We start from the raw sequence: 71604 nt of genomic DNA, 5'->3' as shown, positions 1-71604 counted from the left end.
ACAACAGCAGTTGTGTCCCGTAGCTGCTGGTAAAAGACGCCAAAGCAATAGTATTGGTCTCCGATCACTGAGTGTTTATTAAATCTAATTCTAGATTTGTGCCTGAGTTCTGAGCAATGCAGTCTAGTCATTGTCGGAAGCCACTTGTAATCTACCGAGAATAGATCCTCTAGGTTGAACTCAAGAGACAGAGTTTATCCATTCTAGATAAAGCGATAAGTAGGAGTAAGGTTAAAATTCCGGTAACCGGAGAGACAATAGCAAATCTCGAAGGGGTTCCGGTGGGGAGTCTGGGTCTAGTTGACCCAGGGTCTGATTCCCTCAACACCTACCAACAGCCATCAAAAAGTGTGACTCCCTACCCTCCTTCAAAACCGCCATAAAAGAGCACCTGTCCTTAATTTTAAGTGGTACTGAATTTGCAGCTCAACAAAAGCTTAATCTTAGAGTATGACGGAGGACAATTTCACGATAAATTGAAATCTCTGCGATACGATTATTGTGAGCGGATTTTTATCACGATAAACGATGATACCGATTAACCTCCCATCCCAACACCTGACTGGCCTTTTCTTCACTGAAATGTATATGAAAGATCATACCCAGTGTGAAGTGAGCGGTCATGCGTCTCGCTAGCCAATCACAGTACGTCCTGCGAAGTGACGTGCTTACATTCTTTACATTATTATTAATTTCATCATGCGTCTCGCTAGCCAATCACAGCGTGTCTGCGAAGTTTGAAGTTAATTTCATCATGTGTCTCGCTAGCCAATCACAGCACGTCCTGCAAAGCTTAGCCTATGGGCGTGTTTTCCACAGCATGGCGTCACAGCGAAAGACAAATTTTCACGACGGAAAGAAAAACTTTCACCACGGACGGGTCCTAAACCCTCTTATAGGAGCGGTTGCACCACTCAAAAACAAACACAGATGCCAGCCAATCAGAGTGAAGGATGATCTCTGTGTTGTCGTGTCCAACATCAATTAATGATAAAGTAGGGTATGATTCTAGGGCTTCTACCGGTTTAACCAAGTGAAGACCCGCCCTCGCTGCGGTTACAGCCAATAGCAGTCGTTTCCGGTTTCATTTCGGGACCGGAAGTCCAAAGATGGCGGGTTTCAATTCGCCAAAAAATCGGCTATTTGAAAAAAATGGCATGAAAAAAAATACGTGTCGCAATGCGACGCGTTGTGTGCTTAACTTGATTAATAAAATCAAGTGTAATGTCCGGCCAAAAACCCATTCGCTTGAATAGAGAGTTATTGCTTCTGCAGCCAGCAGGGGGGAAATCATGGGGGAAATAGCGACATGTCATGGCCTCAATTTAAAAACAGGATGCTAGCCCCTGGAGTGCTCATTTGGCCTATAGTCGCTTCTTTTGAGCTTTGTTTTCATAGACCTGATTGCTTATTTCTCTCACAAAATGTAACACTGGTTCTCATCTTGATTGTCGGACACGACAACACAGAGATCATCCTTCACTCTGATTGGCTGGCATCTGTGTTTGTTAGATAGATTGGGGAGGGGTAGATTGCCCCCCCCCCCCAACCAAAAACCAAAAAAAAAAGAAATATTGGAGAAAAAAGAGACACATTTGGAATGATATATATAAAAAAAACACAAATCTTGTATGGGGGGTCCTTGGCACCAAATACATATTCATTTGGGGGATCTTGACATGAAAATGTTTGAGAACCACTGGTTTAAACAACATTAGGAAGGAACCCCAAATAAGCAACTACACTACAAGCAGCCTGGAAGAAAAACAAGCCCAAAGTTGCTTGAAACAGACATGGCAACACTGATTGATTGATTGATTGATTGATTGATTGAATACTTTATTTAGAAGTTTGCAGAAAAAATTACATGAAAGGACAGTTCAAATACTTCACTTTAATCAATTCATAGTGACATTAAATGACAGACAGATATACACTACTATGCAGAACATCATATAAACATGAGAGAACACCTGTTGTGTTCCACAACTATTCAGCTATTTAAACTTAGTTGTATATATTAAAGGTAAAACCTGTAACTACAGATAATAGTTGGTTTTGCTATTTTACTTATTAATTTAAAATAGGTCTGCATGTTTGTTCAGTGCACAGGCCTATGATGATGTACTATGTGAGCTGTAAATATCACTGGCTACTAACTTCAGAGAGGTATGGTGGCTCTGGAACTAGTTAGTTAATTAGATAAAATGCCCACAAAAAGTTAAGAAACTTAACTTTGATCTATTATTTCTCCCCTTCAATAATATGAATGGGTATTGTATTTTATACAATTCTTATCGTTGATTAGTCACCTTTACAACAAGGTATAACGTGTAAGGATTGTGCAATCATGGAATGAGCAACACAGCTAAACGTGTAGGTAGCGCCCCCCAAATATTTGCCAAAATCCCTCATTATGCTTTTGTTGGTCACATGTGTGTGTGACTGGCACCTGAGGGGGGCCTGGTGTTTTCGGCATGGTTTCGGGTTTCAAGCAGTGTTTGTGTGGCCCCATTTGGAAGAGGACCATGAATACGTCACAGGAGAACGAAAAAACGTGTACACGTTATGCGGAAGTCTTCCGCGAGGAGACATGAAACTCTGCTGAGCCTACACTTTATGTACACTCGCTGAATGCCGCTCCAAGCGCACTCGGAGAGCCCACTCGGCTCCTCCAAAAAGCTAATGACCAATTGGGACAAAACTATTTCCGGGTCAAGCTGGAGTAGCCTCGGAAACCCATGTCTTTTTTAAGCTGGAGTGACCGAGTGTGAGTGAGCGAGTGAGAGAGATTTTCGGTATTGGAATATGGCGCAGGGGTCTTCAACCTTTTCAGGCCAGGGACCCCCAAACTGATGGGGTGATGGAGCAGGGACCCCCTACCTCGTAGGGTAGGGGGTAGGCCACCACATATATCATATATTTATGTATAAAATTGTGTTTTATATGTATAAACATGAACAAATGGTTGGCTGGAGCCTGCTCCCACAGGTTGTCCCAGTAGGTGTGCAAAAGACCTTTTCTTTCTCTACAAAATATGTATAAACATACCATGTTATTGTGCATTCAATACTAAGCTATTCAAATATGTCATGTTATGTTTAAAGACATATTGACATTTTTGTGAAAAAAAATTACAAAAAGTTTGTAAAAACTTTATTTTTATTTTTAAATCAAACAATTTCGTGGACCCCCAGCAGTACCTCCACGGACCCCCTAGGGCTCGCGGACCCCCTGTTGAAGACCTCTGGAAGGAATTGTTGTTTAACCACGTGGTTCTCAAACATTTCACGTCACGTTTTCTTTTTTGTGCCAGAGACCCCCATACAAGATTTTGTGGATTTGAAAATATTCCTTCCTCATTTACATTTGAATTGTACATTTTGATGCCAATACTTTTGTACTTTTACTGTACATTTTGAATTCCGGACTTAAACTTGTAACAGAGTATTTCTACATTGCAGTATGTATTGATACTTTTACTCAAGTAAAACATTTCAGTACTTTTTCCAATTTCCACCACTGGAGAGTGCTCATGTGGCCGCTTCTTTTGGGCTTGTTTTCATATACCTGGTTGCTTATTTCTCTCACACAACCTGGCAACACTGGACGCTCCATGCTGGACGTTGAACAAACTCAACAAAGAACGAGGAGGAGGTCTGCAGCTAACTCTATATAACTACTCTATTACTCTATAACTAACTCTATGGTCTACAGGAGGACTTTTCTCCTTCAACTGAACACACAGAGGCTGATAATACCATCCTGGTACTAGGAGATCAGATCAGATCTGTTGTTGAATCATGCCATCCTGATATCAGGAGATGGAGATCAGATCACGTCAGACATGATTGAACAGAACACAACAGGTTTGTTTTATTAAAACACTATTACTTTAGATAGTTGATTTACAAGTAACCGTGAGAAGATATGTGGAGGTTTTTAAACCGATCGTGATTTATGTATTTATTTGTGTAGGCCTGTGCTTAGCCCTGGTCCAGAGAGCTCCGTTCCGGTAGCAAATATAACACATCCGGTTTTTGAGCTAGCAAATATAAGGTTTCCGGTTGACTTCAAAGTAAGAGCATGGCATTTAATTAGCGGAGAGTGTGGCGGTGTAGAGGGGCTCTCCCCGAACGCGTGCGTACCTCCGAAGTTCCGGCGCCAAGCACCGTCTCCTGTCCAGTGTCCAATTTGTATACACTATTGTCTGAAAAGGGACCTTTTCTGACCCCTGACCTCACTGGACGGCCCGCCACTTTTCCAAATACAGCTCTCCCGCTTAGCGGAGAGTGTGGCGGTGTAGAGGGGCTCTCCCCGAACACGTGCGTACCTCCGAAGTTCCGGCGCCAAGCACCGTCTCCTGTCCAGTGTCCAATTTGTATACACTATTGTCTGAAAAGGGACCTTTTCTGACCCCTGACCTCACTGGACGGCCCGCCACTTTTCCAAATACAGCTCTCCAGCTTAGCGGAGAGTGTGGCGGTGTAGAGGGGCTCTCCCCGAACGCGTGCGTACCTCCGAAGTTCCGGCGCCAAGCACCGTCTCCTGTCCAGTGTCCAATTTGTATACACTATTGTCTGAAAACAGACCTTTTCTGACCCCTGACCTCACTGGACGGCCCGCCACTTTTCCAAATACAGCTCTCCCGCTTAGCGGAGAGTGTGGCAGTGTAGAGGGGCTCTCCCCGAACGCGTGCGTACCTCCGAAGTTCCGGCGCCAAGCACCGTCTCCTGTCCAGTGTCCAGTGTCCAATTTGTATACACTATTGTCTGAAAACTGACCTTTTCTGACCCCTGACCTCACTGGACGGCCCGCCACTTTTCCAAATACAGCTCTCCCGCTTAGCGGAGAGTGTGGCGGTGTAGAGGGGCTCTCCCCGAACGCGTGCGTACCTCCGAAGTTCCGGCGCCAAGCACCGTCTCCTGTCCAGTGTCCAATTTGTATACACTATTGTCTGAAAACTGACCTTTTCTGACCCCTGACCTCACTGGACGGCCCGCCACTTTTCCAAATACAGCTCTCTCGCTTAGCGGAGAGTGTGGCAGTGTAGAGGGGCTCTCCCCGAACGCGTGCGTACCTCCGAAGTTCCGGCGCCAAGCACCGTCTCCTGTCCAGTGTCCAGTGTCCAATTTGTATACACTATTGTCTGAAAAGGGACCTTTTCTGACCCCTGACCTCACTGGACGGCCCGCCACTTTTCCAAATACAGCTCTCCCGCTTAGCGGAGAGTGTGGCGGTGTAGAGGGGCTCTCCCCGAACGCGTGCGTACCTCCGAAGTTCCGGCGCCAAGCACCGTCTCCTGTCCAGTGTCCAATTTGTATACACTATTGTCTGAAAACAGACCTTTTCTGACCCCTGACCTCACTGGACGGCCCGCCACTTTTCCAAATACAGCTCTCCCGCTTAGCGGAGAGTGTGGCAGTGTAGAGGGGCTCTCCCCGAACGCGTGCGTACCTCCGAAGTTCCGGCGCCAAGCACCGTCTCCTGTCCAGTGTCCAGTGTCCAATTTGTATACACTATTGTCTGAAAAGGGACCTTTTCTGACCCCTGACCTCACTGGACGGCCCGCCACTTTTCCAAATACAGCTCTCCCGCTTAGCGGAGAGTGTGGCGGTGTAGAGGGGCTCTCCCCGAACGCGTGCTTACCTCCGAAGTTCCGGCGCCAAGCACCGTCTCCTGTCCAGTGTCCAATTTGTATACACTATTGTCTGAAAAGGGACCTTTTCTGACCCCTGACCTCACTGGACGGCCCGCCACTTTTCCAAATACAGCTCTCCCGCTTAGCGGAGAGTGTGGCGGTGTAGAGGGGCTCTCCCCGAACGCGTGCGTACCTCCGAAGTTCCGGCGCCAAGCACCGTCTCCTGTCCAGTGTCCAATTTGTATACACTATTGTCTGAAAACAGACCTTTTCTGACCCCTGACCTCACTGGACGGCCCGCCACTTTTCCAAATACAGCTCTCCCGCTTAGCGGAGAGTGTGGCAGTGTAGAGGGGCTCTCCCCGAACGCGTGCGTACCTCCGAAGTTCCGGCGCCAAGCACCGTCTCCTGTCCAGTGTCCAGTGTCCAATTTGTATACACTATTGTCTGAAAAGGGACCTTATCTGACCCCTGACCTCACTGGACGGCCCGCCACTTTTCCAAATACAGCTCTCCCGCTTAGCGGAGAGTGTGGCGGTGTAGAGGGGCTCTCCCCGAACACGTGCGTACCTCCGAAGTTCCGGCGCCAAGCACCGTCTCCTGTCCAGTGTCCAATTTGTATACACTATTGTCTGAAAACGGACCTTTTCTGACCCCTGACCTCACTGGACGGCCCGCCACTTTTCCAAATACAGCTCTCCCGCTTAGCGGAGAGTGTGGCAGTGTAGAGGGGCTCTCCCCGAACGCGTGCGTACCTCCGAAGTTCCGGCGCCAAGCACCGTCTCCTGTCCAGTGTCCAGTGTCCAATTTGTATACACTATTGTCTGAAAAGGGACCTTTTCTGACCCCTGACCTCACTGGACGGCCCGCCACTTTTCCAAATACAGCTCTCCCGCTTAGCGGAGAGTGTGGCGGTGTAGAGGGGCTCTCCCCGAACGCGTGCGTACCTCCGAAGTTCCGGCGCCAAGCACCGTCTCCTGTCCAGTGTCCAATTTGTATACACTATTGTCCGAAAACAGACCTTTTCTGACCCCTGACCTCACTGGACGGCCCGCCACTTTTCCAAATACAGCTCTCCCGCTTAGCGGAGAGTGTGGCGGTGTAGAGGGGCTCTCCCCGAACGCGTGCATACCTCCGAAGTTCCGGCGCCAAGCACCGTCTCCTGTCCAGTGTCCAGTGTCCAATTTGTATACACTATTGTCTGAAAACAGACCTTTTCTGACCCCTGACCTCACTGGACGGCCCGCCACTTTTCCAAATACAGCTCTCCCGCTTAGCGGAGAGTGTGGCGGTGTAGAGGGGCTCTCCCCGAACGCGTGCGTACCTCCGAAGTTCCGGCGCCAAGCACCGTCTCCTGTCCAGTGTCCAATTTGTATACACTATTGTCTGAAAACGGACCTTTTCTGACCCCTGACCTCACTGGACGGCCCGCCACTTTTCCAAATACAGCTCTCCCGCTTAGCGGAGAGTGTGGCGGTGTAGAGGGGCTCTCCCCGAACGCGTGCGTACCTCCGAAGTTCCGGCGCCAAGCACCGTCTCCTGTCCAGTGTCCAATTTGTATACACTATTGTCTGAAAACGGACCTTTTCTGACCCCTGACCTCACTGGACGGCCCGCCACTTTTCCAAATACAGCTCTCCCGCTTAGCGGAGAGTGTGGCGGTGTAGAGGGGCTCTCCCCGAACGCGTGCGTACCTCCGAAGTTCCGGCGCCAAGCACCGTCTCCTGTCCAGTGTCCAATTTGTATACACTATTGTCTGAAAAGGGACCTTTTCTGACCCCTGACCTCACTGGACGGCCCGCCACTTTTCCAAATACAGCTCTCCCGCTTAGCGGAGAGTGTGGCGGTGTAGAGGGGCTCTCCCCGAACGCGTGCGTACCTCCGAAGTTCCGGCGCCAAGCACCGTCTCCTGTCCAGTGTCCAATTTGTATACACTATTGTCTGAAAAGGGACCTTTTCTGACCCCTGACCTCACTGGACGGCCCGCCACTTTTCCAAATACAGCTCTCCAGCTTAGCGGAGAGTGTGGCGGTGTAGAGGGGCTCTCCCCGAACGCGTGCGTACCTCCGAAGTTCCGGCGCCAAGCACCGTCTCCTGTCCAGTGTCCAATTTATATACACTATTGTCTGAAAAGGGACCTTTTCTGACCCCTGACCTCACTGGACGGCCCGCCACTTTTCCAAATACAGCTCTCCCGCTTAGCGGAGAGTGTGGCAGTGTAGAGGGGCTCTCCCCGAACGCGTGCGTACCTCCGAAGTTCCGGCGCCAAGCACCGTCTCCTGTCCAGTGTCCAGTGTCCAATTTGTATACACTATTGTCTGAAAAGGGACCTTTTCTGACCCCTGACCTCACTGGACGGCCCGCCACTTTTCCAAATACAGCTCTCCCGCTTAGCGGAGAGTGTGGCGGTGTAGAGGGGCTCTCCCCGAACGCGTGCGTACCTCCGAAGTTCCGGCGCCAAGCACCGTCTCCTGTCCAGTGTCCAATTTGTATACACTATTGTCTGAAAACAGACCTTTTCTGACCCCTGACCTCACTGGACGGCCCGCCACTTTTCCAAATACAGCTCTCCCGCTTAGCGGAGAGTGTGGCGGTGTAGAGGGGCTCTCCCCGAACGCGTGCGTACCTCCGAAGTTCCGGCGCCAAGCACCGTCTCCTGTCCAGTGTCCAATTTGTATACACTATTGTCTGAAAACAGACCTTTTCTGACCCCTGACCTCACTGGACGGCCCGCCACTTTTCCAAATACAGCTCTCCCGCTTAGCGGAGAGTGTGGCAGTGTAGAGGGGCTCTCCCCGAACGCGTGCGTACCTCCGAAGTTCCGGCGCCAAGCACCGTCTCCTGTCCAGTGTCCAGTGTCCAATTTGTATACACTATTGTCTGAAAAGGGACCTTTTCTGACCCCTGACCTCACTGGACGGCCCGCCACTTTTCCAAATACAGCTCTCCCGCTTAGCGGAGAGTGTGGCGGTGTAGAGGGGCTCTCCCCGAACGCGTGCTTACCTCCGAAGTTCCGGCGCCAAGCACCGTCTCCTGTCCAGTGTCCAATTTGTATACACTATTGTCTGAAAAGGGACCTTTTCTGACCCCTGACCTCACTGGACGGCCCGCCACTTTTCCAAATACAGCTCTCCCGCTTAGCGGAGAGTGTGGCGGTGTAGAGGGGCTCTCCCCGAACGCGTGCGTACCTCCGAAGTTCCGGCGCCAAGCACCGTCTCCTGTCCAGTGTCCAATTTGTATACACTATTGTCTGAAAACAGACCTTTTCTGACCCCTGACCTCACTGGACGGCCCGCCACTTTTCCAAATACAGCTCTCCCGCTTAGCGGAGAGTGTGGCAGTGTAGAGGGGCTCTCCCCGAACGCGTGCGTACCTCCGAAGTTCCGGCGCCAAGCACCGTCTCCTGTCCAGTGTCCAGTGTCCAATTTGTATACACTATTGTCTGAAAAGGGACCTTATCTGACCCCTGACCTCACTGGACGGCCCGCCACTTTTCCAAATACAGCTCTCCCGCTTAGCGGAGAGTGTGGCGGTGTAGAGGGGCTCTCCCCGAACACGTGCGTACCTCCGAAGTTCCGGCGCCAAGCACCGTCTCCTGTCCAGTGTCCAATTTGTATACACTATTGTCTGAAAACGGACCTTTTCTGACCCCTGACCTCACTGGACGGCCCGCCACTTTTCCAAATACAGCTCTCCCGCTTAGCGGAGAGTGTGGCAGTGTAGAGGGGCTCTCCCCGAACGCGTGCGTACCTCCGAAGTTCCGGCGCCAAGCACCGTCTCCTGTCCAGTGTCCAGTGTCCAATTTGTATTCACTATTGTCTGAAAAGGGACCTTTTCTGACCCCTGACCTCACTGGACGGCCCGCCACTTTTCCAAATACAGCTCTCCCGCTTAGAAGTTTAGAACCTTAGAAGTTCCGGTGCCAAGCACCGTCTCCTGTCCAGTGTCCAATTTGTATACACTATTGTCTGAAAACAGACCTTTTCTTACCCCTGACCTCACTGGACGGCCCGCCACTTTTCCAAATACAGCTCTCCCGCTTAGCGGAGAGTGTGGCAGTGTAGAGGGGCCCCCCCCCGAACGCGTGCGTACCTCCGAAGTTCCGGCGCCAAGCACCGTCTCCTGTCCAGTGTCCAGTGTCCAATTTGTATACACTATTGTCTGAAAACAGACCTTTTCTGACCCCTGACGCAAGCACCGTCTCCTGTCCAGTGTCCAATTTGTATACACTATTGTCCGAAAACAGACCTTTTCTGACCCCTGACCTCACTGGACGGCCCGCCACTTTTCCAAATACAGCTCTCCCGCTTAGCGGAGAGTGTGGCGGTGTAGAGGGGCTCTCCCCGAACGCGTGCATACCTCCGAAGTTCCGGCGCCAAGCACCGTCTCCTGTCCAGTGTCCAGTGTCCAATTTGTATACACTATTGTCTGAAAACAGACCTTTTCTGACCCCTGACCTCACTGGACGGCCCGCCACTTTTCCAAATACAGCTCTCCCGCTTAGCGGAGAGTGTGGCGGTGTAGAGGGGCTCTCCCCGAACGCGTGCGTACCTCCGAAGTTCCGGCGCCAAGCACCGTCTCCTGTCCAGTGTCCAATTTGTATACACTATTGTCTGAAAACGGACCTTTTCTGACCCCTGACCTCACTGGACGGCCCGCCACTTTTCCAAATACAGCTCTCCCGCTTAGCGGAGAGTGTGGCGGTGTAGAGGGGCTCTCCCCGAACGCGTGCGTACCTCCGAAGTTTCGGCGCCAAGCACCGTCTCCTGTCCAGTGTCCAATTTGTATACACTATTGTCTGAAAAGGGACCTTGACTGACCCCTGACCTCACTGGACGGCCCGCCACTTTTCCAAATACAGCTCTCCCGCTTAGCGGAGAGTGTGGCGGTGTAGAGGGGCTCTCCCCGAACGCGTGCGTACCTCCGAAGTTCCGGCGCCAAGCACCGTCTCCTGTCCAGTGTCCAATTTGTATACACTATTGTCTGAAAAGGGACCTTTTCTGACCCCTGACCTCACTGGACGGCCCGCCACTTTTCCAAATACAGCTCTCCCGCTTAGCGGAGAGTGTGGCGGTGTAGAGGGGCTCTCCCCGAACGCGTGCGTACCTCCGAAGTTCCGGCGCCAAGCACCGTCTCCTGTCCAGTGTCCAATTTGTATACACTATTGTCTGAAAAGGGACCTTTTCTGACCCCTGACCTCACTGGACGGCCCGCCACTTTTCCAAATACAGCTCTCCAGCTTAGCGGAGAGTGTGGCGGTGTAGAGGGGCTCTCCCCGAACGCGTGCGTACCTCCGAAGTTCCGGCGCCAAGCACCGTCTCCTGTCCAGTGTCCAATTTATATACACTATTGTCTGAAAAGGGACCTTTTCTGACCCCTGACCTCACTGGACGGCCCGCCACTTTTCCAAATACAGCTCTCCCGCTTAGCGGAGAGTGTGGCAGTGTAGAGGGGCTCTCCCCGAACGCGTGCGTACCTCCGAAGTTCCGGCGCCAAGCACCGTCTCCTGTCCAGTGTCCAGTGTCCAATTTGTATACACTATTGTCTGAAAAGGGACCTTTTCTGACCCCTGACCTCACTGGACGGCCCGCCACTTTTCCAAATACAGCTCTCCCGCTTAGCGGAGAGTGTGGCAGTGTAGAGGGGCTCTCCCCGAACGCGTGCGTACCTCCGAAGTTCCGGCGCCAAGCACCGTCTCCTGTCCAGTGTCCAGTGTCCAATTTGTATACACTATTGTCTGAAAAGGGACCTTTTCTGACCCCTGACCTCACTGGACGGCCCGCCACTTTTCCAAATACAGCTCTCCCGCTTAGCGGAGAGTGTGGCGGTGTAGAGGGGCTCTCCCCGAACGCGTGCTTACCTCCGAAGTTCCGGCGCCAAGCACCGTCTCCTGTCCAGTGTCCAATTTGTATACACTATTGTCTGAAAAGGGACCTTTTCTGACCCCTGACCTCACTGGACGGCCCGCCACTTTTCCAAATACAGCTCTCCCGCTTAGCGGAGAGTGTGGCGGTGTAGAGGGGCTCTCCCCGAACGCGTGCGTACCTCCGAAGTTCCGGCGCCAAGCACCGTCTCCTGTCCAGTGTCCAATTTGTATACACTATTGTCTGAAAACAGACCTTTTCTGACCCCTGACCTCACTGGACGGCCCGCCACTTTTCCAAATACAGCTCTCCCGCTTAGCGGAGAGTGTGGCAGTGTAGAGGGGCTCTCCCCGAACGCGTGCGTACCTCCGAAGTTCCGGCGCCAAGCACCGTCTCCTGTCCAGTGTCCAGTGTCCAATTTGTATACACTATTGTCTGAAAAGGGACCTTATCTGACCCCTGACCTCACTGGACGGCCCGCCACTTTTCCAAATACAGCTCTCCCGCTTAGCGGAGAGTGTGGCGGTGTAGAGGGGCTCTCCCCGAACACGTGCGTACCTCCGAAGTTCCGGCGCCAAGCACCGTCTCCTGTCCAGTGTCCAATTTGTATACACTATTGTCTGAAAAGGGACCTTTTCTGACCCCTGACCTCACTGGACGGCCCGCCACTTTTCCAAATACAGCTCTCCCGCTTAGCGGAGAGTGTGGCGGTGTAGAGGGGCTCTCCCCGAACGCGTGCGTACCTCCGAAGTTCCGGCGCCAAGCACCGTCTCCTGTCCAGTGTCCAATTTGTATACACTATTGTCTGAAAACAGACCTTTTCTGACCCCTGACCTCACTGGACGGCCCGCCACTTTTCCAAATACAGCTCTCCCGCTTAGCGGAGAGTGTGGCAGTGTAGAGGGGCTCTCCCCGAACGCGTGCGTACCTCCGAAGTTCCGGCGCCAAGCACCGTCTCCTGTCCAGTGTCCAGTGTCCAATTTGTATACACTATTGTCTGAAAAGGGACCTTATCTGACCCCTGACCTCACTGGACGGCCCGCCACTTTTCCAAATACAGCTCTCCCGCTTAGCGGAGAGTGTGGCGGTGTAGAGGGGCTCTCCCCGAACACGTGCGTACCTCCGAAGTTCCGGCGCCAAGCACCGTCTCCTGTCCAGTGTCCAATTTGTATACACTATTGTCTGAAAAGGGACCTTTTCTGACCCCTGACCTCACTGGACGGCCCGCCACTTTTCCAAATACAGCTCTCCCGCTTAGCGGAGAGTGTGGCGGTGTAGAGGGGCTCTCCCCGAACGCGTGCGTACCTCCGAAGTTCCGGCGCCAAGCACCGTCTCCTGTCCAGTGTCCAATTTGTATACACTATTGTCTGAAAACAGACCTTTTCTGACCCCTGACCTCACTGGACGGCCCGCCACTTTTCCAAATACAGCTCTCCCGCTTAGCGGAGAGTGTGGCAGTGTAGAGGGGCTCTCCCCGAACGCGTGCGTACCTCCGAAGTTCCGGCGCCAAGCACCGTCTCCTGTCCAGTGTCCAGTGTCCAATTTGTATACACTATTGTCTGAAAAGGGACCTTATCTGACCCCTGACCTCACTGGACGGCCCGCCACTTTTCCAAATACAGCTCTCCCGCTTAGCGGAGAGTGTGGCGGTGTAGAGGGGCTCTCCCCGAACACGTGCGTACCTCCGAAGTTCCGGCGCCAAGCACCGTCTCCTGTCCAGTGTCCAATTTGTATACACTATTGTCTGAAAACGGACCTTTTCTGACCCCTGACCTCACTGGACGGCCCGCCACTTTTCCAAATACAGCTCTCCCGCTTAGCGGAGAGTGTGGCAGTGTAGAGGGGCTCTCCCCGAACGCGTGCGTACCTCCGAAGTTCCGGCGCCAAGCACCGTCTCCTGTCCAGTGTCCAGTGTCCAATTTGTATTCACTATTGTCTGAAAAGGGACCTTTTCTGACCCCTGACCTCACTGGACGGCCCGCCACTTTTCCAAATACAGCTCTCCCGCTTAGCGGAGAGTGTGGCGGTGTAGAGGGGCTCTCCCCGAACGCGTGCGTACCTCCGAAGTTCCGGTGCCAAGCACCGTCTCCTGTCCAGTGTCCAATTTGTATACACTATTGTCTGAAAACAGACCTTTTCTTACCCCTGACCTCACTGGACGGCCCGCCACTTTTCCAAATACAGCTCTCCCGCTTAGCGGAGAGTGTGGCAGTGTAGAGGGGCCCCCCCCCGAACGCGTGCGTACCTCCGAAGTTCCGGCGCCAAGCACCGTCTCCTGTCCAGTGTCCAGTGTCCAATTTGTATACACTATTGTCTGAAAACAGACCTTTTCTGACCCCTGACCTCACTGGACGGCCCGCCACTTTTCCAAATACAGCTCTCCCGCTTAGCGGAGAGTGTGGCGGTGTAGAGGGGCTCTCCCCGAACGCGTGCGTACCTCCGAAGTTCCGGCGCCAAGCACCGTCTCCTGTCCAGTGTCCAATTTGTATACACTATTGTCTGAAAACAGACCTTTTCTGACCCCTGACCTCACTGGACGGCCCGCCACTTTTCCAAATACAGCTCTCCCGCTTAGCGGAGAGTGTGGCAGTGTAGAGGGGCTCTCCCCGAACGCGTGCGTACCTCCGAAGTTCCGGCGCCAAGCACCGTCTCCTGTCCAGTGTCCAATTTGTATACACTATTGTCTGAAAAGGGACCTTTTCTGACCCCTGACCTCACTGGACGGCCCGCCACTTTTCCAAATACAGCTCTCCCGCTTAGCGGAGAGTGTGGCGGTGTAGAGGGGCTCTCCCCGAACGCGTGCGTACCTCCGAAGTTCCGGCGCCAAGCACCGTCTCCTGTCCAGTGTCCAATTTGTATACACTATTGTCCGAAAACAGACCTTTTCTGACCCCTGACCTCACTGGACGGCCCGCCACTTTTCCAAATACAGCTCTCCCGCTTAGCGGAGAGTGTGGCGGTGTAGAGGGGCTCTCCCCGAACGCGTGCATACCTCCGAAGTTCCGGCGCCAAGCACCGTCTCCTGTCCAGTGTCCAGTGTCCAATTTGTATACACTATTGTCTGAAAACAGACCTTTTCTGACCCCTGACCTCACTGGACGGCCCGCCACTTTTCCAAATACAGCTCTCCCGCTTAGCGGAGAGTGTGGCGGTGTAGAGGGGCTCTCCCCGAACGCGTGCGTACCTCCGAAGTTCCGGCGCCAAGCACCGTCTCCTGTCCAGTGTCCAATTTGTATACACTATTGTCTGAAAAGGGACCTTTTCTGACCCCTGACCTCACTGGACGGCCCGCCACTTTTCCAAATACAGCTCTCCCGCTTAGCGGAGAGTGTGGCGGTGTAGAGGGGCTCTCCCCGAACGCGTGCGTACCTCCGAAGTTCCGGCGCCAAGCACCGTCTCCTGTCCAGTGTCCAATTTGTATACACTATTGTCTGAAAAGGGACCTTTTCTGACCCCTGACCTCACTGGACGGCCCGCCACTTTTCCAAATACAGCTCTCCCGCTTAGCGGAGAGTGTGGCGGTGTAGAGGGGATCTCCCCGAACGCGTGCGTACCTCCGAAGTTCCGGCGCCAAGCACCGTCTCCTGTCCAGTGTCCAGTGTCCAATTTGTATACACTATTGTCTGAAAAGGGACCTTTTCTGACCCCTGACCTCACTGGACGGCCCGCCACTTTTCCAAATACAGCTCTCCCGCTTAGCGGAGAGTGTGGCGGTGTAGAGGGGCTCTCCCCGAACGCGTGCGTACCTCCGAAGTTCCGGCGCCAAGCACCGTCTCCTGTCCAGTGTCCAATTTGTATACACTATTGTCTGAAAAGGGACCTTTTCTGACCCCTGACCTCACTGGACGGCCCGCCACTTTTCCAAATACAGCTCTCCCGCTTAGCGGAGAGTGTGGCGGTGTAGAGGGGCTCTCCCCGAACGCGTGCGTACCTCCGAAGTTCCGGCGCCAAGCACCGTCTCCTGTCCAGTGTCCAATTTGTATACACTATTGTCTGAAAACAGACCTTTTCTGACCCCTGACCTCACTGGACGGCCCGCCACTTTTCCAAATACAGCTCTCCCGCTTAGCGGAGAGTGTGGCAGTGTAGAGGGGCTCTCCCCGAACGCGTGCGTACCTCCGAAGTTCCGGCGCCAAGAACCGTCTCCTGTCCAGTGTCCAGTGTCCAATTTGTATACACTATTGTCTGAAAAGGGACCTTTTCTGACCCCTGACCTCACTGGACGGCCCGCCACTTTTCCAAATACAGCTCTCCCGCTTAGCGGAGAGTGTGGCGGTGTAGAGGGGCTCTCCCCGAACGCGTGCGTACCTCCGAAGTTCCGGCGCCAAGCACCGTCTCCTGTCCAGTGTCCAATTTGTATACACTATTGTCTGAAAAGGGACCTTTTCTGACCCCTGACCTCACTGGACGGCCCGCCACTTTTCCAAATACAGCTCTCCCGCTTAGCGGAGAGTGTGGCAGTGTAGAGGGGCTCTCCCCGAACGCGTGCGTACCTCCGAAGTTCCGGCGCCAAGAACCGTCTCCTGTCCAGTGTCCAGTGTCCAATTTGTATACACTATTGTCTGAAAAGGGACCTTTTCTGACCCCTGACCTCACTGGACGGCCCGCCACTTTTCCAAATACAGCTCTCCCGCTTAGCGGAGAGTGTGGTGGTGTAGAGGGGCTCTCCCCGAACGCGTGCGTACCTCTGAAGTTCCGGCGCCAAGCACCGTCTCCTGTCCAGTGTCCAATTTGTATATACTATTGTCTGAAAAGGGACCTTTTCTGACCCCTGACCTCACTGGACGGCCCGCCACTTTTCCAAATACAGCTCTCCCGCTTAGCGGAGAGTGTGGCAGTGTAGAGGGGCTCTCCCCGAACGCGTGCGTACCTCCGAAGTTCCGGCGCCAAGAACCGTCTCCTGTCCAGTGTCCAGTGTCCAATTTGTATACACTATTGTCTGAAAACGGACCTTTTCTGACCCCTGACCTCACTGGACGGCCCGCCACTTTTCCAAATACAGCTCTCCCGCTTAGCGGAGAGTGTGGCGGTGTAGAGGGGCTCTCCCCGAACGCGTGCGTACCTCCGAAGTTCCGGCGCCAAGCACCGTCTCCTGTCCAGTGTCCAATTTGTATACACTATTGTCTGAAAACAGACCTTTTCTGACCCCTGACCTCACTGGACGGCCCGCCACTTTTCCAAATACAGCTCTCCCGCTTAGCGGAGAGTGTGGCAGTGTAGAGGGGCTCTCCCCGAACGCGTGCGTACCTCCGAAGTTCCGGCGCCAAGAACCGTCTCCTGTCCAGTGTCCAGTGTCCAATTTGTATACACTATTGTCTGAAAAGGGACCTTTTCTGACCCCTGACCTCAGTGTCCAATTTGTATACACTATTGTCTGAAAACTGACCTTTTCTGACCCCTGACCTCACTGGACGGCCCGCCACTTTTCCAAATACAGCTCTCCCGCTTAGCGGAGAGTGTGGCGTTGTAGAGGGTCTCTCCCCGAACACGTGCGTACCTCCGAAGTTCCGGTGCCAAGCACCGTCTCCTGTCCAGTGTCCAGTGTCCAATTTGTATACACTATTTTATACACTGGACGGCCCGCCACTTTTCCAAATACAGCTCTCCCGCTTAGCGGAGAGTGTGGCGGTGTAGAGGGGCTCTCCCCGAACGCGTGCGTACCTCCGAAGTTCCGGCGCCAAGCACCGTCTCCTGTCCAGTGTCCAGTGTCCAATTTGTATACACTATTGTCTGAAAAGGGACCTTTTCTGACCCCTGACCTCACTGGACGGCCCGCCACTTTTCCAAATACAGCTCTCCCGCTTAGCGGAGAGTGTGGCGGTGTAGAGGGGCTCTCCCCGAACGCGTGCGTACCTCCGAAGTTCCGGCGCCAAGCACCGTCTCCTGTCCAGTGTCCAATTTGTATACACTATTGTCTGAAAAGGGACCTTTTCTGACCCCTGACCTCACTGGACGGCCCGCCACTTTTCCAAATACAGCTCTCCCGCTTAGCGGAGAGTGTGGCGGTGTAGAGGGGCTCTCCCCGAACGCGTGCGTACCTCCGAAGTTCCGGCGCCAAGCACCGTCTCCTGTCCAGTGTCCAATTTGTATACACTATTGTCTGAAAAGGGACCTTTTCTGACCCCTGACCTCACTGGACGGCCCGCCACTTTTCCAAATACAGCTCTCCCGCTTAGCGGAGAGTGTGGCGGTGTAGAGGGGATCTCCCCGAACGCGTGCGTACCTCCGAAGTTCCGGCGCCAAGCACCGTCTCCTGTCCAGTGTCCAGTGTCCAATTTGTATACACTATTGTCTGAAAAGGGACCTTTTCTGACCCCTGACCTCACTGGACGGCCCGCCACTTTTCCAAATACAGCTCTCCCGCTTAGCGGAGAGTGTGGCGGTGTAGAGGGGCTCTCCCCGAACGCGTGCGTACCTCCGAAGTTCCGGCGCCAAGCACCGTCTCCTGTCCAGTGTCCAATTTGTATACACTATTGTCTGAAAAGGGACCTTTTCTGACCCCTGACCTCACTGGACGGCCCGCCACTTTTCCAAATACAGCTCTCCCGCTTAGCGGAGAGTGTGGCGGTGTAGAGGGGCTCTCCCCGAACGCGTGCGTACCTCCGAAGTTCCGGCGCCAAGCACCGTCTCCTGTCCAGTGTCCAATTTGTATACACTATTGTCTGAAAACAGACCTTTTCTGACCCCTGACCTCACTGGACGGCCCGCCACTTTTCCAAATACAGCTCTCCCGCTTAGCGGAGAGTGTGGCAGTGTAGAGGGGCTCTCCCCGAACGCGTGCGTACCTCCGAAGTTCCGGCGCCAAGAACCGTCTCCTGTCCAGTGTCCAGTGTCCAATTTGTATACACTATTGTCTGAAAAGGGACCTTTTCTGACCCCTGACCTCACTGGACGGCCCGCCACTTTTCCAAATACAGCTCTCCCGCTTAGCGGAGAGTGTGGCGGTGTAGAGGGGCTCTCCCCGAACGCGTGCGTACCTCCGAAGTTCCGGCGCCAAGCACCGTCTCCTGTCCAGTGTCCAATTTGTATACACTATTGTCTGAAAAGGGACCTTTTCTGACCCCTGACCTCACTGGACGGCCCGCCACTTTTCCAAATACAGCTCTCCCGCTTAGCGGAGAGTGTGGCAGTGTAGAGGGGCTCTCCCCGAACGCGTGCGTACCTCCGAAGTTCCGGCGCCAAGAACCGTCTCCTGTCCAGTGTCCAATTTGTATACACTATTGTCTGAAAAGGGACCTTTTCTGACCCCTGACCTCACTGGACGGCCCGCCACTTTTCCAAATACAGCTCTCCCGCTTAGCGGAGAGTGTGGCGGTGTAGAGGGGCTCTCCCCGAACGCGTGCGTACCTCTGAAGTTCCGGCGCCAAGCACCGTCTCCTGTCCAGTGTCCAATTTGTATATACTATTGTCTGAAAAGGGACCTTTTCTGACCCCTGACCTCACTGGACGGCCCGCCACTTTTCCAAATACAGCTCTCCCGCTTAGCGGAGAGTGTGGCAGTGTAGAGGGGCTCTCCCCGAACGCGTGCGTACCTCCGAAGTTCCGGCGCCAAGAACCGTCTCCTGTCCAGTGTCCAGTGTCCAATTTGTATACACTATTGTCTGAAAACGGACCTTTTCTGACCCCTGACCTCACTGGACGGCCCGCCACTTTTCCAAATACAGCTCCTCCGCTTAGCGGAGAGTGTGGCGGTGTAGAGGGGCTCTCCCCGAACGCGTGCGTACCTCCGAAGTTCCGGCGCCAAGCACCGTCTCCTGTCCAGTGTCCAATTTGTATACACTATTGTCTGAAAACAGACCTTTTCTGACCCCTGACCTCACTGGACGGCCCGCCACTTTTCCAAATACAGCTCTCTCGCTTAGCGGAGAGTGTGGCGTTGTAGAGGGGCTCTCCCCGAACGCGTGCGTACCTCCGAAGTTCCGGCGCCAAGAACCGTCTCCTGTCCAGTGTCCAGTGTCCAATTTGTATACACTATTGTCTGAAAAGGGACCTTTTCTGACCCCTGACCTCAGTGTCCAATTTGTATACACTATTGTCTGAAAACGGACCTTTTCTGACCCCTGACCTCACTGGACGGCCCGCCACTTTTCCAAATACAGCTCTCCCGCTTAGCGGAGAGTGTGGCGTTGTAGAGGGGCTCTCCCCGAACGCGTGCGTACCTCCGAAGTTCCGGTGCCAAGCACCGTCTCCTGTCCAGTGTCCAGTGTCCAATTTGTATACACTATTTTATACACTGGACGGCCCGCCACTTTTCCAAATACAGCTCTCCCGCTTAGCGGAGAGTGTGGCGGTGTAGAGGGGCTCTCCCTGAACGCGTGCGTACCTCCGAAGTTCCGGCGCCAAGCACCGTCTCCTGTCCAGTGTCCAGTGTCCAATTTGTATACACTATTGTCTGAAAAGGGACCTTTTCTGACCCCTGACCTCACTGGACGGCCCGCCACTTTTCCAAATACAGCTCTCCCGCTTAGCGGAGAGTGTGGCAGTGTAGAGGGGCTCTCCCCGAACGCGTGCGTACCTCCGAAGTTCCGGCGCCAAGCACCGTCTCCTGTCCAGTGTCCAATTTATATACACTATTGTCTGAAAAGGGACCTTTTCTGACCCCTGACCTCACTGGACGGCCCGCCACTTTTCCAAATACAGCTCTCCCGCTTAGCGGAGAGTGTGGCAGTGTAGAGGGGCTCTCCCCGAACGCGTGCGTACCTCCGAAGTTCCGGCGCCAAGCACCGTCTCCTGTCCAGTGTCCAATTTATATACACTATTGTCTGAAAAGGGACCTTTTCTGACCCCTGACCTCACTGGACGGCCCGCCACTTTTCCAAATACAGCTCTCCCGCTTAGCGGAGAGTGTGGCAGTGTAGAGGGGCTCTCCCCGAACGCGTGCGTACCTCCGAAGTTCCGGCGCCAAGCACCGTCTCCTGTCCAGTGTCCAGTGTCCAATTTGTATACACTATTGTCTGAAAAGGGACCTTTTCAGACAATAGTGTATACAAATTGGACACTGGACAGGAGACGGTGCTTGGCGCCGGAACTTCGGAGGTACGCACGCGTTCGGGGAGAGCCCCTCTACACCGCCACACTCTCCGCTAAGCGGGAGAGCTGTATTTGGAAAAGTGGCGGGCCGTCCAGTGAGGTCAGGGGTCAGAAAAGGTCCCTTTTCAGACAATAGTGTATACAAATTGGACACTGGACAGGAGACGGTGCTTGGCGCCGGAACTTCGGAGGTACGCACGCGTTCGGGGAGAGCCCCTCTACACCGCCACACTCTCCGCTAAGCGGGAGAGCTGTATTTGGAAAAGTGGCGGGCCGTCCAGTGAGGTCAGGGGTCAGAAAAGGTCCGTTTTCAGACAATAGTGTATACAAATTGGACACTGGACACTGGACAGGAGACGGTGCTTGGCGCCGGAACTTCGGAGGTACGCACGCGTTCGGGGAGAGCCCCTCTACACCGCCACACTCTCCGCTAAGCGGGAGAGCTGTATTTGGAAAAGTGGCGGGCCGTCCAGTGAGGTCAGGGGTCAGAAAAGGTCCCTTTTCAGACAATAGTGTATACAAATTGGACACTGGACACTGGACAGGAGACGGTGCTTGGCGCCGGAACTTCGGAGGTACGCACGCGTTCGGGGAGAGCCCCTCTACACCGCCACACTCTCCGCTAAGCGGGAGAGCTGTATTTGGAAAAGTGGCGGGCCGTCCAGTGAGGTCAGGGGTCAGAAAAGGTCCCTTTTCAGACAATAGTGTATACAAATTGGACACTGGACACTGGACAGGAGACGGTGCTTGGCGCCGGAACTTCGGAGGTACGCACGCGTTCGGGGAGATCCCCTCTACACCGCCACACTCTCCGCTAAGCGGGAGAGCTGTATTTGGAAAAGTGGCGGGCCGTCCAGTGAGGTCAGGGGTCAGAAAAGGTCCCTTTTCAGACAATAGTGTATACAAATTGGACACTGGACAGGAGACGGTGCTTGGCGCCGGAACTTCGGAGGTACGCACGCGTTCGGGGAGAGCCCCTCTACACCGCCACACTCTCCGCTAAGCGGGAGAGCTGTATTTGGAAAAGTGGCGGGCCGTCCAGTGAGGTCAGGGGTCAGAAAAGGTCCCTTTTCAGACAATTTCTGACCCCTGACCTCACTGGACGGCCCGCTTAGCGGAGAGTGTGGCGGTGTAGAGGGGCTCTCCCCGAACGCGTGCGTACCTCTGAAGTTCCGGCGCCAAGCACCGTCTCCTGTCCAGTGTCCAATTTGTATATACTATTGTCTGAAAAGGGACCTTTTCTGACCCCTGACCTCACTGGACGGCCCGCCACTTTTCCAAATACAGCTCTCCCGCTTAGCGGAGAGTGTGGCAGTGTAGAGGGGCTCTCCCCGAACGCGTGCGTACCTCCGAAGTTCCGGCGCCAAGAACCGTCTCCTGTCCAGTGTCCAGTGTCCAATTTGTATACACTATTGTCTGAAAACGGACCTTTTCTGACCCCTGACCTCACTGGACGGCCCGCCACTTTTCCAAATACAGCTCTCCCGCTTAGCGGAGAGTGTGGCGGTGTAGAGGGGCTCTCCCCGAACGCGTGCGTACCTCCGAAGTTCCGGCGCCAAGCACCGTCTCCTGTCCAGTGTCCAATTTGTATACACTATTGTCTGAAAACAGACCTTTTCTGACCCCTGACCTCACTGGACGGCCCGCCACTTTTCCAAATACAGCTCTCCCGCTTAGCGGAGAGTGTGGCAGTGTAGAGGGGCTCTCCCCGAACGCGTGCGTACCTCCGAAGTTCCGGCGCCAAGAACCGTCTCCTGTCCAGTGTCCAGTGTCCAATTTGTATACACTATTGTCTGAAAAGGGACCTTTTCTGACCCCTGACCTCAGTGTCCAATTTGTATACACTATTGTCTGAAAACGGACCTTTTCTGACCCCTGACCTCACTGGACGGCCCGCCACTTTTCCAAATACAGCTCTCCCGCTTAGCGGAGAGTGTGGCGTTGTAGAGGGGCTCTCCCCGAACGCGTGCGTACCTCCGAAGTTCCGGTGCCAAGCACCGTCTCCTGTCCAGTGTCCAGTGTCCAATTTGTATACACTATTTTATACACTGGACGGCCCGCCACTTTTCCAAATACAGCTCTCCCGCTTAGCGGAGAGTGTGGCGGTGTAGAGGGGCTCTCCCTGAACGCGTGCGTACCTCCGAAGTTCCGGCGCCAAGCACCGTCTCCTGTCCAGTGTCCAGTGTCCAATTTGTATACACTATTGTCTGAAAAGGGACCTTTTCTGACCCCTGACCTCACTGGACGGCCCGCCACTTTTCCAAATACAGCTCTCCCGCTTAGCGGAGAGTGTGGCGGTGTAGAGGGGCTCTCCCCGAACGCGTGCGTACCTCCGAAGTTCCGGCGCCAAGCACCGTCTCCTGTCCAGTGTCCAGTGTCCAATTTGTATACACTATTGTCTGAAAACGGACCTTTTCTGACCCCTGACCTCACTGGACGGCCCGCCACTTTTCCAAATACAGCTCTCCCGCTTAGCGGAGAGTGTGGCGGTGTAGAGGGGCTCTCCCCGAACGCGTGCGTACCTCCGAAGTTCCGGCGCCAAGCACCGTCTCCTGTCCAGTGTCCAATTTGTATACACTATTGTCTGAAAAGGGACCTTTTCTGACCCCTGACCTCACTGGACGGCCCGCCACTTTTCCAAATACAGCTCTCCCGCTTAGCGGAGAGTGTGGCAGTGTAGAGGGGCTCTCCCCGAACGCGTGCGTACCTCCAAAGTTCCGGCGCCAAGCACCGTCTCCTGTCCAGTGTCCAGTGTCCAATTTGTATACACTATTGTCTGAAAAGGGACCTTTTCTGACCCCTGACCTCACTGGACGGCCCGCCACTTTTCCAAATACAGCTCTCCCGCTTAGCGGAGAGTGTGGCGGTGTAGAGGGGCTCTCCCCGAACGCGTGCGTACCTCCGAAGTTCCGGCGCCAAGCACAGTGTCCTGTCCAGTGTCCAATTTGTATACACTATTGTCTGAAAACTGACCTTTTCTGACCCCTGACCTCACTGGACGGCCCGCCACTTTTCCAAATACAGCTCTCCCGCTTAGCGGAGAGTGTGGCGGTGTAGAGGGGCTCTCCCCGAACGCGTGCGTACCTCCGAAGTTCCGGCGCCAAGCACCGTCTCCTGTACAGTGTCCAATTTGTATACACTATTGTCTGAAAAGGGACCTTTTCTGACCCCTGACCTCACTGGACGGCCCGCCACTTTTCCAAATACAGCTCCTCCGCTTAGCGGAGAGTGTGGCGGTGTAGAGGGGCTCTCCCCGAACGCGTGCGTACCTCCGAAGTTCCGGCGCCAAGCACCGTCTCCTGTCCAGTGTCCAATTTGTATACACTATTGTCTGAAAACAGACCTTTTCTGACCCCTGACCTCACTGGACGGCCCGCCACTTTTCCAAATACAGCTCTCCCGCTTAGCGGAGAGTGTGGCGTTGTAGAGGGGCTCTCCCCGAACGCGTGCGTACCTCCGAAGTTCCGGCGCCAAGAACCGTCTCCTGTCCAGTGTCCAGTGTCCAATTTGTATACACTATTGTCTGAAAAGGGACCTTTTCTGACCCCTGACCTCAGTGTCCAATTTGTATACACTATTGTCTGAAAACGGACCTTTTCTGACCCCTGACCTCACTGGACGGCCCGCCACTTTTCCAAATACAGCTCTCCCGCTTAGCGGAGAGTGTGGCGTTGTAGAGGGGCTCTCCCCGAACGCGTGCGTACCTCCGAAGTTCCGGTGCCAAGCACCGTCTCCTGTCCAGTGTCCAGTGTCCAATTTGTATACACTATTTTATACACTGGACGGCCCGCCACTTTTCCAAATACAGCTCTCCCGCTTAGCGGAGAGTGTGGCGGTGTAGAGGGGCTCTCCCTGAACGCGTGCGTACCTCCGAAGTTCCGGCGCCAAGCACCGTCTCCTGTCCAGTGTCCAGTGTCCAATTTGTATACACTATTGTCTGAAAACAGACCTTTTCTGACCCCTGACCTCACTGGACGGCCCGCCACTTTTCCAAATACAGCTCTCCCGCTTAGCGGAGAGTGTGGCGTTGTAGAGGGGCTCTCCCCGAACGCGTGCGTACCTCCGAAGTTCCGGCGCCAAGCACCGTCTCCTGTCCAGTGTCCAATTTGTATACACTATTGTCTGAAAAGGGACCTTTTCTGACCCCTGACCTCACTGGACGGCCCGCCACTTTTCCAAATACAGCTCTCCCGCTTAGCGGAGAGTGTGGCAGTGTAGAGGGGCTCTCCCCGAACGCGTGCGTACCTCCAAAGTTCCGGCGCCAAGCACCGTCTCCTGTCCAGTGTCCAGTGTCCAATTTGTATACACTATTGTCTGAAAAGGGACCTTTTCTGACCCCTGACCTCACTGGACGGCCCGCCACTTTTCCAAATACAGCTCTCCCGCTTAGCGGAGAGTGTGGCGGTGTAGAGGGGCTCTCCCCGAACGCGTGCGTACCTCCGAAGTTCCGGCGCCAAGCACAGTGTCCTGTCCAGTGTCCAATTTGTATACACTATTGTCTGAAAACTGACCTTTTCTGACCCCTGACCTCACTGGACGGCCCGCCACTTTTCCAAATACAGCTCTCCCGCTTAGCGGAGAGTGTGGCGGTGTAGAGGGGCTCTCCCCGAACGCGTGCGTACCTCCGAAGTTCCGGCGCCAAGCACCGTCTCCTGTACAGTGTCCAATTTGTATACACTATTGTCTGAAAAGGGACCTTTTCTGACCCCTGACCTCACTGGACGGCCCGCCACTTTTCCAAATACAGCTCCTCCGCTTAGCGGAGAGTGTGGCGGTGTAGAGGGGCTCTCCCCGAACACGTGCGTACCTCCGAAGTTCCGGCGCCAAGCACCGTCTCCTGTCCAGTGTCCAATTTGTATACACTATTGTCTGAAAACAGACCTTTTCTGACCCCTGACCTCACTGGACGGCCCGCCACTTTTCCAAATACAGCTCTCCCGCTTAGCGGAGAGTGTGGCGTTGTAGAGGGGCTCTCCCCGAACGCGTGCGTACCTCCGAAGTTCCGGCGCCAAGAACCGTCTCCTGTCCAGTGTCCAGTGTCCAATTTGTATACACTATTGTCTGAAAAGGGACCTTTTCTGACCCCTGACCTCAGTGTCCAATTTGTATACACTATTGTCTGAAAACGGACCTTTTCTGACCCCTGACCTCACTGGACGGCCCGCCACTTTTCCAAATACAGCTCTCCCGCTTAGCGGAGAGTGTGGCGTTGTAGAGGGGCTCTCCCCGAACGCGTGCGTACCTCCGAAGTTCCGGTGCCAAGCACCGTCTCCTGTCCAGTGTCCAGTGTCCAATTTGTATACACTATTTTATACACTGGACGGCCCGCCACTTTTCCAAATACAGCTCTCCCGCTTAGCGGAGAGTGTGGCGGTGTAGAGGGGCTCTCCCTGAACGCGTGCGTACCTCCGAAGTTCCGGCGCCAAGCACCGTCTCCTGTCCAGTGTCCAGTGTCCAATTTGTATACACTATTGTCTGAAAACAGACCTTTTCTGACCCCTGACCTCACTGGACGGCCCGCCACTTTTCCAAATACAGCTCTCCCGCTTAGCGGAGAGTGTGGCGTTGTAGAGGGGCTCTCCCCGAACGCGTGCGTACCTCCGAAGTTCCGGCGCCAAGAACCGTCTCCTGTCCAGTGTCCAGTGTCCAATTTGTATACACTATTGTCTGAAAAGGGACCTTTTCTGACCCCTGACCTCAGTGTCCAATTTGTATACACTATTGTCTGAAAACGGACCTTTTCTGACCCCTGACCTCACTGGACGGCCCGCCACTTTTCCAAATACAGCTCTCCCGCTTAGCGGAGAGTGTGGCGTTGTAGAGGGGCTCTCCCCGAACGCGTGCGTACCTCCGAAGTTCCGGTGCCAAGCACCGTCTCCTGTCCAGTGTCCAGTGTCCAATTTGTATACACTATTTTATACACTGGACGGCCCGCCACTTTTCCAAATACAGCTCTCCCGCTTAGCGGAGAGTGTGGCGGTGTAGAGGGGCTCTCCCTGAACGCGTGCGTACCTCCGAAGTTCCGGCGCCAAGCACCGTCTCCTGTCCAGTGTCCAGTGTCCAATTTGTATACACTATTGTCTGAAAAGGGACCTTTTCTGACCCCTGACCTCACTGGACGGCCCGCCACTTTTCCAAATACAGCTCTCCCGCTTAGCGGAGAGTGTGGCGGTGTAGAGGGGCTCTCCCCGAACGCGTGCGTACCTCCGAAGTTCCGGCGCCAAGCATCGTCTCCTGTCCAGTGTCCAATTTATATACAGTATTGTCTGAAAAGGGACCTTTTCTGACCCCTGACCTCACTGGACGGCCCGCCACTTTTCCAAATACAGCTCTCCCGCTTAGCGGAGAGTGTGGCAGTGTAGAGGGGCTCTCCCCGAACGCGTGCGTACCTCCGAAGTTCCGGCGCCAAGCACCGTCTCCTGTCCAGTGTCCAGTGTCCAATTTGTATACACTATTGTCTGAAAAGGGACCTTTTCAGACAATAGTGTATACAAATTGGACACTGGACAGGAGACGGTGCTTGGCGCCGGAACTTCGGAGGTACGCACGCGTTCGGGGAGAGCCCCTCTACACCGCCACACTCTCCGCTAAGCGGGAGAGCTGTATTTGGAAAAGTGGCGGGCCGTCCAGTGAGGTCAGGGGTCAGAAAAGGTCCGTTTTCAGACAATAGTGTATACAAATTGGACACTGGACACTGGACAGGAGACGGTGCTTGGCGCCGGAACTTCGGAGGTACGCACCCGTTCGGGGAGAGCCCCTCTACACCGCCACACTCTCCGCTAAGCGGGAGAGCTGTATTTGGAAAAGTGGCGGGCCGTCCAGTGAGGTCAGGGGTCAGAAAAGGTCCCTTTTCAGACAATAGTGTATACAAATTGGACACTGGACACTGGACAGGAGACGGTGCTTGGCGCCGGAACTTCGGAGGTACGCACGCGTTCGGGGAGAGCCCCTCTACACCGCCACACTCTCCGCTAAGCGGGAGAGCTGTATTTGGAAAAGTGGCGGGCCGTCCAGTGAGGTCAGGGGTCAGAAAAGGTCCCTTTTCAGACAATAGTGTATACAAATTGGACACTGGACACTGGACAGGAGACGGTGCTTGGCGCCGGAACTTCGGAGGTACGCACGCGTTCGGGGAGATCCCCTCTACACCGCCACACTCTCCGCTAAGCGGGAGAGCTGTATTTGGAAAAGTGGCGGGCCGTCCAGTGAGGTCGTCCGCTTAGCGGAGAGTGTGGCGGTGTAGAGGGGCTCTCCCCGAACGCGTGCGTACCTCCGAAGTTCCGGCGCCAAGCACCGTCTCCTGTCCAGTGTCCAATTTGTATACACTATTGTCTGAAAACGGACCTTTTCTGACCCCTGACCTCACTGGACGGCCCGCCACTTTTCCAAATACAGCTCTCCCGCTTAGCGGAGAGTGTGGCGGTGTAGAGGGGCTCTCCCCGAACGCGTGCGTACCTCCGAAGTTCCGGCGCCAAGCACCGTCTCCTGTCCAGTGTCCAATTTGTATACACTATTGTCTGAAAACAGACCTTTTCTGACCCCTGACCTCACTGGACGGCCCGCCACTTTTCCAAATACAGCTCTCCCGCTTAGCGGAGAGTGTGGCAGTGTAGAGGGGCTCTCCCCGAACGCGTGCGTACCTCCGAAGTTCCGGCGCCAAGAACCGTCTCCTGTCCAGTGTCCAGTGTCCAATTTGTATACACTATTGTCTGAAAAGGGACCTTTTCTGACCCCTGACCTCAGTGTCCAATTTGTATACACTATTGTCTGAAAACGGACCTTTTCTGACCCCTGACCTCACTGGACGGCCCGCCACTTTTCCAAATACAGCTCTCCCGCTTAGCGGAGAGTGTGGCGTTGTAGAGGGGCTCTCCCCGAACGCGTGCGTACCTCCGAAGTTCCGGTGCCAAGCACCGTCTCCTGTCCAGTGTCCAGTGTCCAATTTGTATACACTATTTTATACACTGGACGGCCCGCCACTTTTCCAAATACAGCTCTCCCGCTTAGCGGAGAGTGTGGCGGTGTAGAGGGACTCTCCCTGAACGCGTGCGTACCTCCGAAGTTCCGGCGCCAAGCACCGTCTCCTGTCCAGTGTCCAGTGTCCAATTTGTATACACTATTGTCTGAAAAGGGACCTTTTCTGACCCCTGACCTCACTGGACGGCCCGCCACTTTTCCAAATACAGCTCTCCCGCTTAGCGGAGAGTGTGGCGGTGTAGAGGGGCTCTCCCCGAACGCGTGCGTACCTCCGAAGTTCCGGCGCCAAGCACCGTCTCCTGTCCAGTGTCCAATTTATATACACTATTGTCTGAAAAGGGACCTTTTCTGACCCCTGACCTCACTGGACGGCCCGCCACTTTTCCAAATACAGCTCTCCCGCTTAGCGGAGAGTGTGGCAGTGTAGAGGGGCTCTCCCCGAACGCGTGCGTACCTCCGAAGTTCCGGCGCCAAGCACCGTCTCCTGTCCAGTGTCCAGTGTCCAATTTGTATACACTATTGTCTGAAAAGGGACCTTTTCTGACCCCTGACCTCACTGGACGGCCCGCCACTTTTCCAAATACAGCTCTCCCGCTTAGCGGAGAGTGTGGCGGTGTAGAGGGGCTCTCCCCGAACGCGTGCGTACCTCAGAAGTTCCGGCGCCAAGCACCGTCTCCTGTCCAGTGTCCAGTGTCCAATTTGTATACACTATTGTCTGAAAACGGACCTTTTCTGACCCCTGACCTCACTGGACGGCCCGCCACTTTTCCAAATACAGCTCTCCCGCTTAGCGGAGAGTGTGGCGGTGTAGAGGGGCTCTCCCCGAACGCGTGCGTACCTCCGAAGTTCCGGCGCCAAGCACCGTCTCCTGTCCAGTGTCCAATTTGTATACACTATTGTCTGAAAAGGGACCTTTTCTGACCCCTGACCTCACTGGACGGCCCGCCACTTTTCCAAATACAGCTCTCCCGCTTAGCGGAGAGTGTGGCAGTGTAGAGGGGCTCTCCCCGAACGCGTGCGTACCTCCAAAGTTCCGGCGCCAAGCACCGTCTCCTGTCCAGTGTCCAGTGTCCAATTTGTATACACTATTGTCTGAAAAGGGACCTTTTCTGACCCCTGACCTCACTGGACGGCCCGCCACTTTTCCAAATACAGCTCTCCCGCTTAGCGGAGAGTGTGGCGGTGTAGAGGGGCTCTCCCCGAACGCGTGCGTACCTCCGAAGTTCCGGCGCCAAGCACAGTGTCCTGTCCAGTGTCCAATTTGTATACACTATTGTCTGAAAACTGACCTTTTCTGACCCCTGACCTCACTGGACGGCCCGCCACTTTTCCAAATACAGCTCTCCCGCTTAGCGGAGAGTGTGGCGGTGTAGAGGGGCTCTCCCCGAACGCGTGCGTACCTCCGAAGTTCCGGCGCCAAGCACCGTCTCCTGTACAGTGTCCAATTTGTATACACTATTGTCTGAAAAGGGACCTTTTCTGACCCCTGACCTCACTGGACGGCCCGCCACTTTTCCAAATACAGCTCTCCCGCTTAGCGGAGAGTGTGGCGGTGTAGAGGGGCTCTCCCCGAATGCGTGCGTACCTCCGAAGTTCCGGCGCCAAGCACCGTCTCCTGTGCAGTGTCCAATTTGTATACACTATTGTCTGAAAAGGGACCTTTTCTGACCCCTGACCTCACTGGACGGCCCGCCACTTTTCCAAATACAGCTCTCCCGCTTAGCGGAGAGTGTGGCGGTGTAGAGGGGCTCTCCCCGAACGCGTGCGTACCTCCGAAGTTCCGGCGCCAAGCACCGTCTCCTGTCCAGTGTCCAATTTGTATACACTATTGTCTGAAAACAGACCTTTTCTGACCCCTGACCTCACTGGACGGCCCGCCACTTTTCCAAATACAGCTCTCCCGCTTAGCGGAGAGTGTGGCAGTGTAGAGGGGCTCTCCCCGAACGCGTGCGTACCTCCGAAGTTCCGGCGCCAAGAACCGTCTCCTGTCCAGTGTCCAGTGTCCAATTTGTATACACTATTGTATACACTGGACGGCCCGCCACTTTTCCAAATACAGCTCTCCCGCTTAGCGGAGAGTTTGGCGGTGTAGAGGGGCTCTCCCCGAACGCGTGCGTACCTCTGAAGTTCCGGCGCCAAGCACCGTCTCCTGTCCAGTGTCCAGTTTCCAATTTGTATACACTATTGTCTGAAAAGGGACCTTTTCTGACCCCTGACCTCACTGGACGGCCCGCCACTTTTCCAAATACAGCTCTCCCGCTTAGCGGAGAGTGTGGCGGTGTAGAGGGGCTCTCCCCGAACGCGTGCGTACCTCCGAAGTTCCGGCGCCAAGCACCGTCTCCTGTCCAATGTCCAATTTGTATACACTATTGTCTGAAAAGGGACCTTTTCTGACCCCTGACCTCACTGGACGGCCCGCCACTTTTCCAAATACAGCTCTCCCGCTTAGCGGAGAGTGTGGCAGTGTAGAGGGGCTCTCCCCGAACGCGTGTGTACCTCCGAAGTTCCGGCGCCAAGAACCGTCTCCTGTCCAGTGTCCAATTTGTATACACTATTGTCTGAAAACGGACCTTTTCTGACCCCTGACCTCACTGGACGGCCCGCCACTTTTCCAAATACAGCTCTCCCGCTTAGCGGAGAGTGTGGCGGTGTAGAGGGGCTCTCCCCGAATGCGTGCGTACCTCCGAAGTTCCGGCGCCAAGCACCGTCTCCTGTCCAGTGTCCAATTTGTATACACTATTGTCTGAAAAGGGACCTTTTCTGACCCCTGACCTCACTGGACAGCCCGCCACTTTTCCAAATACAGCTCTCCCGCTTAGCGGAGAGTGTGGCGGTGTAGAGGGGCTCTCCCCGAACGCGTGCGTACCTCCGAAGTTCCGGCGCCAAGCACCGTCTCCTGTCCAGTGTCCAGTGTCCAATTTGTATACACTATTGTCTGAAAAGGGACCTTTTCTGACCCCTGACCTCACTGGACGGCCCGCCACTTTTCCAAATACAGCTCTCCCGCTTAGCGGAGAGTGTGGCAGTGTAGAGGGGCTCTCCCCGAACGCGTGCGTACCTCCAAAGTTCCGGCGCCAAGCACCGTCTCCTGTCCAGTGTCCAGTGTCCAATTTGTATACACTATTGTCTGAAAAGGGACCTTTTCTGACCCCTGACCTCACTGGACGGCCCGCCACTTTTCCAAATACAGCTCTCCCGCTTAACGGAGAGTGTGGCGGTGTAGAGGGGCTCTCCCCGAACGCGTGCGTACCTCCGAAGTTCCGGCGCCAAGCACAGTGTCCTGTCCAGTGTCCAATTTGTATACACTATTGTCTGAAAACTGACCTTTTCTGACCCCTGACCTCACTGGACGGCCCGCCACTTTTCCAAATACAGCTCTCCCGCTTAGCGGAGAGTGTGGCGGTGTAGAGGGGCTCTCCCCGAACGCGTGCGTACCTCCGAAGTTCCGGCGCCAAGCACCGTCTCCTGTCCAGTGTCCAATTTGTATACACTATTGTCTGAAAAGGGACCTTTTCTGACCCCTGACCTCACTGGACGGCCCGCCACTTTTCCAAATACAGCTCTCCCGCTTAGCGGAGAGTGTGGCGGTGTAGAGGGGCTCTCCCCGAATGCGTGCGTACCTCCGAAGTTCCGGCGCCAAGCACCGTCTCCTGTCCAGTGTCCAATTTGTATACACTATTGTCTGAAAAGGGACCTTTTCTGACCCCTGACCTCACTGGACGGCCCGCCACTTTTCCAAATACAGCTCTCCCGCTTAGCGGAGAGTGTGGCGGTGTAGAGGGGCTCTCCCCGAACGCGTGCGTACCTCCGAAGTTCCGGCGCCAAGCACCGTCTCCTGTCCAGTGTCCAGTGTCCAATTTGTATACACTATTGTCTGAAAAGGGACCTTTTCTGACCCCTGACCTCACTGGACGGCCCGCCACTTTTCCAAATACAGCTCTCCCGCTTAGCGGAGAGTGTGGCGGTGTAGAGGGGCTCTCCCCGAACGCGTGCGTACCTCCGAAGTTCCGGCGCCAAGCACCGTCTCCTGTCCAGTGTCCAATTTGTATACACTATTGTCTGAAAACAGACCTTTTCTGACCCCTGACCTCACTGGACGGCCCGCCACTTTTCCAAATACAGCTCTCCCGCTTAGCGGAGAGTGTGGCAGTGTAGAGGGGCTCTCCCCGAACGCGTGCGTACCTCCGAAGTTCCGGCGCCAAGAACCGTCTCCTGTCCAGTGTCCAGTATCCAATTTGTATACACTATTGTATACACTGGACGGCCCGCCACTTTTCCAAATACAGCTCTCCCGCTTAGCGGAGAGTGTGGCGGTGTAGAGGGGCTCTCCCCGAACGCGTGCGTACCTCTGAAGTTCCGGCGCCAAGCACCGTCTCCTGTCCAGTGTCCAGTGTCCAATTTGTATACACTATTGTCTGAAAAGGGACCTTTTCTGACCCCTGACCTCACTGGACGGCCCGCCACTTTTCCAAATACAGCTCTCCCGCTTAGCGGAGAGTGTGGCGGTGTAGAGGGGCTCTCCCCGAACGCGTGCGTACCTCCGAAGTTCCGGCGCCAAGCACTGTCTCCTGTCCAATGTCCAATTTGTATACACTATTGTCTGAAAAGGGACCTTTTCTGACCCCTGACCTCACTGGACGGCCCGCCACTTTTCCAAATACAGCTCTCCCGCTTAGCGGAGAGTGTGGCAGTGTAGAGGGGCTCTCCCCGAACGCGTGCGTACCTCCGAAGTTCCGGCGCCAAGAACCGTCTCCTGTCCAGTGTCCAGTGTCCAATTTGTATACACTATTGTCTGAAAACGGACCTTTTCTGACCCCTGACCTCACTGGACGGCCCGCCACTTTTCCAAATACAGCTCTCCCGCTTAGCGGAGAGTGTGGCGGTGTAGAGGGGCTCTCCCCGAATGCGTGCGTACCTCCGAAGTTCCGGCGCCAAGCACCGTCTCCTGTCCAGTGTCCAATTTGTATACACTATTGTCTGAAAAGGGACCTTTTCTGACCCCTGACCTCACTGGACGGCCCGCCACTTTTCCAAATACAGCTCTCCCGCTTAGCGGAGAGTGTGGCAGTGTAGAGGGGCTCTCCCCGAACGCGTGCGTACCTCCGAAGTTCCGGCGCCAAGAACCGTCTCCTGTCCAGTGTCCAGTGTCCAATTTGTATACACTATTGTCTGAAAACGGACCTTTTCTGACCCCTGACCTCACTGGACGGCCCGCCACTTTTCCAAATACAGCTCTCCCGCTTAGCGGAGAGTGTGGCGGTGTAGAGGGGCTCTCCCCGAATGCGTGCGTACCTCCGAAGTTCCGGCGCCAAGCACCGTCTCCTGTCCAGTGTCCAATTTGTATACACTATTGTCTGAAAAGGGACCTTTTCTGACCCCTGACCTCACTGGACAGCCCGCCACTTTTCCAAATACAGCTCTCCCGCTTAGCGGAGAGTGTGGCGGTGTAGAGGGGCTCTCCCCGAACGCGTGCGTACCTCCGAAGTTCCGGCGCCAAGCACCGTCTCCTGTCCAGTGTCCAGTGTCCAATTTGTATACACTATTGTCTGAAAAGGGACCTTTTCTGACCCCTGACCTCACTGGACGGCCCGCCACTTTTCCAAATACAGCTCTCCCGCTTAGCGGAGAGTGTGGCAGTGTAGAGGGGCTCTCCCCGAACGCGTGCGTACCTCCAAAGTTCCGGCGCCAAGCACCGTCTCCTGTCCAGTGTCCAGTGTCCAATTTGTATACACTATTGTCTGAAAAGGGACCTTTTCTGACCCCTGACCTCACTGGACGGCCCGCCACTTTTCCAAATACAGCTCTCCCGCTTAGCGGAGAGTGTGGCGGTGTAGAGGGGCTCTCCCCGAACGCGTGCGTACCTCCGAAGTTCCGGCGCCAAGCACAGTGTCCTGTCCAGTGTCCAATTTGTATACACTATTGTCTGAAAACTGACCTTTTCTGACCCCTGACCTCACTGGACGGCCCGCCACTTTTCCAAATACAGCTCTCCCGCTTAGCGGAGAGTGTGGCGGTGTAGAGGGGCTCTCCCCGAACGCGTGCGTACCTCCGAAGTTCCGGCGCCAAGCACCGTCTCCTGTCCAGTGTCCAATTTGTATACACTATTGTCTGAAAAGGGACCTTTTCTGACCCCTGACCTCACTGGACGGCCCGCCACTTTTCCAAATACAGCTCTCCCGCTTAGCGGAGAGTGTGGCGGTGTAGAGGGGCTCTCCCCGAATGCGTGCGTACCTCCGAAGTTCCGGCGCCAAGCACCGTCTCCTGTCCAGTGTCCAATTTGTATACACTATTGTCTGAAAAGGGACCTTTTCTGACCCCTGACCTCACTGGACGGCCCGCCACTTTTCCAAATACAGCTCTCCCGCTTAGCGGAGAGTGTGGCGGTGTAGAGGGGCTCTCCCCGAACGCGTGCGTACCTCCGAAGTTCCGGCGCCAAGCACCGTCTCCTGTCCAGTGTCCAGTGTCCAATTTGTATACACTATTGTCTGAAAAGGGACCTTTTCTGACCCCTGACCTCACTGGACGGCCCGCCACTTTTCCAAATACAGCTCTCCCGCTTAGCGGAGAGTGTGGCGGTGTAGAGGGGCTCTCCCCGAACGCGTGCGTACCTCCGAAGTTCCGGCGCCAAGCACCGTCTCCTGTCCAGTGTCCAATTTGTATACACTATTGTCTGAAAACAGACCTTTTCTGACCCCTGACCTCACTGGACGGCCCGCCACTTTTCCAAATACAGCTCTCCCGCTTAGCGGAGAGTGTGGCAGTGTAGAGGGGCTCTCCCCGAACGCGTGCGTACCTCCGAAGTTCCGGCGCCAAGAACCGTCTCCTGTCCAGTGTCCAGTGTCCAATTTGTATACACTATTGTATACACTGGACGGCCCGCCACTTTTCCAAATACAGCTCTCCCGCTTAGCGGAGAGTGTGGCGGTGTAGAGGGGCTCTCCCCGAACGCGTGCGTACCTCTGAAGTTCCGGCGCCAAGCACCGTCTCCTGTCCAGTGTCCAGTGTCCAATTTGTATACACTATTGTCTGAAAAGGGACCTTTTCTGACCCCTGACCTCACTGGACGGCCCGCCACTTTTCCAAATACAGCTCTCCCGCTTAGCGGAGAGTGTGGCGGTGTAGAGGGGCTCTCCCCGAACGCGTGCGTACCTCCGAAGTTCCGGCGCCAAGCACCGTCTCCTGTCCAATGTCCAATTTGTATACACTATTGTCTGAAAAGGGACCTTTTCTGACCCCTGACCTCACTGGACGGCCCGCCACTTTTCCAAATACAGCTCTCCCGCTTAGCGGAGAGTGTGGCAGTGTAGAGGGGCTCTCCCCGAACGCGTGCGTACCTCCGAAGTTCCGGCGCCAAGAACCGTCTCCTGTCCAGTGTCCAGTGTCCAATTTGTATACACTATTGTCTGAAAACGGACCTTTTCTGACCCCTGACCTCACTGGACGGCCCGCCACTTTTCCAAATACAGCTCTCCCGCTTAGCGGAGAGTGTGGCGGTGTAGAGGGGCTCTCCCCGAATGCGTGCGTACCTCCGAAGTTCCGGCGCCAAGCACCGTCTCCTGTCCAGTGTCCAATTTGTATACACTATTGTCTGAAAAGGGACCTTTTCTGACCCCTGACCTCACTGGACGGCCCGCCACTTTTCCAAATACAGCTCTCCCGCTTAGCGGAGAGTGTGGCGGTGTAGAGGGGCTCTCCCCGAACGCGTGCGTACCTCCGAAGTTCCGGCGCCAAGCACCGTCTCCTGTCCAGTGTCCAATTTGTATACACTATTGTCTGAAAACAGACCTTTTCTGACCCCTGACCTCACTGGACGGCCCGCCACTTTTCCAAATACAGCTCTCCCGCTTAGCGGAGAGTGTGGCAGTGTAGAGGGGCTCTCCCCGAACGCGTGCGTACCTCCGAAGTTCCGGCGCCAAGAACCGTCTCCTGTCCAGTGTCCAGTGTCCAATTTGTATACACTATTGTCTGAAAACGGACCTTTTCTGACCCCTGACCTCAGTGTCCAATTTGTATACACTATTGTCTGAAAAGGGACCTTTTCTGACCCCTGACCTCACTGGACGGCCCGCCACTTTTCCAAATACAGCTCTCCCGCTTAGCGGAGAGTGTGGCGGTGTAGAGGGGCTCTCCCCGAACGCGTGCGTACCTCCGAAGTTCCGGCGCCAAGCACCGTCTCCTGTCCAGTGTCCAGTGTCCAATTTGTATACACTATTGTCTGAAAAGGGACCTTTTCTGACCCCTGACCTCACTGGACGGCCCGCCACTTTTCCAAATACAGCTCTCCCGCTTAGCGGAGAGTCTGGCGGTGTAGAGGGGCTCTCCCCGAACGCGTGCGTACCTCCGAAGTTCCGGCGCCAAGCACCGTCTCCTGTCCAGTGTCCAATTATATACACTATTGTCTGAAAAGGGACCTTTTCTGACCCCTGACCTCACTGGACGGCCCGCCACTTTTCCAAATACAGCTCTCCCGCTTAGCGGAGAGTGTGGCAGTGTAGAGGGGCTCTCCCCGAACGCGTGCGTACCTCCGAAGTTCCGGCGCCAAGCACCGTCTCCTGTCCAGTGTCCAGTGTCCAATTTGTATACACTATTGTATACACTGGACGGCCCGCCACTTTTCCAAATACAGCTCTCCCGCTTAGCGGAGAGTGTGGCAGTGTAGAGGGGCTCTCCCCGAACGCGTGCGTACCTCCGAAGTTCCGGCGCCAAGCACCGTCTCCTGTCCAGTGTCCAATTTGTATACACTATTGTCTGAAAAGGGACCTTTTCTGACCCCTGACCTCACTGGACGGCCCGCCACTTTTCCAAATACAGCTCTCCCGCTTAGCGGAGAGTGTGGCGGTGTAGAGGGGCTCTCCCCGAACGCGTGCGTACCTCCGAAGTTCCGGCGCCAAGCACCTTCTCCTGTCCAGTGTCCAGTGTCCAATTTGTATACACTATTGTCTGAAAAGGGACCTTTTCTGACCCCTGACCTCACTGGACGGCCCGCCACTTTTCCAAATACAGCTCTCCCGCTTAGCGGAGAGTGTGGCGGTGTAGAGGGGCTCTCCCCGAACGCGTGCGTACCTCCGAAGTTCCGGCGCCAAGCACCGTCTCCTGTCCAGTGTCCAATTTGTATACACTATTGTCTGAAAACAGACCTTTTCTGACCCCTGACCTCACTGGACGGCCCGCCACTTTTCCAAATACAGCTCTCCCGCTTAGCGGAGAGTGTGGCAGTGTAGAGGGGCTCTCCCCGAACGCGTGCGTACCTCCGAAGTTCCGGCGCCAAGAACCGTCTCCTGTCCAGTGTCCAGTGTCCAATTTGTATACACTATTGTCTGAAAACGGACCTTTTCTGACCCCTGACCTCACTGGACGGCCCGCCACTTTTCCAAATACAGCTCTCCCGCTTAGCGGAGAGTGTGGCGGTGTAGAGGGGCTCTCCCCGAACGCGTGCGTACCTCCGAAGTTCCGGTGCCAAGCACCGTCTCCTGTCCAGTGTCCAGTGTCCAATTTGTATACACTATTTTATACACTGGACGGCCCGCCACTTTTCCAAATACAGCTCTCCCGCTTAGCGGAGAGTGTGGCGGTGTAGAGGGGCTCTCCCCGAACGCGTGCGTACCTCCGAAGTTCCGGCGCCAAGCACCGTCTCCTGTCCAGTGTCCAGTGTCCAATTTGTATACACTATTGTCTGAAAAGGGACCTTTTCTGACCCCTGACCTCACTGGACGGCCCGCCACTTTTCCAAATACAGCTCTCCCGCTTAGCGGAGAGTGTGGCGGTGTAGAGGGGCTCTCCCCGAACGCGTGCGTACCTCCGAAGTTCCGGCGCCAAGCACCGTCTCCTGTCCAGTGTCCAATTTATATACACTATTGTCTGAAAAGGGACCTTTTCTGACCCCTGACCTCACTGGACGGCCCGCCACTTTTCCAAATACAGCTCTCCCGCTTAGCGGAGAGTGTGGCGGTGTAGAGGGGCTCTCCCCGAACGCGTGCGTACCTCCGAAGTTCCGGCGCCAAGCACCGTCTCCTGTCCAGTGTCCAATTTGTATACACTATTGTCTGAAAACGCCGGAACGCTAAGTCTCCTGTCCAGTGTACAGCTCTCCCGCTTAGCGGAGAGTGTGGCGGTGTAGAGGGGCTCTCCCCGAACGCGTGCGTACCTCCGAAGTTCCGGCGCCAAGCACCGTCTCCTGTCCAGTGTCCAGTGTCCAATTTGTATACACTATTGTATACACTGGACGGCCCGCCACTTTTCCAATTACAGCTCTCCCGCTTAGCGGAGAGTGTGGCAGTGTAGAGGGGCTCTCCCCGAACGCGTGCGTACCTCCGAAGTTCCGGCGCCAAGCACCGTCTCCTGTCCAGTGTCCAGTGTCCAATTTGTATACACTATTGTCTGAAAAGGGACCTTTTCTGACCCCTGACCTCACTGGACGGCCCGCCACTTTTCCAAATACAGCTCTCCCGCTTAGCGGAGAGTGTGGCGGTGTAGAGGGGCTCTCCCCGAACGCGTGCGTACCTCCTAAGTTCCGGCGCCAAGCACCGTCTCCTGTCCAGTGTCCAGTGTCCAATTTGTATACACTATTGTATACACTGGACGGCCCGCCACTTTTCCAAATACAGCTCTCCCGCTTAGCGGAGAGTGTGGCGGTGTAGAGGGGCTCTCCCCGAACGCGTGCGTACCTCCGAAGTTCCGGCGCCAAGCACCGTCTCCTGTCCAGTGTCCAGTGTCCAATTTGTATACACTATTGTCTGAAAAGGGACCTTTTCTGACCCCTGACCTCACTGGACGGCCCGCCACTTTTCCAAATACAGCTCTCCCGCTTAGCGGAGAGTGTGGCGGTGTAGAGGGGTGGACGGCCCGCCACTTTTCCAAATACAGCTCTCCCGCTTAGCGGAGAGTGTGGCGGTGTAGAGGGGCTCTCCCCGAACGCGTGCGTACCTCCGAAGTTCCGGCGCCAAGCACCGTCTCCTGTCCAGTGTCCAGTGTCCAATTTGTATACACTATTGTCTGAAAAGGGACCTTTTCTGACCCCTGACCTCACTGGACGGCACGCCACTTTTCCAAATACAGCTCTCCCGCTTAGCGGAGAGTGTGGCGGTGTAGAGGGGCTCTCCCCGAACGCGTGCGTACCTCCGAAGTTCCGGCGCCAAGCACACTGACAATTTGTATACACTATTGTCTGAAAACGGACCTTTTCTGACCCCTGACCTCAGTGTCCAATTTGTATACACTATTGTCTGAAAACGGACCTTTTCTGACCCCTGACCTCACTGGACGGCCCGCCACTTTTCCAAATACAGCTCTCCCGCTTAGCGGAGAGTGTGGCGGTGTAGAGGGGCTCTCCCCGAACGCGTGCGTACCTCCGAAGTTCCGGTGCCAAGCACCGTCTCCTGTCCAGTGTCCAGTGTCCAATTTGTATACACTATTTTATACACTGGACGGCCCGCCACTTTTCCAAATACAGCTCTCCCGCTTAGCGGAGAGTGTGGCGGTGTAGAGGGGCTCTCCCCGAACGCGTGCGTACCTCCGAAGTTCCGGCGCCAAGCACCGTCTCCTGTCCAGTGTCCAGTGTCCAATTTGTATACACTATTGTCTGAAAAGGGACCTTTTCTGACCCCTGACCTCACTGGACGGCCCGCCACTTTTCCAAATACAGCTCTCCCGCTTAGCGGAGAGTGTGGCGGTGTAGAGGGGCTCTCCCCGAACGCGTGCGTACCTCCGAAGTTCCGGCGCCAAGCACCGTCTCCTGTCCAGTGTCCAATTTATATACACTATTGTCTGAAAAGGGACCTTTTCTGACCCCTGACCTCACTGGACGGCCCGCCACTTTTCCAAATACAGCTCTCCCGCTTAGCGGAGAGTGTGGCAGTGTAGAGGGGCTCTCCCCGAACGCGTGCGTACCTCCGAAGTTCCGGCGCCAAGCACCGTCTCCTGTCCAGTGTCCAGTGTCCAATTTGTATACACTATTGTCTGAAAAGGGACCTTTTCTGACCCCTGACCTCACTGGACGGCCCGCCACTTTTCCAAATACAGCTCTCCCGCTTAGCGGAGAGTGTGGCAGTGTAGAGGGGCTCTCCCCGAACGCGTGCGTACCTCCGAAGTTCCGGCGCCAAGCACCGTCTCCTGTCCAGTGTCCAGTGTCCAATTTGTATACACTATTGTCTGAAAAGGGACCTTTTCTGACCCCTGACCTCACTGGACGGCCCGCCACTTTTCCAAATACAGCTCTCCCGCTTAGCGGAGAGTGTGGCGGTGTAGAGGGGCTCTCCCCGAACGCGTGCGTACCTCCGAAGTTCCGGCGCCAAGCACCGTCTCCTGTCCAGTGTCCAATTTATAACACTATTGTCTGAAAAGGGACCTTTTCTGACCCCTGACCTCACTGGACGGCCCGCCACTTTTCCAAATACAACTCTCCCGCTTAGCGGAGAGTGTGGCAGTGTAGAGGGGCTCTCCCCGAACGCGTGCGTACCTCCGAAGTTCCGGCGCCAAGCACCGTCTCCTGTCCAGTGTCCAGTGTCCAATTTGTATACACTATTGTCTGAAAAGGGACCTTTTCTGACCCCTGACCTCACTGGACGGCCCGCCACTTTTCCAAATACAGCTCTCCCGCTTAGCGGAGAGTGTGGCAGTGTAGAGGGGCTCTCCCCGAACGCGTGCGTACCTCCGAAGTTCCGGCGCCAAGCACCGTCTCCTGTCCAGTGTCCAGTGTCCAATTTGTATACACTATTGTCTGAAAAGGGACCTTTTCTGACCCCTGACCTCACTGGACGGCCCGCCACTTTTCCAAATACAGCTCTCCCGCTTAGCGGAGAGTGTGGCGGTGTAGAGGGGCTCTCCCCGAACGCGTGCGTACCTCCGAAGTTCCGGCGCCAAGCACCGTCTCCTGTCCAGTGTCCAGTGTCCAATTTGTATACACTATTGTCTGAAAACGGACCTTTTCTGACCCCTGACCTCACTGGACGGCCCGCCACTTTTCCAAATACAGCTCTCCCGCTTAGCGGAGAGTGTGGCAGTGTAGAGGGGCTCTCCCCGAACGCGTGCGTACCTCCGAAGTTCCGGCGCCAAGCACCGTCTCCTGTCCAGTGTCCAGTGTCCAATTTGTATACACTATTGTCTGAAAAGGGACCTTTTCTGACCACTGACCTCACTGGACGGCCCGCCACTTTTCCAAATACAGCTCTCCCGCTTAGCGGAGAGAGTGGCGGTGTAGAGGGGCTCTCCCCGAACGCGTGCGTACCTCCGAAGTTCCGGCGCCAAGCACCGTCTCCTGTCCAGTGTCCAGTGTCCAATTTGTATACACTATTGTCTGAAAAGGGACCTTTTCTGACCCCTGACCTCACTGGACGGCCCGCCACTTTTCCAAATACAGCTCTCCCGCTTAGCGGAGAGTGTGGCGGTGTAGAGGGGCTCTCCCCGAACGCGTGCGTACCTCCGAAGTTCCGGCGCCAAGCACCGTCTCCTGTCCAGTGTCCAATTTGTATACACTATTGTCTGAAAACAGACCTTTTCTGACCCCTGACCTCACTGGACGGCCCGCCACTTTTCCAAATACAGCTCTCCCGCTTAGCGGAGAGTGTGGCAGTGTAGAGGGGCTCTCCCCGAACGCGTGCGTACCTCCGAAGTTCCGGCGCCAAGCACCGTCTCCTGTCCAGTGTCCAATTTGTATACACTATTGTCTGAAAACTGACCTTTTCTGACCCCTGACCTCACTGGACGGCCCGCCACTTTTCCAAATACAGCTCTCCCGCTTAGCGGAGAGTGTGGCAGTGTAGAGGGGCTCTCCCCGAACGCGTGCGTACCTCCGAAGTTCCGGCGCCAAGCACCGTCTCCTGTCCAGTGTCCAGTGTCCAATTTGTATACACTATTGTCTGAAAAGGGACCTTTTCTGACCCCTGACCTCACTGGACGGCCCGCCACTTTTCCAAATACAGCTCTCCCGCTTAGCGGAGAGTGTGGCGGTGTAGAGGGGCTCTCCCCGAACGCGTGCATACCTCCGAAGTTCCGGCGCCAAGCACCGTCTCCTGTCCAGTGTCCAATTTGTATACACTATTGTCTGAAAAGGGACCTTTTCTGACCCCTGACCTCACTGGACGGCCCGCCACTTTTCCAAATACAGCTCTCCCGCTTAGCGGAGAGTGTGGCAGTGTAGAGGGGCTCTCCCCGAACGCGTGCGTACCTCCGAGTACCGGCGCCAAGAACCGTCTCCTGTCCAGTGTCCAGTGTCCAATTTGTATACACTATTGTCTGAAAACGGACCTTTTCTGACCCTTGACCTCACTGGACGGCCCGCCACTTTTCCAAATACAGCTCTCCCGCTTAGCGGAGAGTGTGGCGGTGTAGAGGGGCTCTCCCCGAACGCGTGCGTACCTCTGAAGTTCCGGCGCCAAGCACCGTCTCCTGTCCAGTGTCCAGTGTCCAATTTGTATACACTATTGTATACACTGGACGGCCCGCCACTTTTCCAAATACAGCTCTCCCGCTTAGCGGAGAGTGTGGCAGTGTAGAGGGGATCTCCCCGAACGCGTCCGTACCTCCGAAGTTCCGGCGCCAAGCACCGTCTCCTGTCCAGTGTCCAGTGTCCAATTTGTATACACTATTGTCTGAAAAGGGACCTTTTCTGACCCCTGACCTCACTGGACGGCCCGCCACTTTTCCAAATACAGCTCTCCCGCTTAGCGGAGAGTGTGGCGGTGTAGAGGGGCTCTCCCCGAACGCGTGCATACCTCCGAAGTTCCGGCGCCAAGCACCGTCTCCTGTCCAGTGTCCAATTTGTATACACTATTGTCTGAAAAGGGACCTTTTCTGACCCCTGACCTCACTGGACGGCCCGCCACTTTTCCAAATACAGCTCTCCCGCTTAGCGGAGAGTGTGGCAGTGTAGAGGGGCTCTCCCCGAACGCGTGCGTACCTCCGAGTACCGGCGCCAAGAACCGTCTCCTGTCCAGTGTCCAGTGTCCAATTTGTATACACTATTGTCTGAAAACTGACCTTTTCTGACCCCTGACCTCACTGGACGGCCCGCCACTTTTCAAAATACAGCTCTCCCGCTTAGCGGAGAGTGTGGCGGTGTAGAGGGGCTCTCCCCGAACGCGTGCGTACCTCCGAAGTTCCGGCGCCAAGCACCGTCTCCTGTCCAGTGTCCAGTGTCCAATTTGTATACACTATTGTATACACTGGACGGCCCGCCACTTTTCCAAATACAGCTCTCCCGCTTAGCGGAGAGTGTGGCAGTGTAGAGGGGCTCTCCCCGAACGCGTGCGTACCTCCGAAGTTCCGGCGCCAAGAACCGTCTCCTCTCCAGTGTCCAGTGTCCAATTTGTATACACTATTGTCTGAAAACGGACCTTTTCTGACCCCTGACCTCACTGGACGGCCCGCCACTTTTCCAAATACAGCTCTCCCGCTTAGCGGAGAGTGTGGCGGTGTAGAGGGTCTCTCCCCGAACGCGTGCGTACCTCCGAAGTTCCGGCGCCAAGCACCGTCTCCTGTCCAGTGTCCAGTGTCCAATTTGTATACACTATTGTATACACTGGACGGCCCGCCACGTTTCCAAATACAGCTCTCCCGCTTAGCGGAGAGTGTGGCGGTGTAGAGGGGCTCTCCCCGAACGCGTGCGTACCTCCGAAGTTCCGGCGCCAAGCACCGTCTCCTGTCCAGTGTCCAATTTGTATACACTATTGTCTGAAAAGGGACCTTTTCTGACCCCTGACCTCACTGGACGGCCCGCCACTTTTCCAAATACAGCTCTCCCGCTTAGCGGAGAGTGTGGCGGTGTAGAGGGGCTCTCCCCGAACGCGTGCGTACCTCCGAAGTTCCGGCGCCAAGCACCGTCTCCTGTCCAGTGTCCAGTGTCCAATTTGTATACACTATTGTACACACTGGACGGCCCGCCACTTTTCCAAATACAGCTCTCCCGCTTAGCGGAGAGTGTGGCAGTGTAGAGGGGATCTCCCCGAACGCGTGCGTACCTCCGAAGTTCCGGCGCCAAGCACCGTCTCCTGTCCAGTGTCCAATTTGTATACACTATTGTCTGAAAAGGGACCTTTTCTGACCCCTGACCTCACTGGACGGCCCGCCACTTTTCCAAATACAGCTCTCCCGCTTAGCGGAGAGTGTGGCGGTGTAGAGGGGCTCTCCCCGAACGCGTGCGTACCTCCGAAGTTCCGGCGCCAAGCACCGTCTCCTGTCCAGTGTCCAGTGTCCAATTTGTATACACTATTGTATACACTGGACGGCCCACCACTTTTCCAAATACAGCTCTCCCGCTTAGCGGAGAGTGTGGCAGTGTAGAGGGGATCTCCCCGAACGCGTGCGTACCTCCGAAGTTCCGGCGCCAAGCACCGTCTCCTGTACAGTGTCCAGTGTCCAATTTGTATACACTATTGTATACACTGGACGGCCCGCCACTTTTCCAAATACAGCTCTCCCGCTTAGCGGAGAGTGTGGCAGTGTAGAGGGGATCTCCCCGAACGCGTGCGTACCTCCGAAGTTCCGGCGCCAAGCACCGTCTCCTGTCAGGTGTCCAGTGTCCAATTTGTATACACTATTGTCTGAAAACTGACCTTTTCTGACCCCTGACCTCACTGGACGGCCCGCCACTTTTCCAAATACAGCTCTCCCGCTTAGCGGAGAGTGTGGCGGTGTAGAGGGGCTCTCCCCGAACGCGTGCGTACCTCCGAAGTTCCGGCGCCAAGCACCGTCTCCTGTCCAGTGTCCAGTGTCCAATTTGTATACACTATTGTATACACTGGACGGCCCGCCACTTTTCCAAATACAGCTCTCCCGCTTAGCGGAGAGTGTGGCAGTGTAGAGGGGATCTCCCCGAACGCGTGCGTACCTCCGAAGTTCCGGCGCCAAGCACCGTCTCCTGTCCAGTGTCCAGTGTCCAATTTGTATACACTATTGTCTGAAAAGGGACCTTTTCTGACCCCTGACCTCACTGGACGGCCCGCCACTTTTCCAAATACAGCTCTCCCGCTTAGCGGAGAGTGTGGCGGTGTAGAGGGGCTCTCCCCGAACGCGTGCGTACCTCCGAAGTTCCGGCGCCAAGCACCGTCTCCTGTCCAGTGTCCAATTTGTATACACTATTGTCTGAAAAGGGACCTTTTCTGACCCCTGACCTCACTGGACGGCCCGCCACTTTTCCAAATACAGCTCTCCCGCTTAGCGGAGAGTGTGGCAGTGTAGAGGGGCTCTCCCCGAACGCGTGCGTACCTCCGAAGTTCCGGCGCCAAGCACCGTCTCCTGTCCAGTGTCCAGTGTCCAATTTGTATACACTATTGTCTGAAAAGGGACCTTTTCTGACCCCTGACCTCACTGGACGGCCCGCCACTTTTCCAAATACAGCTCTCCCGCTTAGCGGAGAGTGTGGCGGTGTAGAGGGGCTCTCCCCGAACGCGTGCATACCTCCGAAGTTCCGGCGCCAAGCACCGTCTCCTGTCCAGTGTCCAATTTGTATACACTATTGTCTGAAAACAGACCTTTTCTGACCCCTGACCTCACTGGACGGCCCGCCACTTTTCCAAATACAGCTCTCCCGCTTAGCGGAGAGTGTGGCAGTGTAGAGGGGCTCTCCCCGAACGCGTGCGTACCTCCGAAGTTCCGGCGCCAAGAACCGTCTCCTGTCCAGTGTCCAGTGTCCAATTTGTATACACTATTGTCTGAAAACGGACCTTTTCTGACCCCTGACCTCACTGGACGGCCCGCCACTTTTCCAAATACAGCTCTCCCGCTTAGCGGAGAGTGTGGCGGTGTAGAGGGGCTCTCCCCGAACGCGTGCGTACCTCCGAAGTTCCGGCGCCAAGCACCGTCTCCTGTACAGTGTCCAGTGTCCAATTTGTATACACTATTGTATACACTGGACGGCCCGCCACTTTTCCAAATACAGCTCTCCCGCTTAGCGGAGAGTGTGGCAGTGTAGAGGGGATCTCCCCGAACGCATGCGTACCTCCGAAGTTCCGGCGCCAAGCACCGTCTCCTGTCCAGTGTCCAGTGTCCAATTTGTATACACTATTGTCTGAAAAGGGACCTTTTCTGACCCCTGACCTCACTGGACGGCCCGCCACTTTTCCAAATACAGCTCTCCCGCTTAGCGGAGAGTGTGGCGGTGTAGAGGGTCTCTCCCCGAACGCGTGCGTACCTCCGAAGTTCCGGCGCCAAGCACCGTCTCCTGTCCAGTGTCCAGTGTCCAATTTGTATACACTATTGTATACACTGGACGGCCCGCCACGTTTCCAAATACAGCTCTCCCGCTTAGCGGAGAGTGTGGCGGTGTAGAGGGGCTCTCCCCGAACGCGTGCGTACCTCCGAAGTTCCGGCGCCAAGCACCGTCTCCTGTCCAGTGTCCAATTTGTATACACTATTGTCTGAAAAGGGACCTTTTCTGACCCCTGACCTCACTGGACGGCCCGCCACTTTTCCAAATACAGCTCTCCCGCTTAGCGGAGAGTGTGGCGGTGTAGAGGGGCTCTCCCCGAACGCGTGCGTACCTCCGAAGTTCCGGCGCCAAGCACCGTCTCCTGTCCAGTGTCCAGTGTCCAATTTGTATACACTATTGTACACACTGGACGGCCCGCCACTTTTCCAAATACAGCTCTCCCGCTTAGCGGAGAGTGTGGCAGTGTAGAGGGGATCTCCCCGAACGCGTGCGTACCTCCGAAGTTCCGGCGCCAAGCACCGTCTCCTGTCCAGTGTCCAATTTGTATACACTATTGTCTGAAAAGGGACCTTTTCTGACCCCTGACCTCACTGGACGGCCCGCCACTTTTCCAAATACAGCTCTCCCGCTTAGTGGAGAGTGTGGCGGTGTAGAGGGGCTCTCCCCGAACGCGTGCGTACCTCCGAAGTTCCGGCGCCAAGCACCGTCTCCTGTCCAGTGTCCAGTGTCCAATTTGTATACACTATTGTATACACTGGACGGCCCGCCACTTTTCCAAATACAGCTCTCCCGCTTAGCGGAGAGTGTGGCAGTGTAGAGGGGATCTCCCCGAACGCGTGCGTACCTCCGAAGTTCCGGCGCCAAGCACCGTCTCCTGTACAGTGTCCAGTGTCCAATTTGTATACACTATTGTATACACTGGACGGCCCGCCACTTTTCCAAATACAGCTCTCCCGCTTAGCGGAGAGTGTGGCAGTGTAGAGGGGATCTCCCCGAACGCGTGCGTACCTCCGAAGTTCCGGCGCCAAGCACCGTCTCCTGTCAGGTGTCCAGTGTCCAATTTGTATACACTATTGTCTGAAAACTGACCTTTTCTGACCCCTGACCTCACTGGACGGCCCGCCACTTTTCCAAATACAGCTCTCCCGCTTAGCGGAGAGTGTGGCGGTGTAGAGGGGCTCTCCCCGAACGCGTGCGTACCTCCGAAGTTCCGGCGCCAAGCACCGTCTCCTGTCCAGTGTCCAGTGTCCAATTTGTATACACTATTGTATACACTGGACGGCCCGCCACTTTTCCAAATACAGCTCTCCCGCTTAGCGGAGAGTGTGGCAGTGTAGAGGGGATCTCCCCGAACGCGTGCGTACCTCCGAAGTTCCGGCGCCAAGCACCGTCTCCTGTACAGTGTCCAGTGTCCAATTTGTATACACTATTGTATACACTGGACGGCCCGCCACTTTTCCAAATACAGCTCTCCCGCTTAGCGGAGAGTGTGGCAGTGTAGAGGGGATCTCCCCGAACGCGTGCGTACCTCCGAAGTTCCGGCGCCAAGCACCGTCTCCTGTCAGGTGTCCAGTGTCCAATTTGTATACACTATTGTCTGAAAACTGACCTTTTCTGACCCCTGACCTCACTGGACGGCCCGCCACTTTTCCAAATACAGCTCTCCCGCTTAGCGGAGAGTGTGGCGGTGTAGAGGGGCTCTCCCCGAACGCGTGCGTACCTCCGAAGTTCCGGCGCCAAGCACCGTCTCCTGTCCAGTGTCCAGTGTCCAATTTGTATACACTATTGTATACACTGGACGGCCCGCCACTTTTCCAAATACAGCTCTCCCGCTTAGCGGAGAGTGTGGCAGTGTAGAGGGGATCTCCCCGAACGCGTGCGTACCTCCGAAGTTCCGGCGCCAAGCACCGTCTCCTGTCCAGTGTCCAGTGTCCAATTTGTATACACTATTGTCTGAAAAGGGACCTTTTCTGACCCCTGACCTCACTGGACGGCCCGCCACTTTTCCAAATACAGCTCTCCCGCTTAGCGGAGAGTGTGGCGGTGTAGAGGGGCTCTCCCCGAACGCGTGCGTACCTCCGAAGTTCCGGCGCCAAGCACCGTCTCCTGTCCAGTGTCCAATTTGTATACACTATTATCTGAAAAGGGACCTTTTCTGACCCCTGACCTCACTGGACGGCCCGCCACTTTTCCAAATACAGCTCTCCCGCTTAGCGGAGAGTGTGGCAGTGTAGAGGGGCTCTCCCCGAACGCGTGCGTACCTCCGAAGTTCCGGCGCCAAGCACCGTCTCCTGTCCAGTGTCCAGTGTCCAATTTGTATACACTATTGTCTGAAAAGGGACCTTTTCTGACCCCTGACCTCACTGGACGGCCCGCCACTTTTCCAAATACAGCTCTCCCGCTTAGCGGAGAGTGTGGCGGTGTAGAGGGGCTCTCCCCGAACGCGTGCATACCTCCGAAGTTCCGGCGCCAAGCACCGTCTCCTGTCCAGTGTCCAATTTGTATACACTATTGTCTGAAAACAGACCTTTTCTGACCCCTGACCTCACTGGACGGCCCGCCACTTTTCCAAATACAGCTCTCCCGCTTAGCGGAGAGTGTGGCAGTGTAGAGGGGCTCTCCCCGAACGCGTGCGTACCTCCGAAGTTCCGGCGCCAAGAACCGTCTCCTGTCCAGTGTCCAGTGTCCAATTTGTATACACTATTGTCTGAAAACGGACCTTTTCTGACCCCTGACCTCACTGGACGGCCCGCCACTTTTCCAAATACAGCTCTCCCGCTTAGCGGAGAGTGTGGCGGTGTAGAGGGGCTCTCCCCGAACGCGTGCGTACCTCCGAAGTTCCGGCGCCAAGCACCGTCTCCTGTACAGTGTCCAGTGTCCAATTTGTATACACTATTGTATACACTGGACGGCCCGCCACTTTTCCAAATACAGCTCTCCCGCTTAGCGGAGAGTGTGGCAGTGTAGAGGGGATCTCCCCGAACGCATGCGTACCTCCGAAGTTCCGGCGCCAAGCACCGTCTCCTGTCCAGTGTCCAGTGTCCAATTTGTATACACTATTGTCTGAAAAGGGACCTTTTCTGACCCCTGACCTCACTGGACGGCCCGCCACTTTTCCAAATACAGCTCTCCCGCTTAGCGGAGAGTGTGGCGGTGTAGAGGGGCTCTCCCCGAACGCGTGCATACCTCCGAAGTTCCGGCGCCAAGCACCGTCTCCTGTCCAGTGTCCAATTTGTATACACTATTGTCTGAAAAGGGACCTTTTCTGACCCCTGACCTCACTGGACGGCCCGCCACTTTTCCAAATACAGCTCTCCCGCTTAGCGGAGAGTGTGGCAGTGTAGAGGGGCTCTCCCCGAACGCGTGCGTACCTCCGAGTACCGGCGCCAAGAACCGTCTCCTGTCCAGTGTCCAGTGTCCAATTTGTATACACTATTGTCTGAAAACGGACCTTTTCTGACCCCTGACCTCACTGGACGGCCCGCCACTTTTCCAAATACAGCTCTCCCGCTTAGCGGAGAGTGTGGCGGTGTAGAGGGGCTCTCCCCGAACGCGTGCGTACCTCCGAAGTTCCGGCGCCAAGCACCGTCTCCTGTCCAGTGTCCAGTGTCCAATTTGTATACACTATTGTATACACTGGACGGCCCGCCACTTTTCCAAATACAGCTCTCCCGCTTAGCGGAGAGTGTGGCAGTGTAGAGGGGATCTCCCCGAACGCGTCCGTACCTCCGAAGTTCCGGCGCCAAGCACCGTCTCCTGTCCAGTGTCCAGTGTCCAATTTGTATACACTATTGTCTGAAAAGGGACCTTTTCTGACCCCTGACCTCACTGGACGGCCCGCCACTTTTCCAAATACAGCTCTCCCGCTTAGCGGAGAGTGTGGCGGTGTAGAGGGGCTCTCCCCGAACGCGTGCATACCTCCGAAGTTCCGGCGCCAAGCACCGTCTCCTGTCCAGTGTCCAATTTGTATACACTATTGTCTGAAAAGGGACCTTTTCTGACCCCTGACCTCACTGGACGGCCCGCCACTTTTCCAAATACAGCTCTCCCGCTTAGCGGAGAGTGTGGCAGTGTAGAGGGGCTCTCCCCGAACGCGTGCGTACCTCCGAGTACCGGCGCCAAGAACCGTCTCCTGTCCAGTGTCCAGTGTCCAATTTGTATACACTATTGTCTGAAAACTGACCTTTTCTGACCCCTGACCTCACTGGACGGCCCGCCACTTTTCCAAATACAGCTCTCCCGCTTAGCGGAGAGTGTGGCGGTGTAGAGGGGCTCTCCCCGAACGCGTGCATACCTCCGAAGTTCCGGCGCCAAGCACCGTCTCCTGTCCAGTGTCCAGTGTCCAATTTGTATACACTATTGTATACACTGGACGGCCCGCCACTTTTCCAAATACAGCTCTCCCGCTTAGCGGAGAGTGTGGCAGTGTAGAGGGGCTCTCCCCGAACGCGTGCGTACCTCCGAAGTTCCGGCGCCAAGAACCGTCTCCTCTCCAGTGTCCAGTGTCCAATTTGTATACACTATTGTCTGAAAACGGACCTTTTCTGACCCCTGACCTCACTGGACGGCCCGCCACTTTTCCAAATACAGCTCTCCCGCTTAGCGGAGAGTGTGGCGGTGTAGAGGGGCTCTCCCCGAACGCGTGCGTACCTCCGAAGTTCCGGCGCCAAGCACCGTCTCCTGTCCAGTGTCCAGTGTCCAATTTGTATACACTATTGTATACACTGGACGGCCCGCCACGTTTCCAAATACAGCTCTCCCGCTTAGCGGAGAGTGTGGCGGTGTAGAGGGGCTCTCCCCGAACGCGTGCGTACCTCCGAAGTTCCGGCGCCAAGCACCGTCTCCTGTCCAGTGTCCAATTTGTATACACTATTGTCTGAAAAGGGACCTTTTCTGACCCCTGACCTCACTGGACGGCCCGCCACTTTTCCAAATACAGCTCTCCCGCTTAGCGGAGAGTGTGGCGGTGTAGAGGGGCTCTCCCCGAACGCGTGCGTACCTCCGAAGTTCCGGCGCCAAGCACCGTCTCCTGTCCAGTGTCCAGTGTCCAATTTGTATACACTATTGTATACACTGGACGGCCCGCCACTTTTCCAAATACAGCTCTCCCGCTTAGCGGAGAGTGTGGCAGTGTAGAGGGGATCTCCCCGAACGCGTGCGTACCTCCGAAGTTCCGGCGCCAAGCACCGTCTCCTGTACAGTGTCCAGTGTCCAATTTGTATACACTATTGTATACACTGGACGGCCCGCCACTTTTCCAAATACAGCTCTCCCGCTTAGCGGAGAGTGTGGCAGTGTAGAGGGGATCTCCCCGAACGCGTGCGTACCTCCGAAGTTCCGGCGCCAAGCACCGTCTCCTGTCCAGTGTCCAGTGTCCAATTTGTATACACTATTGTCTGAAAACAGACCTTTTCTGACCCCTGACCTCACTGGACGGCCCGCCACTTTTCCAAATACAGCTCTCCCGCTTAGCGGAGAGTGTGGCGGTGTAGAGGGGCTCTCCCCGAACGTGTGCGTACCTCCGAAGTTCCGGCGCCAAGCACCGTCTCCTGTCCAGTGTCCAGTGTCCAATTTGTATACACTATTGTATACACTGGACGGCCCGCCACTTTTCCAAATACAGCTCTCCCGCTTAGCGGAGAGTGTGGCAGTGTAGAGGGGATCTCCCCGAACGCGTGCGTACCTCCGAAGTTCCGGCGCCAAGCACCGTCTCCTGTCCAGTGTCCAGTGTCCAATTTGTATACACTATTGTCTGAAAAGGGACCTTTTCTGACCCCTGACCTCACTGGACGGCCCGCCACTTTTCCAAATACAGCTCTCCCGCTTAGCGGAGAGTGTGGCGGTGTAGAGGGGCTCTCCCCGAACGCGTGCGTACCTCCGAAGTTCCGGCGCCAAGCACCGTCTCCTGTCCAGTGTCCAATTTGTATACACTATTGTCTGAAAAGGGACCTTTTCTGACCCCTGACCTCACTGGACGGCCCGCCACTTTTCAAAATACAGCTCTCCCGCTTAGCGGAGAGTGTGGCAGTGTAGAGGGGCTCTCCCCGAACGCGTGCGTACCTCCGAAGTTCCGGCGCCAAGCACCGTCTCCTGTCCAGTGTCCAGTGTCCAATTTGTATACACTATTGTCTGAAAAGGGACCTTTTCTGACCCCTGACCTCACTGGACGGCCCGCCACTTTTCCAAATACAGCTCTCCCGCTTAGCGGAGAGTGTGGCGGTGTAGAGGGGCTCTCCCCGAACGCGTGCATACCTCCGAAGTTCCAGCGCCAAGCACCGTCTCCTGTCCAGTGTCCAATTTGTATACACTATTGTCTGAAAACAGACCTTTTCTGACCCCTGACCTCACTGGACGGCCCGCCACTTTTCCAAATACAGCTCTCCCGCTTAGCGGAGAGTGTGGCAGTGTAGAGGGGCTCTCCCCGAACGCGTGCGTACCTCCGAAGTTCCGGCGCCAAGAACCGTCTCCTGTCCAGTGTCCAATTTGTATACACTATTGTCTGAAAACTGACCTTTTCTGACCCCTGACCTCACTGGACGGCCCGCCACTTTTCCAAATACAGCTCTCCCGCTTAGCGGAGAGTGTGGCGGTGTAGAGGGGCTCTCCCCGAACGCGTGCGTACCTCCGAAGTTCCGGCGCCAAGCACCGTCTCCTGTACAGTGTCCAGTGTCCAATTTGTATACACTATTGTATACACTGGACGGCCCGCCACTTTTCCAAATACAGCTCTCCCGCTTAGCGGAGAGTGTGGCAGTGTAGAGGGGATCTCCCCGAACGCGTGCGTACCTCCGAAGTTCCGGCGCCAAGCACCGTCTCCTGTCCAGTGTCCAGTGTCCAATTTGTATACACTATTGTCTGAAAAGGGACCTTTTCTGACCCCTGACCTCACTGGACGGCCCGCCACTTTTCCAAATACAGCTCTCCCGCTTAGCGGAGAGTGTGGCGGTGTAGAGGGGCTCTCCCCGAACGCGTGCGTACCTCCGAAGTTCCGGCGCCAAGCACCGTCTCCTGTCCAGTGTCCAGTGTCCAATTTGTATACACTATTGTATACACTGGACGGCCCGCCACTTTTCCAAATACAGCTCTCCCGCTTAGCGGAGAGTGTGGCAGTGTAGAGGGGATCTCCCCGAACGCGTGCGTACCTCCGAAGTTCCGGCGCCAAGCACCGTCTCCTGTCCAGTGTCCAGTGTCCAATTTGTATACACTATTGTCTGAAAAGGGACCTTTTCTGACCCCTGACCTCACTGGACGGCCCGCCACTTTTCCAAATACAGCTCTCCCGCTTAGCGGAGAGTGTGGCGGTGTAGAGGGGCTCTCCCCGAACGCGTGCATACCTCCGAAGTTCCGGCGCCAAGCACCGTCTCCTGTCCAGTGTCCAATTTGTATACACTATTGTCTGAAAAGGGACCTTTTCTGACCCCTGACCTCACTGGACGGCCCGCCAATTTTCCAAATACAGCTCTCCCGCTTAGCGGAGAGTGTGGCGGTGTAGAGGGGCTCTCCCCGAACGCGTGCGGATCTCCGAAGTTCCGGCGCCAAGCACCGTCTCCTGTCCAGTGTCCAGTGTCCAATTTGTATACACTATTGTCTGAAAACGGACCTTTTCTGACCCCTGACCTCACTGGACGGCCGCCACTTTTCCAAATACAGCTCTCCCGCTTAGCGGAGAGTGTGGCGGTGTAGAGGGGCTCTCCCCGAACGCGTGCGTACCTCCGAAGTTCCGGCGCCAAGCACCGTCTCCTGTCCAGTGTCCAATTTGTATACACTATTGTCTGAAAACAGACCTTTTCTGACCCCTGACCTCACTGGACGGCCCGCCACTTTTCCAAATACAGCTCTCCCGCTTAGCGGAGAGTGTGGCAGTGTAGAGGGGCTCTCCCCGAACGCGTGCGTACCTCCGAAGTTCCGGCGCCAAGAACCGTCTCCTGTCCAGTGTCCAGTGTCCAATTTGTATACACTATTGTCTGAAAACGGACCTTTTCTGACCCCTGACCTCACTGGACGGCCCGCCACTTTTCCAAATACAGCTCTCCCGCTTAGCGGAGAGTGTGGCGGTGTAGAGGGGCTCTCCCCGAACGCGTGCGTACCTCCGAAGTTCCGGCGCCAAGCACCGTCTCCTGTCCAGTGTCCAATTTGTATACACTAATGTCTGAAAACGGACCTTTTCTGACCCCTGACCTCACTGGACGGCTGTCCTGGATAAATCTGGATGGGGACTGAGTCAACAGTACGAGACAAATAAGGCAGAGACAATTCAAAGTTTCAAGAAGAATGAGTGTTATAATTTGATATCAAATGGAGCTAGAACTTACAATCAACGCATCACAGCACAGAATCGGAACGACCAGCCAGTTATAACTCAAAGGACATACTGACTGACTTCGACTTAAGTACATTCACTCCAAAGGTAACCTCCTTTGTTTACAAACTAGCATAGTAACAAAAGAACTGCATACCTAGCCAACACCTTTTTCTCCTGCAACCCAACCATAAACAAATGGTCAGGAGCCGAGGTGTCTATCACAGGGCATACCAAAAGCTTTATTACAATAAATCATAGTTCCTCACAAATGTTTATACTTATATTCCAAATTACTTTGACATTCCCCCGTTTTAACATTTGAAGAACCTATCACAAAACCACACTCATAGTACACATCGTAGGAACAGGCGAAAAACCCATATTCAACTTTACAGGAAAAGTCCCATCCAGCCCACCAAACAGGTACGGCCACCATATCGGCCAACGAGATGTAGAAGTCTTAAGAACACAAATACAGGTACAAAATACAGTTACAGATCATAAAAGAAAATAAAAGGTACAGTAAATTACCCCTGACTGAGCCCAGTCAGGCAACTAGCATTGTGACATAGAAACAAAGTTCCCACTCACAGCCCTGAGCTGAGGGTCAGACAATGTCACTGTCATTGAAGGGCGGCGTCCAATCAGACAATGGAATTTGCATCTGCACCATTACCTCAGAAGCCGACCCAACAACCCTTGACATCACTGCCCTGATACAAGCGGAAATACAAACAAAAACCAACATCAAGATAACCACAGTCACAACAATCAGGACCAGCGTGCGTGTCAAAGTATTTCCCATACCTCCAAACCACCCTTCAAAAGGACCCCACAATGTTCCACCATGGCTCTTGTGCAATTCCTCAACACCAGCCCTGGTGTCTTCGTGAAGGTTATAGATTGCTTTGGAGGGATCTGAGATATAAGAGCAGCATTCTGAACCCAAAATTGCACAGGCCCCCCCCTTGTTCGCAAGCATAATATCTAACACCATCCTATTCTGCAAAGAAACTGTTTTAATCTCATCCATCTCAGTTGCCAGAGCTTCAATGGCTGTGTCAGATGCATTCATGTGGTTTTCCAAAACAGTAGACAGAGCCTCAATCTCATTCTGGTTGTTATAGGTGCCGTAACTGGGAATGACGACACCTAACACCTTCTGCCACCAGGAGAGAGTCCTCTTTGTACGAGTAGCCCTCCCCACGTGTTGAGAATAGGTTGCCCTTACCTCTGTGATGTTCACTCTCCTGATCATTGGAACAACGTGAGCTAGAAAACACATACCTTGGCTATTAGCCGGGAGGCGCGTATAAGCCTTTCCCCCACATACCGCATAGACCTTTTCAGGGAGAGGAGAAGGACGGCTAAGATTGGTTTGCATTAAAGTTACTTTGTCACAAGAACTTACACCTACATTAACTTTGTTCCCAGTCTGGCGTCCAGCAAAAAGGAACATCTGTTAACTGCACAACAGGCATAGTATTACACACGGATGAGGCTCGGAAGGTTACTTTAGGTTGAATGTGTTCTCGACAGTTATAAAGCTTACAAGTCAAACGTCCTATTTTAAACTCAATGGTGACAGGGTAATATACAATTTCTGAATAGCAATTAAGGCTGGCACTAGACTTTATTCGCATACATGTAGCCGGGTCAGGATTATCAATTTGCAGATGAGGCATGGTACAATTAGTTTGAACGTGAATCGTTTCCACCTTGAACAAAAACTCACCAGTTGTATTGTTCCTCTGTAACAAAGTACTAGGCTGCAAAACCCCCACCCGGTGAACCACAGTTTTATTGAAACCAAGGGGCAATCGCTCATTATTGACCTCTGCTGCTATAAAATCCAAAACCTCTTGGTACCGGCTCCATGGGTTAATTGAGATGAAGTCACCCACTGCTCTGTACCGGCTACCAGGAGGATCAAAAGTCAGGTTCCTTCTTTCATGACACTCCGAATCCCAGAGCACATTGTCTTCACCCAGTCCCTGCCAATTGTAACTGCGCCATTCTTCTGCTGTCAAAGGAATTGGCAACCACATGGGTGCGGTGGTGCTGCCAGGCAGATGTTGACAGATCCAACAATTTGAATAATTCATTTGTAGCGCAAAACTTGTGATCATTGACAGAGCCAGGTTTGGATGGTGAATGTCACGACGTGCTCTCTCAGCATGTGTCATCGTCGACTCCACACCGTAGTTATGGCTTGGTAGCATCAACAGAAGCAGAAGTAGACGGCACAGCAGCCGCACCAGCACAGCTTCCCGGTCCATCATCCTGCGGCGTTGGCGCTTTCTTGCAATGGGAAGCGTGAATCCACGTCGTCCTCTCCTTCACTTTCACTGCTGTAGGGGTGGTGAGTAGAATTTCGAACGGACCTCTCCACCTCGGGGAATGCCAATTCCTTCGTCGGAAATCCCTCACGAAAATCCAGCCTCCAGGCAGGAATGGATGCGTCGTTTCACCTTTACCCAGTGGAGTAGGGAGAGCAGCTTTCACCCACGTTATGTTGCGCACACACCAGACATCTCCTACAGTAGTTCTCTGCCACCGTGGTGAATCCAATCGAATCCCAGGTTTGAGCTATAAAATTAATCATACCTTGCTTTGAGACGTGATCCAATCCATGAGCCAACTTCGCCATGTACGGAAAGAGTCGTTTTGGCAAACATGGTTTTCCATGTGGCCCTCTCCACACTCCATCCGTACCATACTTACCATGCTTCCTCCAAGTAGCCTTCTCACTTGAAGGTGCCAAGGATTGAATATCCTTCAAAGACATATGTGGATCAAAAGACGCTGCCTGCTCTCCAGCAGTATCTAGGAGCATCTCAAGTACAACTGAACGAGAAGACTCAGTTGCTTTCTTAGCTGCAAAATCTGCAAAAGAATTTCCCTTTGACACAGCATCCACAACCTTGACATGGGCTGGGCACCTGCAAACAGACACTTGGGATGGAAGCAGAACAGCTTCAAGCAGGTTGTTAACAAGGCGATGATGCTGAATCTTTGTACCTTGTGAAGTAAGAAATCCCCTGTTTTTCCATAAGGTCCCATAATCATGAATCACCCCAAAGGCATATCTGGAATCTGTAAAAATGTTCACAGACTTCCCACGTGCCAAAATGCAAGCCCTCGTAAGAGCAAAAAGTTCTGCTGCTTGTGCAGAAAGATGAGATGGGAGCCTTGCAGATTCCACAATCTCAAGATCACTGACTACTGCATAACCAACAGCCCCCTCCCCATTCACCCTTTTAGCTGACCCATCTACATAATAAATCAGATCCGGGTTAAGAAGGGGGGTGGAAGACAAGTCCGGCCTAGGAGTAACTGACTCAGAAATCACTGCTAAACAGTCATGAGGTTCTCCGTCCAGCTCAGTTGGAAGAAAAGTAGCAGGATTTAGCACATTACACCTTTTCAAAATGACATGTGGCAAATTCAAAATGTTATAATAATGCAAAGTAGATGCTGGAGTCAGATGAGCTGTCTTTGCTTGCAAAAGAATTGCAGCCACAGCATGTGGTACCAAAACAGTTAATGGCCTGTAAGCCACTAGAGATGAAGAGGCGGTCACTGCTGCAGCAGTAGCCGCCACTGCACGAGCACACAGAGGTAGGCCTCTTACCACAGCTGAAAGATGTTTTGAATAGTATGCTACCATTACACCATGATGAGTCATCACAGTGTAATTTGCAATGTTAATTTTTTTGCAATGTTAAATTTTTTTGCAATGTTATTTTTTTTTTACATTTTTTCTTATTTCCACACAACTCCTTTATGCTATATTAATGACATAGTTAAATATTGAAAATGGGTGGATTTCCCCTTTAAGTCTGGTATCCCTAATGCAGGTGCAGAAGCCAAAGCCTCTTTTAACTTTCCAAAGGAATCAATAGCCTCTGGGCTCCAAGTCAAAAGGTCATTCATAGTCAGTCCTGTCGCATGCGCAATGTCAGACAATGGTTGGGCTAATTTTGCATACTCACAGATCCATTGCCTACAAAATCCAGTACAGCCCAAAAAACTAAGAAGCTGTCTCTTAGTGACAGGCTTAGGAATGGATAGTACAGCCTGTATTCTATCCATTCCTATTGCTCTGTTATTTTTCGAAATGTCATGTCCTAGATAGTGCACTTTTTGTTTCACCAGTTGGAGCTTTTTTAGCGACACCTTATGTCCCTGTGATGCCAAATATTTCAACAAGGAATTGGTATCTGAGACACAAACCTCCTCAGATGGGGAACACACTAATATGTCATCGACATATTGCAACAATGTAGAATTTCCTGGGAATACAAACCCTGCCAAATTTTCTTGCAGTGCGGCTGAAAAAACTGACGGAGATTCTGTATAACCCTGGGGACATCTTGTCCACTTATACTTTTTTCCCTTAAAACCAAAATTGTGAGTCAGGATCAACTGGGACAGAGAAGAAAGCATTTGCGAGATCGACAACACTAAACCACAATGAATCACTTGGAATGGTAGACAAAATTGTGGCTGGGTTAGGTACTACAGGTGCACGAGCAAATACAGCTTCATTTACTGCTCGCAAATCATGAACAGGCCTCCAAGAAGCGCCATCGGCCTTCTTTACTGGTAGCAACGGAGTATTACATGGAGATGTTGGAGCTAGAACAATGATTCCATCTTTTAGGAGCTGCTCAATTATAGTACACATGCCTTCCTCTGCATCAGGTCTCAGTGGGTACTGCCGCTTGTTGGGCCTATAATCTGACTTAGGAACAACAACAAGGGGAGTAGCATCCTTCATTAAACCAACATCGTACTTATGAGTCGCCCACAATCCATCTGGAACCCCTTTTAAGGCTGGGTGATTCTTGACATCCAGTGTGTTCAAAAGAAAACTGTGTGTCACAGTTGATGGCCAAAAAGGGTCTGAATCTAATTGAACAAATCTGTGGGCTTTTAACAAGCAGTGGAAAGGATGAATGACAGCCCCCCTCACACCCTCCGGCTTCTGCAACAGCATATCGATATCCTGTATCGAAATTGCTGGTGATTTAGCCAGAACAATGTGAGGGACGCCTTGCCTCCCATACACCCTCCCCTGCTTCTCAGACAACTTAATCAACATGACTACAAAATCCGGAGTCACCATTATGCCCCTACCATACAGTTCCTCATTCCCAGTGTGATCACTCCATTCAGAATCAAAGTGATCATCCATGCTGTCCTGTGCCTCATGAGCCACACACCTATAGGTGTGGGGGTCATGTTGCACAAGGCTCTCACTACTGTGATCTTTCACAAAATCATGCAATCTGTGAGACACTGGAAATGAATCAACCTTCCAACAATAGGTATATACAGGGGACATTGGAGAATGTAACACCATAGAAGCTGACAAGTCACCTACTGGATCAGATTTTTTCAAAACTAACCCTTTCTCAGTACAGACAATGGTTAAGCCAAGAGCGCATAACAAATCTCTTCCCGCCAGATTCACAGGGCACTCAGGAACAAAGACAAATGAATGCTGCAATCCTGAAATACCAAAATTTTCACATTGTACAGGGCATGGCTTAGTCACTTTGCATTTGATTGGTGTACCTGTGACACCTATACAAGTTTTTGTCCTTTCTGACATCTGAAAATCATCTGATATTGTCCTTAATGACGAATCTGTGGCCCCTGTGTCAGCCAACATTTCATATACAATTCCATGGATAGTAATTTTGAAAATTGGCAAATCCTTGGACTTGTATTGCAAATAGCATGGGGACAAATAAAATGTTTCGCCATCATCAGAACAAGTTGTTTCAATGTTTTTACTCTGTTCCTGATGGCTGATGTCAAAATTTGAGTCACCCCTGCCTAGTCAATCTGATTGTGACTGGCTCTGCCCCCCAAAAGGTTTGTTCACAGACACTTGTGAAGCTGGTGGGCGTGATTGGTTTCTTGCATTGTCCCAAGATTCCTCAGAGGTGTCAACAGTACAATCCCTTGAGAAGTGTCCTGGAAGATTACAAGTCCAACATAACCTCTCGCTATTAGAATTATTTCTCCCTCTACCACGCCCCCTACCTCGTCCGCGGCCATTGAATTTGGCTCTTCCAGCAGTTCTACCCCTATTGGTCGGTTGATAGTATTCTAATTGGGCCATCTGTAGCCTGTCAGTAGTGTCTTTTGATTTTTTAAGTTGAACAACTTTCTCTTCCTGTACTATCGTATCAGCATGTAGACAGTACTTTTTCACCTCGTCCAACCTGGCACTTTGCCATGCAACACATTGCCTCTTAAAAATTGATCGAACCTCAGGGAGAAGGCCATCAACTAGAGTCTGAATGAACTGTCTCTCCCATGAAGAATCAACTGCTATATCAGCAGGTTGTGAGTTACCACTGTGTGAATTAAAAACAGGCAATTTCCGAGCAAAGTAATCATTAAATGTCTCATTTGGCTTTTGTACACATGCGTTAACCATAGTCATATTTATGACCGGCTTAAATTTTGTCTCAAACGCAGTAACCAGAGCCGCCAATTGTGTCTGGTAAGCAGCCTGGGGATCAGCTGACCAAACTGTGTTTGAATCCCAATTTGCCGGTTTTACGTCGCCCCACAATAAACCCATCTTAGTAACACAAACGTGTTCCAATTCTCCAGCTGTAGGGCTACACTGAGCAACCATTTTTTGAAAGGCAGTTGCAAATATTTTTCCATTATTTCTTGGGTCTGGCAATGAGCCGACGATGGCCTGAAGCTCGGTCACCTTCCACGGCCTATAAATTCTCTGCACACCTCCCTGCCCATCGGGACACTGTAACATGGGTGTGAACAGTGAAGTCTCAATATCATTGACCCACAAAGCATTAGGTGGCTGATATGACAGACCAGACCTGGTCATGCTCTGATCCTGAGAAGTAACAGAAGGTGAGAAGACAGGGCCCCTTCTTAGCATACTGGGTGTGTTTTTGGCCTGAAGTGAGGTGTCTAGACCCCCTAGGGCCTGGCCCATTAAATCACTATACAAAGGTGGCGCCAACAGCTGAGACCCAGCCCCCGAGATTGCAGCGGCTGCGGGTGTCGGCAGCAGCACCTCCACCCCCGGAGACGGGGGCGGAGTAGGGACAACTGGGGCCGGCTGTAGGCCTTGAGGGGGTAGCTGAGGGGGTAGCTGAGGGGGGTGAACTCTCACTAGACAATCCAGGAGGTCGTCAACTTTGTGGATAGACACCATAGTAGCTTTAGGCCTAGATCTAACGACTCCATCTGTATGACCCACTTTACGGCTAATCGCATCCCACACACCAAAACACTCTTGCATGTACGAATAATCCCATTCAGGTAAACCTGATGGATGTGGAGGATTAATCAATTCTCTCAGCAATGCTATATCAGGCCTCTCAAATGATCCATTCTGTGGCCATATGGGGTCAAATTCCGACACATGGTCACAAAATGGAGTGGTGAAGTAACGTGTCCCTGTTATCTCTTCTACAAGAACCTTGGGTGTGACCACGGAGATCTTATCATGTGCCTCGTCCACGATCAAAGAGACAAAGGCTTTGATACTAGCATTCATTGTCTCCAGACGCTTCCGAGAGTCTGCCTCTCCCTCCCATAATTTCAAAATTTTTAGATTTTTAGCCCATTTATCATTTATTTTGGCACAAGCCGATATTTTTCCTTTCTCAATTCTGCCCTCAAACTCTTTTGCCATCTGCTTCCGCAGAGTTCGAAGCACAGTATGACTGAAGCTTCCATTTTTAGGAAAACCATAATTTTTATGCCATTTTGGCAGAAATGCAACCCCTTTTACTCCAAATTTGTCATGCACAATCCTTGCAGGACCCTGATATTCCTTCTTATATGCAAGTATTGCCCCCATGTTAAATTTAAGGCTCTCAATACACAACTAGTATTATTACTACTATTGTTATTATTAATATTATTATTTAAACTTCAACCTATATAATTATATAAAGTGTTACTCAAGTAATGCTTATCAATTTACTATAGTAAGTATTAAAACTCAAAGTATTAAAACTCAAAATAAGGCAATTTCTAATACAGACAACAAAAGGGACTTTCTTCTTGCAGGTTTCGTTCATAAATGGGAGGCAATTGAAAAATTCCCCCTCTAACAGACATAAACAAAGCCTCAAGAATTTTTTTTTTAAAAACACCTTGTTGCTGAAAAGAACTTCCAAAATCTCACAAAGACAAATGTTCTCTTGACTCACAAACAGACAAACTCATTCACTCAGCGCTTTTTATTGCTTTGTTAGCAAAAGGGACCCTAAGGCAAAGAATAGAATTCCTCCCTTTTCTTTTTCAGTAGCTACTTATAGGCAAGACTGTATAGTCTCCCTTTTAGACCATTCAACACTTAAAGATTCAGTTAAATCAATAAATAATTCACTAACCAATAAGTTGACAAGTAACAGGCACAAAAACCTCACTGTCAATATGAAGCAATACTTTACAATATCCTCCAGTATGTGAATGTCTATTAACAGACAACACTTAAACAATACAGACAAAGACACCACCAATTCTTTAAAAAACTACTGAATCGCATTTGCCACACACAACGTACCCCCCAAAACAGATTGCACCATGAAATACTCACTCTGTGGTTGGCTGAAACAGCTAAGAGGCTGCCAGGTTCCCCAAAACTATGGAGATTATCCTCGATTTAATTCAAAATCGCCTGGCCAAGGGGCATCCTCCTCCGTTATCAGCCAAGCACAGCAGAACCTGTCCAATAGTCGAGGCGGGACCTTCAAATGTCCTGGATAAATCTGGATGGGGACTGAGTCAACAGTACGAGACAAATAAGGCAGAGACAATTCAAAGTTTCAAGAAGAATGAGTGTTATAATTTGATATCAAATGGAGCTAGAACTTACAATCAACGCATCACAGCACAGAATCGGAACGACCAGCCAGTTATAACTCAAAGGACATACTGACTGACTTCGACTTAAGTACATTCACTCCAAAGGTAACCTCCTTTGTTTACAAACTAGCATAGTAACAAAAGAACTGCATACCTAGCCAACACCTTTTTCTCCTGCAACCCAACCATAAACAAATGGTCAGGAGCCGAGGTGTCTATCACAGGGCATACCAAAAGCTTTATTACAATAAATCATAGTTCCTCACAAATGTTTATACTTATATTCCAAATTACTTTGACACGGCCCGCCACTTTTCCAAATACAGCTCTCCCGCTTAGCGGAGAGTGTGGCAGTGTAGAGGGGCTCTCCCCGAACGCGTGCGTACCTCCGAAGTTCCGGCGCCAAGCACCGTCTCCTGTCCAGTGTCCAATTTGTATACACTATTGTCTGAAAAGGGACCTTTTCTGACCCCTGACCTCACTGGACGGCCCGCCACTTTTCCAAATACAGCTCTCCCGCTTAGCGGAGAGTGTGGCGGTGTAGAGGGGCTCTCCCCGAACGCGTGCGTACCTCCGAAGTTCCGGCGCCAAGCACCGTCTCCTGTACAGTGTCCAGTGTCCAATTTGTATACACTATTGTATACACTGGACGGCCCGCCACTTTTCCAAATACAGCTCTCCCGCTTAGCGGAGAGTGTGGCAGTGTAGAGGGGATCTCCCCGAACGCGTGCGTACCTCCGAAGTTCCGGCGCCAAGCACCGTCTCCTGTCCAGTGTCCAGTGTCCAATTTGTATACACTATTGTCTGAAAAGGGACCTTTTCTGACCCCTGACCTCACTGGACGGCCCGCCACTTTTCCAAATACAGCTCTCCCGCTTAGCGGAGAGTGCGGCGGTGTAGAGGGGCTCTCCCCGAACGCGTGCGTACCTCCGAAGTTCCGGCGCCAAGCACCGTCTCCTGTCCAGTGTCCAGTGTCCAATTTGTATACACTTTTGTATACACTGGACGGCCCGCCACTTTTCCAAATACAGCTCTCCCGCTTAGCGGAGAGTGTGGCAGTGTAGAGGGGATCTCCCCGAACGCGTGCGTACCTCCGAAGTTCCGGCGCCAAGCATCGTCTCCTGTCCAGTGTCCAGTGTCCAATTTGTATACACTATTGTCTGAAAAGGGACCTTTTCTGACCCCTGACCTCACTGGACGGCCCGCCACTTTTCCAAATACAGCTCTCCCGCTTAGCGGAGAGTGTGGCGGTGTAGAGGGGCTCTCCCCGAACGCGTGCATACCTCCGAAGTTCCGGCGCCAAGCACCGTCTCCTGTCCAGTGTCCAATTTGTATACACTATTGTCTGAAAAGGGACCTTTTCTGACCCCTGACCTCACTGGACGGCCCGCCAATTTTCCAAATACAGCTCTCCCGCTTAGCGGAGAGTGTGGCGGTGTAGAGGGGCTCTCCCCGAACGCGTGCGTACCTCCGAAGTTCCGGCGCCAAGCACCGTCTCCTGTCCAGTGTCCAGTGTCCAATTTGTATACACTATTGTCTGAAAACGGACCTTTTCTGACCCCTGACCTCACTGGACGGCCGCCACTTTTCCAAATACAGCTCTCCCGCTTAGCGGAGAGTGTGGCAGTGTAGAGGGGCTCTCCCCGAACGCGTGCGTACCTCCGAAGTTCCGGCGCCAAGCACCGTCTCCTGTCCAGTGTCCAATTTGTATACACTATTGTCTGAAAACAGACCTTTTCTGACCCCTGACCTCACTGGACGGCCCGCCACTTTTCCAAATACAGCTCTCCCGCTTAGCGGAGAGTGTGGCAGTGTAGAGGGGCTCTCCCTGAACGCGTGCGTACCTCCGAAGTTCCGGCGCCAAGAACCGTCTCCTGTCCAGTGTCCAATTTGTATACACTATTGTCTGAAAACGGACCTTTTCTGACCCCTGACCTCACTGGACGGCCCGCCAATTTTCCAAATACAGCTCTCCCGCTTAGCGGAGAGTGTGGCGGTGTAGAGGGGCTCTCCCCGAACGCGTGCGTACCTCCGAAGTTCCGGCGCCAAGCACCGTCTCCTGTCCAGTGTCCAGTGTCCAATTTGTATACACTATTGTCTGAAAACGGACCTTTTCTGACCCCTGACCTCACTGGACGGCCGCCACTTTTCCAAATACAGCTCTCCCGCTTAGCGGAGAGTGTGGCAGTGTAGAGGGGCTCTCCCCGAACGCGTGCGTACCTCCGAAGTTCCGGCGCCAAGCACCGTCTCCTGTCCAGTGTCCAATTTGTATACACTATTGTCTGAAAACAGACCTTTTCTGACCCCTGACCTCACTGGACGGCCCGCCACTTTTCCAAATACAGCTCTCCCGCTTAGCGGAGAGTGTGGCAGTGTAGAGGGGCTCTCCCTGAACGCGTGCGTACCTCCGAAGTTCCGGCGCCAAGCACCGTCTCCTGTCCAGTGTCCAATTTGTATACACTAATGTCTGAAAACGGACCTTTTCTGACCCCTGACCTCACTGGACGGCCCGCCACTTTTCCAAATACAGCTCTCCCGCTTAGCGGAGAGTGTGGCAGTGTAGAGGGGCTCTCCCCGAACGCGTGCGTACCTCCGAAGTTCCGGCGCCAAGCACCGTCTCCTGTCCAGTGTCCAATTTGTATACACTATTGTCTGAAAAGGGACCTTTTCTGACCCCTGACCTCACTGGACGGCCCGCCACTTTTCCAAATACAGCTCTCCCGCTTAGCGGAGAGTGTGGCGGTGTAGAGGGGCTCTCCCCGAACGCGTGCGTACCTCCGAAGTTCCGGCGCCAAGCACCGTCTCCTGTCCAGTGTCCAATTTGTATACACTATTGTCTGAAAACAGACCTTTTCTGACCCCTGACCTCACTGGACGGCCCGCCACTTTTCCAAATACAGCTCTCCCGCTTAGCGGAGAGTGTGGCAGTGTAGAGGGGCTCTCCCCGAACGCGTGCGTACCTCCGAAGTTCCGGCGCCAAGAACCGTCTCCTGTCCAGTGTCCAGTGTCCAATTTGTATACACTTTTGTCTGAAAACTGACCTTTTCTGACCCCTGACCTCAGTGTCCAATTTGTATACACTATTGTCTGAAAACGGACCTTTTCTGACCCCTGACCTCACTGGACGGCCCGCCACTTTTCAAAATACAGCTCTCCCGCTTAGCGGAGAGTGTGGCGGTGTAGAGGGGCTCTCCCCGAACGCGTGCGTACCTCCGAAGTTCCGGCGCCAAGCACCGTCTCCTGTCCAGTGTCCAGTGTCAAATTTGTATACACTATTGTATACACTGGACGGCCCGCCACTTTTCCAAATACAGCTCTCCTGCTTAGCGGAGAGTGTGGCGGTGTAGAGGGGCTCTCCCCGAACGCGTGCGTACCTCCGAAGTTCCGGCGCCAAGCACCGTCTCCTGTCCAGTGTCCAGTGTCCAATTTGTATACACTATTGTCTGAAAAGGGACCTTTTCTGACCCCTGACCTCACTGGACGGCCCGCCACTTTTCCAAATACAGCTCTCCCGCTTAGCGGAGAGTGTGGCGGTGTAGAGGGGCTCTCCCCGAACGCGTGCGTACCTCCGAAGTTCCGGCGCCAAGCACCGTCTCCTGTCCAGTGTCCAATTTGTATACACTATTGTCTGAAAACAGACCTTTTCTGACCCCTGACCTCACTGGACGGCCCGCCACTTTTCCAAATACAGCTCTCCCGCTTAGCGGAGAGTGTGGCAGTGTAGAGGGGCTCTCCCCGAACGCGTGCGTACCTCCGAAGTTCCGGCGCCAAGAACCGTCTCCTGTCCAGTGTCCAGTGTCCAATTTGTATACACTTTTGTCTGAAAACTGACCTTTTCTGACCCCTGACCTCACTGGACGGCCCGCCACTTTTCCAAATACAGCTCTCCCGCTTAGCGGAGAGTGTGGCGGTGTAGAGGGGCTCTCCCCGAACGCGTGCGTACCTCCGAAGTTCCGGCGCCAAGCACCGTCTCCTGTCCAGTGTCCAATTTGTATACACTAATGTCTGAAAACGGACCTTTTCTGACCCCTGAGCTCACTGGACGGCCCGCCACTTTTCCAAATACAGCTCTCCCGCTTAGCGGAGAGTGTGGCAGTGTAGAGGGGCTCTCCCCGAACGCGTGCGTACCTCCGAAGTTCCGGCGCCAAGCACCGTCTCCTGTCCAGTGTCCAATTTGTATACACTATTGTCTGAAAAGGGACCTTTTCTGACCCCTGACCTCACTGGACGGCCCGCCACTTTTCCAAATACAGCTCTCCCGCTTAGCGGAGAGTGTGGCGGTGTAGAGGGGCTCTCCCCGAACGCGTGCGTACCTCCGAAGTTCCGGCGCCAAGCACCGTCTCCTGTCCAGTGTCCAATTTGTATACACTATTGTCTGAAAACAGACCTTTTCTGACCCCTGACCTCACTGGACGGCCCGCCACTTTTCCAAATACAGCTCTCCCGCTTAGCGGAGAGTGTGGCAGTGTAGAGGGGCTCTCCCCGAACGCGTGCGTACCTCCGAAGTTCCGGCGCCAAGAACCGTCTCCTGTCCAGTGTCCAGTGTCCAATTTGTATACACTTTTGTCTGAAAACTGACCTTTTCTGACCCCTGACCTCAGTGTCCAATTTGTATACACTATTGTCTGAAAACGGACCTTTTCTGACCCCTGACCTCACTGGACGGCCCGCCACTTTTCCAAATACAGCTCTCCCGCTTAGCGGAGAGTGTGGCGGTGTAGAGGGGCTCTCCCCGAACGCGTGCGTACCTCCGAAGTTTCGGCGCCAAGCACCGTCTCCTGTCCAGTGTCCAGTGTCCAATTTGTATACACTATTGTATACACTGGACGGCCCGCCACTTTTCCAAATACAGCTCTCCCGCTTAGCGGAGAGTGTGGCGGTGTAGAGGGGCTCTCCCCGAACACGTGCGTACCTCCGAAGTTCCGGCGCCAAGCACCGTCTCCTGTCCAGTGTCCAGTTTGTATACACTATTGTCTGAAAAGGGACCTTTTCTGACCCCTGACCTCACTGGACGGCCCGCCACTTTTCCAAATACAGCTCTCCCGCTTAGCGGAGAGTGTGGCAGTGTAGAGGGGCTCTCCCCGAACGCGTGCATACCTCCGAAGTTCCGGCGCCAAGCACCGTCTCCTGTCCAGTGTCCAATTTGTATACACTATTGTCTGAAAACAGACCTTTTCTGACCCCTGACCTCACTGGACGGCCCGCCACTTTTCCAAATACAGCTCTCCCGCTTAGCGGACAGTGTGGCAGTGTAGAGGGGCTCTCCCCGAACGCGTGCGTACCTCCGAAGTTCCGGCGCCAAGCACCGTCTCCTGTCCAGTGTCCAGTGTCCAATTTGTATACACTATTGTCTGAAAAGGGACCTTTTCTGACCCCTGACCTCACTGGACGGCCCGCCACTTTTCCAAATACAGCTCTCCCGCTTAGCGGAGAGTGTGGCGGTGTAGAGGGGCTCTCCCCGAACGCGTGCGTACCTCCGAAGTTCCGGCGCCAAGCACCGTCTCCTGTCCAGTGTCCAATTTGTATACACTATTGTCTGAAAACAGACCTTTTCTGACCCCTGACCTCACTGGACGGCCCGCCACTTTTCCAAATACAGCTCTCCCGCTTAGCGGAGAGTGTGGCAGTGTAGAGGGGCTCTCCCCGAACGCGTGCGTACCTCCGAAGTTCCGGCGCCAAGCACCGTCTCCTGTCCAGTGTCCAGTGTCCAATTTGTATACACTATTGTCTGAAAACGGACCTTTTCTGACCCCTGACCTCACTGGACGGCCCGCCACTTTTCCAAATACAGCTCTCCCGCTTAGCGGAGAGTGTGGCGGTGTAGAGGGGCTCTCCCCGAACGCGTGCGTACCTCCGAAGTTCCGGCGCCAAGCACCGTCTCCTGTCCAGTGTCCAATTTGTATACACTATTGTCTGAAAACGGACCTTTTCTGACCCCTGACCTCACTGGACGGCCCGTCACTTTTCCAAATACAGCTCTCCCGCTTAGCGGAGAGTGTGGCAGTGTAGAGGGGCTCTCCCCGAACGCGTGCGTACCTCCGAAGTTCCGGCGCCAAGCACCGTCTCCTGTCCAGTGTCCAGTGTCCAATTTGTATACACTATTGTCTGAAAAGGGACCTTTTCTGACCCCTGACCTCAATGGACGGCCCGCCACTTTTCCAAATACAGCTCTCCCGCTTAGCGGAGAGTGTGGCGGTGTAGAGGGGCTCTCCCCGAACGCGTGCGTACCTCCGAAGTTCCGGCGCCAAGCACCGTCTCCTGTCCAGTGTCCAATTTGTATACACTATTGTCTGAAAACAGACCTTTTCTGACCCCTGACCTCACTGGACGGCCCGCCACTTTTCCAAATACAGCTCTCCCGCTTAGCGGAGAGTGTGGCAGTGTAGAGGGGCTCTCCCCGAACGCGTGCGTACCTCCGAAGTTCCGGCGCCAAGCACCGTCTCCTGTCCAGTGTCCAGTGTCCAATTTGTATACACTATTGTATACACTGGACGGCCCGCCACTTTTCCAAATACAGCTCTCCCGCTTAGCGGAGAGTGTGGCGGTGTAGAGGGGCTCTCCCCGAACGCGTGCGTACCTCCGAAGTTCCGGCGCCAAGCACCGTCTCCTGTCCAGTGTCCAATTTGTATACACTATTGTCTGAAAACAGACCTTTTCTGACCCCTGACCTCACTGGACGGCCCGCCACTTTTCCAAATACAGCTCTCCCGCTTAGCGGAGAGTGTGGCAGTGTAGAGGGGCTCTCCCCGAACGCGTGCGTACCTCCGAAGTTCCGGCGCCAAGAACCGTCTCCTGTCCAGTGTCCAGTGTCCAATTTGTATACACTATTGTCTGAAAACGGACCTTTTCTGACCCCTGACCTCACTGGACGGCCCGCCACTTTTCCAAATACAGCTCTCCCGCTTAGCGGAGAGTGTGGCGGTGTAGAGGGGCTCTCCCCGAACGTGTGCGTACCTCCGAAGTTCCGGCGCCAAGCACCGTCTCCTGTCCAGTGTCCAATTTGTATACACTAATGTCTGAAAACTGACCTTTTCTGACCCCTGAGCTCACTGGACGGCCCGCCACTTTTCCAAATACAGCTCTCCCGCTTAGCGGAGAGTGTGGCAGTGTAGAGGGGCTCTCCCCGAACGCGTGCGTACCTCCGAAGTTCCGGCGCCAAGCACCGTCTCCTGTCCAGTGTCCAATTTGTATACACTATTGTCTGAAAAGGGACCTTTTCTGACCCCTGACCTCACTGGACGGCCCGCCACTTTTCCAAATACAGCTCTCCCGCTTAGCGGAGAGTGTGGCGGTGTAGAGGGGCTCTCCCCGAACGCGTGCGTACCTCCGAAGTTCCGGCGCCAAGCACCGTCTCCTGTCCAGTGTCCAATTTGTATACACTATTGTCTGAAAACAGACCTTTTCTGACCCCTGACCTCACTGGACGGCCCGCCACTTTTCCAAATACAGCTCTCCCGCTTAGCGGAGAGTGTGGCAGTGTAGAGGGGCTCTGCCCGAACGCGTGCGTACCTCCGAAGTTCCGGCGCCAAGAACCGTCTCCTGTCCAGTGTCCAGTGTCCAATTTGTATACACTTTTGTCTGAAAACTGACCTTTTCTGACCCCTGACCTCAGTGTCCAATTTGTATACACTATTGTCTGAAAACGGACCTTTTCTGACCCCTGACCTCACTGGACGGCCCGCCACTTTTCCAAATACAGCTCTCCCGCTTAGCGGAGAGTGTGGCGGTGTAGAGGGGCTCTCCCCGAACGCGTGCGTACCTCCGAAGTTCCGGC

This window comes from Gymnoscopelus braueri (genome assembly GCF_963280865.1).
Source record: "Gymnoscopelus braueri genome assembly, chromosome: 2".
Taxonomy (NCBI): Eukaryota; Metazoa; Chordata; class Actinopteri; order Myctophiformes; family Myctophidae; genus Gymnoscopelus; species Gymnoscopelus braueri.
This window is presented reverse-complemented; position numbering follows the sequence as displayed.